At 58.6% G+C, this 63,728-nt stretch overlaps 4 protein-coding genes across 12 annotated transcripts in view; 1 reads left to right on the forward strand and 3 right to left on the reverse strand.

Annotated features, from left to right (window-relative positions):
• The window catches only part of DCAF8 (DDB1 and CUL4 associated factor 8), a 38,969-nt gene extending 31,571 nt beyond the window's left edge, over nt 1-7,398 (forward strand). For 5 of the 9 annotated variants that reach the window (XM_082704338.1, XM_082704343.1, XM_082704346.1 and 2 more), the window contains 5 exons: nt 367-497; nt 4,195-4,314; nt 4,731-4,847; nt 5,452-6,511; nt 6,556-7,398. In XM_082704338.1, coding sequence (XP_082560464.1) covers nt 367-497; nt 4,195-4,314; nt 4,731-4,847; nt 5,452-5,568 — 485 coding nt within the window. In that variant the 3' untranslated portion in view covers nt 5,569-6,511; nt 6,556-7,398. Of the gene's footprint in view, nt 1-366; nt 498-4,194; nt 4,315-4,730; nt 4,848-5,451; nt 6,512-6,534 lie in introns of all 9 variants that reach the window. The other 4 variants (XM_082704342.1, XM_082704341.1, XM_082704339.1 and 1 more) reach the window with 2 other exon arrangements.
• A 310-nt stretch (nt 7,399-7,708) lies between these two features.
• PEA15 (proliferation and apoptosis adaptor protein 15) lies at nt 7,709-16,746 on the reverse strand. Its single transcript, XM_082704360.1, has 4 exons — nt 16,600-16,746; nt 11,115-11,288; nt 9,861-10,016; nt 7,709-9,709 (listed from the first exon to the last, which is right to left on the reverse strand). Exons 2-4 carry the CDS (start codon nt 11,284-11,286, stop codon nt 9,645-9,647), a joined length of 393 nt encoding a protein of 130 aa, XP_082560486.1. The 5' UTR covers nt 11,287-11,288; nt 16,600-16,746; the 3' UTR covers nt 7,709-9,644.
• A 2,684-nt stretch (nt 16,747-19,430) lies between these two features.
• On the reverse strand, nt 19,431-28,039 carry CASQ1 (calsequestrin 1). The gene is made up of 11 exons (XM_082704353.1): nt 27,441-28,039; nt 25,699-25,783; nt 24,843-24,943; nt 24,501-24,612; nt 24,114-24,187; nt 23,695-23,825; nt 22,736-22,781; nt 22,268-22,322; nt 21,941-22,041; nt 21,048-21,122; nt 19,431-20,084 (listed from the first exon to the last, which is right to left on the reverse strand). The coding sequence occupies exons 1-11, from the start codon at nt 27,711-27,713 to the stop codon at nt 19,932-19,934; spliced, it is 1,206 nt and encodes a 401-aa protein (XP_082560479.1). The 5' UTR covers nt 27,714-28,039; the 3' UTR covers nt 19,431-19,931.
• A 3,194-nt stretch (nt 28,040-31,233) lies between these two features.
• Nucleotides 31,234-60,593, reverse strand: ATP1A4 (ATPase Na+/K+ transporting subunit alpha 4). The gene is made up of 22 exons (XM_082704334.1): nt 60,234-60,593; nt 60,048-60,107; nt 58,379-58,582; nt 57,540-57,653; nt 55,608-55,742; nt 55,233-55,350; nt 51,887-52,155; nt 50,174-50,372; nt 49,862-49,971; nt 49,560-49,694; nt 46,238-46,427; nt 45,941-46,113; nt 41,809-41,945; nt 41,253-41,403; nt 40,830-40,998; nt 39,392-39,546; nt 39,114-39,237; nt 37,756-37,901; nt 35,189-35,319; nt 34,973-35,074; nt 31,694-31,785; nt 31,234-31,526 (listed from the first exon to the last, which is right to left on the reverse strand). The coding sequence occupies exons 1-22, from the start codon at nt 60,384-60,386 to the stop codon at nt 31,498-31,500; spliced, it is 3,096 nt and encodes a 1,031-aa protein (XP_082560460.1). The 5' UTR covers nt 60,387-60,593; the 3' UTR covers nt 31,234-31,497.
• Between the last annotated feature and the right edge of the window lie 3,135 nt (nt 60,594-63,728).

Here is a 63,728-nt window from a genome sequence, read left to right on the forward strand (position 1 = left end):
TCGGGCATAGACAGGTTTGCCTGGGCGTCGGCAGAGCTGGGGTGACTCAGCCTGGGACAAGTAAGGCATTAGTGAGGCTGGAGGTGCTCTGCAGGGCGGAGACCACGGGGGCCGAGGCTGCTGCTGGGGGACTGCAGGCCCTCATCCCCGTGGAGCCCTGCGGGGATCGGAAATCGTTTCTGGGACTGGTGTGATTTTTGGCCTCTGATATACACACAGCCCCTTGATTTGTTCTATGAAAGTGAGAGGACTTCTTTGGCTCTTAGCTGGCTTAGAGTCTGTGAATAACTCAGGTCCCCATGAGGTAAATATACACAGGCCCGATGCCAGCTCTCCAGTGGTTTTTCCCCTCCTTTATCATTTCAGTAAAAGGCGTCAATTTCTACGGCCCCAAGAGTGAGTTTGTGGTCAGCGGCAGTGACTGCGGGCACATCTTCCTCTGGGAGAAGTCGTCCTGCCAGATCGTCCAGTTCATGGAGGGGGACAAGGGAGGCGTGGTGAGTACCGCGCGGGGCTGCCGGGCTCCCCGCTCGCCTGCCTGCAAGGTAGGTCCCAGCAGGCCCGCGGCGCCGCGGCTCAGGGCCAGCCGGCGCGGTGACGGCAGGGGTCGTCCGGCGCTGCCGAGGATTTGGTGGGATCTTGTCTCCCTTTTTCTGTCTTCTGCCCCTCTAAAGCATGGTTTATTGAGGAGAGAAAGGGAGAGAACCTCTGGCTTGAGTGAGGGATCTCGAGGCAGACGCCTTTTCTAAAATCTTATTTATTTATTTATTTATTTGACAGACAGAGATCACAAGTAGATGGAGAGGCAGGCAGAGAGAGAGAGGGGAGGAAGCAGGCTCCCTGCTGAGCAGAGAGCCTGATGCGGGGCTCGATCCCAGGACCCCGAGATCATGACCTGAGCCGAAGGCAGCGGCTTAACCCACTGAGCCACCCAGGCGCCCCCAGACGCCTTTTCTAAACGAAAAGCGCTGGAGTTCGAGGCGCTCCACCCTGCGCCGAGCCAGAGGCGCTCGCGAGGCTCATGCCTCTTCCCCGACGGGGTGCGAAGTAGTGATCTTGACTAGCTCCTGGCTCGGCGGATATAAGCTAGAAGGGCCCAATGGGGACAGAGCAAACACAGCAAAAAAAATTTTTTTTTCATTTTTTAGAATTTTTAAAATTTATTTTTAAATAATGACTGAGCGGCCTGCTTTGCCTGTCCTTTGACCTGCAGGCCGCCTTCCCAGAGGCTGGGCAGAAAAGCAGCACGGGGACCCTGAGTGGGGGAGTGAAGCGTGGTCTGCTTCTGTGTGCATCTAGCTAACCATATATTTCTTTCCATTTTGAGTCCCAGAGTTAGGAAGGGGGTCGAGTGGCTTCCTAGCGTAAGGTTCTCGGATGGCCGAGGAGAGGCGGTGCGGCAGACATGGTGCCGATCGCCGTGGGCAGACTGGTGCAGGGCCTCTGGGGAGCGGCCGAGCTGGCTCGGCTTCTCTCCCACTTGGTTCCTTCTGCGCTCCGCGGGGCTGCAGAGCGCCCGGCCGTCTCCGTGGGCTCATCCTGAGAGCGCAGCGGAATGCAGAATGGTTTGTTGCTGTCGCGCTCCTTTTCCTTGTGTGTTTCTTGCCCTGCTGTGAAATCATTTCAGGTTGTTTTCTGGTTTTGTCTAAATTCTGGGGACCTGGGGCCAGGACAGATCCAAGGCTTCCACGGCCTGCACGTACGTGGAGAGGGGTCCCGAGCGGGAAGGTGTGTCTCACGGTTGCCTGCTTCATGTCCTGCTCTCCCCTAGGTGCTCTTCTGTCATCGGCAGTGGCCACACTAAAACACCGGAGTCCTCATGAGAGTTCTGTAGTAGGCATGTAGTCAGAAGGAAGTCACAAGGGGCCATTGGATCCTTTCTAGATCCTAAACTGTCTTGCATTCCGTTCCAGAAAGAAGGGGGGCTGCGTGCCCTCCCGCAGGCCAGGCCTTGTCCGTTCCCCTAGCCCACTCTGCAGGCCGGCTTGCTTTCACCTCGGCCAGGCTCGGGGTTGGCGAGGCGTCCAGGCGCTCAGGTGGGGAGGGCACCTGCACGGGATGGGTGGGCCCCAGGCCTGGATTGAGTGGTCCCGAGAGTGAGAGTTAGAGGGATTGTGCCCCAAAACAAGGTTCCCAGCTGGGGAGCTTGATGACCTGTGTGCCCTCGCTGGGCCCCTCTGTTCTTTGGGCCTGACTTGCCTGCAGTGGGTCACCGGGCACTGGCCTCCGAAGCAGGCAGAGAGCAGCTCATCATGACGTAGAATTTTAGAACCAGGAGGGGTCTTAGACATTCTTGTCTGCCTTGCCCAGGTTTCTTAAGTCTGGTTTTGGCTCAAACTCGAGTCCTTTCTTTGTTCCCATTCAGGGACGGATGGGGGGATGATGGTGGAAGACAGTCCCTAGTCTCCCAAAGCACTTGGCTGCCCCTTCCCATCCCTGCGTCGCCCAGTCCGGTCCTCTTAAGGCTGGAGCTCTTCGCTCTGCTCAGGCGTGTTACTGACAGGGTAAGTCCTGGCGCTCAGACGGGCCTGGTCCAGAAGCTCTCTGCCAGCGCCCCCGGCAGGCTCCAGCCAAGGTACCGTGTGCTCCTTGTTTGCCTCTCGCCCTTGGCTCTGCCCTCGGGTTTGCCCTCAGCCTTAAGTCCCAAGGAATTTCTCCTCTGTGCGTTCTGAGTTGACTGACCCGCTCAAGCAGAGGTTAGGTCAGAATAGAGCGGAGCAGAGGCTTATCAGGAGGCGGATGGAGGAGCTCAGGTTGGCGCGTGTGAGCGGTCACAGAGCTTTTGATCATATTCTCAGGCAGTGGCGCCCTGTCTAGTGCCTCCTCGTGCTGCACAGGCCAGAAGCTCTTCCCCACTGCCCAAGAGAGCCCCCACACAAACTGGGGATCCCCATGGGGAATGAGAGAAGGAGAAGAGAAGTAGGATTTCTGCTTCATTCTTAGGCTCAGGCTTTAGCTTCATTTTTTTTCTGGAGCATTTTTATTTACTTGTCAAATGGAAGAACGAAGAAGTTTGGAAGTCTGGGTCAGTTTTATTTCCGGTGCTGGCTCCCGTTTTCCTCAGCTGCTCCCCCTGCGCGTGCAGGCCAGGAGGAGGCTGGTCCAGAGAGAAGTGAAGATAAAGGAGGCTTTTTGCCAGGGGTTGTTTTCCTGGCCTACAGGGCAGCTGCAGGGCGGGATGCGATGGGGTGGGGTGGGGGCGGTGAGGAGCGGCTGGGACCACACCCTCTTCCTTCTGGGCCCTTTCCTATCTATCCCTCAGCTGACTCAAAGCCCGAAAATGCTTTGGCAGCTCGACCTGGGACCAGCTCGACCAGTGGCCTTGGGAGCTGCCTGCCTTGCCCTGTCCCACCCCGCCCCACCCTGCCCTGCCGCTCGGAAGGTGATGGGTCAGACAGCAGGGGGCATGGGTGCCTCCAGACCAAAGGAGGCTGCCTGAGCCAGAAGCCGGCCCATCTGTGGGAGGACATCTCCCCTGCTTCGTGACGGTACCCAGAGGTGGCTGATGAGCACACCAGGGCTGTGGGAAGCTCTCTTCCTGCATTGGGCCATGCTTGAGTTGAGCCTGTCGGGCTTTCGGGGTGGACAGCAGGGTGCTGAGCCCCGGGGCGCGCAGGGTTCTCAAGCCTACCCGAGCCTCCCCTACCTCCTTGCTCGCGCGGGCTGCCTCTTCGCAGCCTGTGTGCCTCCCTCCAGTTCGCCGCAGCGCCAAGTGAATGTAATCGTCCCTGGACTGTCTTCTGGGCGTTCAGCGGCAGCTGTTGTTTTCTTCATTTTTAAAAAATTTCCCATTTTGTGAAAGCCTCTGAGAGGCCCCCCACCCTCACCCCCTGCCCCCATCTTTGGGCAAGTCGGAGCTGTGGAATCCGGAGTGGATGAGGTCATCTGGACCTCACTGCCTTTTCGTGAAGGCAGCAGTGAGCTTGACCAGTCACCCGCCCACCCCTGGGGCTGTGTCTAGGGTGTGGCCACCCCTGCCTCTGCTTAGGGAACGAGAGAGAGGCCTGGTCTTATACCCCGTCTGTGTCCAGTGTCTCCTCCATCCCCGGGGCCCTGGGCCCACGCTCACGACGGTCGGGCCTGCCTTCCCGGCTCTGCCCCAGCTCTGGTTGAGGATATGTTTGGCTCAAGGTGAGTGGTGGTTTTAAGCCCGTTCCCAACCTGCCTGAGCCTGTGCTTTCCTTTCCCGACCAGGTGAACTGTCTCGAGCCCCACCCTCACCTGCCGGTGCTGGCAACCAGTGGCCTTGACCACGATGTCAAGATCTGGGCACCCACAGCTGAGACTTCCACGGAGCTGACAGGGCTGAAGGACGTGAGTAGCTGACCGTGGGCGTGTGCGTTCCGCGCGTTCCTCACTGCGTCCTGAGGGGTGTGGGGAGGGGTAGCCGCCGCCTGCCCGCCCTTCAGAGGCCCCAGCCGCACACCGCCCCTGCCTGGCCTCAGTGGGCGCTCGGAGAGTGGCCCCAGCGTGGGGTTCCGGGGCAGCTGCGGAGTGCGTGTCGTGCCGGTGGGCCGGGGGCCGGGCGTCCGGAGGAAGAATCGTTCTAGTTCAGGGCTTCCCAGCCTCCCGAGTGGGTGAGCCCGGTCCCTCCTTTCCCGATGTGGTCTCGCTCCCCTGCAGCAGCACAGTTTGTCGGGGAGGTTTTCACGGGGATGGAGGGCCAGCCGGGGTGGCCCAGGTCCCCCCCGTCCATGGCCGCCCCGCCCCCGCCCCCTGTTGGGTTCCAGGTGATAAAGAAGAACAAGCGGGAGCGTGATGAAGACAGCTTGCACCACACCGACCTGTTTGACAGCCACATGCTCTGGTTCCTCATGCACCACCTGAGACAGAGACGCCACCACCGGGTAAGCGGCCACGGGAGGCGAGCTCCAAGGGCAGTGACTCTCTCCAGGGTAAAACAGTTCAGGGCACACTTACTCGCTACTTTAAAAAGAGATCGGTGGTTGGGTTGGGTGTCCGGTCCGTGGTCGTCCAGCCCCACCAGAGCCCTGCTGTGGCCTTGGTAGAACCGCCAGGCAGAACGGGTGGTGTCTGCTTTCTGTTCACCGTCGCCACACACAGAGTGCTGTCCTCGTGAGGCGGGAGCGTGCCAGAGGAGTTGAGAAGAAATAAGTGTCAGGGTGACCGTCTGTTCATCCTTATGCCCGAGAGGCCTGCGGCAGGGGTTAGCAGACTCTGGCAGTTGGCATGCTGCCTGTTTTTTGCAATAAAGTTTTATTGGAACACAACCATCCCATTCATTCCTGTTGTCTGCTGCCGCTTCCCTGCTGCAACAGCCGCGCTGCGGAGCCGCAGCAGGGTTGTGGCCCGTGACTCTCATAGTTCTTATCTGCCCTTGAAGAAACATTCTGCTGACCCCTGGCCTGGAGCGTCTGGAAGAGAGTTAAGACCGAACAGGCTTGTCCTCCTTCCGGGGCAGTTACTAACAGAGCCTTTCCGTTTCTACAGCGCTGGCGAGAGCCCGGGGTTGGGGCCCCAGACGCCGACTCCGAGGAGTCTCCCAGCTCCTCGGACACATCGGACGAGGACGAGGGCCCCGACCGTGTGCAGTGCATGCCGTCCTGAGGCCTCGTCGCCAGGAGGGGCGGGCTGGGGATGCTGGCCCGATCCTGCCTGCACAGCCCTTTCCTGTGCCAGGCCCTTCCATTCAGCAGACACGCACTTTGGACTTTTTGCTTTAGATAAAAAAGAAAGACATCCCAGGAGAAAGACCAGAGTGGGAGCGAACCCGCGGAGTAGCTTAGAGCGGGAGCCACACCCCGGGATGGGCTCCGTGGAGAGGTGCACAGGGCTCAGCAGAAATGGCCTCTCCCCAAAGCCTTGTTTTTTGGGAGGGGGGAGCCTATTTTGTTAACTGGTTTGGGGTAGGGAATGGGGTTTCCTTTTCTTTAATCTCCCTTGTTTCTTGGGTGGGGGGTGGGGCTAGCTGGCTGTTCAGTACCCATGGGCCGGAGTGGGGGTGGTAGGAGTGCCACTCTCTCTCTGGTTTAGGTTTTTGGCCTTTTTCTTCTTTATTTTTTAAAAGTCTGTGACAGTTGCATTTTTTTCCCCCCGACCAACCCCAACCCAGGATCTTATTTTTTCTGGGGAGTCCTTAGAGCCCCTCACCGCCCCCCCCTCTTCACTTTCCTTCCCACCCGTTCCCCTCTGTACTTCCCACAGTGTTTCACACTTGATGATGTGTCGTTCACGCTCTTAATCCCGTCACCCCTAACTAGGTCTGGTGCGGGGGGCCGGGGGAGCGGGAGGAGGGGCGGGGTGGAGGAAGGATAGAAGGACGCGTTACCTCTTCTGTTACTTTTAAAACAAAGTTGTTTGGTGGCAGCAATCTCTTTGCCCTGTCACTGTTAGAGGCCTAATTTTATATCTATAAATATATTAAAAAGCAAGTCAAACTTGGATGTATCACGTTAAAATTATTGTCAGTTTAAATACCTACATATTCTGACCGCAATAAAGGGACTGAAAAGAGCGCGGGAGTAACGATGTTGCGGTCGCACCGGGGTCAGCCCGCCCTGTGTGTGCGGCCAGCGGAGATCGGGCCGGGGTCAGCCCGCCCTGTGTGTGCGGCCAGCGGAGATCGGGCGAACCCCTGCGGTTCTTGGAGGCTCCAGAATGGAAGGAGTCTCAGTGTGGCCCTCCCTTGCCTCCTGCCACGGTTTTGGGGTTGGGAAAACAGTGAATTCCTTTCAGTTCTTTGCCTCAGCTCGCCTACCTCTCCTCCTGTCCTGTGGGGTCCCCAGGATGGCTCTCCCGACCAGAGGCTGGCTCGTCTTTAAAACTTGACTGAACTCGGGCTTCGGAAAGGGTGCTGCCGCTGCGGACTGTCCTACCGTATGTGACAGAGGACATGTTCACGCTAGTGTCAGCGGCTTCGCTCTTCAAGTCGCCCACCTCCCCCTAGCAGCTCCCTTCCTAGGGGAAGAACGTAGTCGCCAGAGCCCTCCTGGGCTGGCCTTGACAGCCTGTCCACCTCTTGAGACCTTGCGGTCGAGGGACACGGTGAGGGTGCAGGCGGCTGGGGCTTGGACACGTGTCTCGTCGCCGGTCGCGGCTGTGAAAGTCGCAGTTGCGCTCCGGCCTGTCGCTTGTGCTGCTGTCTCCTTGCCCCCATCCCGGAGCTCTGCACCCCGGGGCGGTGCGCTTCTCTAGAACCGGCCGGGAAGGAAGGGAACAGCGAAAGGATGGACTTCCCAGACACTCCTTCCTCCTGGCCCTTTTCTTAGCAACTGTCAGACCAGCTGTGAGTGCTGCACTTCCGCCCTGAGGTAGGCGGCGTGTGGCCACAGTGGTCTGCGTTCCCACGGCTGCTGGGGTGCTGGAGTGGCCTGAAAACCATGCACTCTGGAATTTGTTGTGTATTTTCTCTCAGTAAAGCTTTTTTTTTCTTTCTGACCACTGTTGTGTGTGTGATGCGTGGCCCATTCGTTCACGGTGGGCGGGTTCTGCTCCGGCCAGTGCAGGTGCCTGGCCCTGCCCATACTGCAGCTGGAGGCGGCTTGGTCTCTGACAGCCACGTTTCCGGGCTTGGGCGGACCAGGCCCCAGAGCTCGGGGCTACTTAGGGGCGGGGAGCGGGACGGTGGCACTCGGTGTTTTCCCGTTTTCCCGGCCGCCGTTCGAGGCCGCAGGGAGGGACGTGGGGTATTATTTCCCTCCCTTCCCAGCCAAAGGCTCCTTCACAGAAACTCTAGAATTCAGTCGGATGCAGTACAGTCAATCACCTTTATTCCAGGGTTAGAAGGCCGTGCACACTGCAGACAGAGGAGCACAGGATAGGGACGACCTCACAGCCATACGGGGGTGGGAGGGCAGGTTAGTCTTTTTAGATGATTTCTGCCTTACAGAGGTATTCCTAGACTCTGCTCAAGACGGCCCTGTCTCCTTCTCCCGTCTCGCCCGCTCTGCTCTTCAGAGAAGGCTCCCTCCCTTCTCTCTCTCTCGCTCGCTCTCTCTCACACACACTCACATCACAGAATCCTGACCGGAAGGACGATTCATGCTCAGTCCCCCTCCTCCCAATGCTACAAGTATCTCTCTGGCCTGGAGGGAGACGCAGACAGGGCTGGGCAGGCATGGGGGTCCTTTAAGGCAGAGCTGTGGAGTGCTCCAGGTGTGCGTGTTAAGGCAGGTGCCGCAGCAGTGGCCAGAGGGGACGGTGGGGCCGGGCCAGGCCGGGAGCAGAAGCCGCGCTCCGGCCAGCCTGGCTTCCTCCCTCTTCCAGCAGCCAGTCTTCCTGTCCCACGTCAGTTTTGCTCCCACATCTTAACAAGCTCTGAACTTCAACTTTCTCTAAAAAGTCTCTTGAGATGGCGTGTGAATTTAAGTTAAAAAAAAAAAAAAAGTTTTTTCACTTTGCCTGTGTAGCAACGCGATGGGCCCTCCCTTGGCTGTGGTGTTCCGCTCCCAGCCCCGCCCTGGCCTAGACAATAAGTTAATGCTGGACACCACGAGCAAGGGCAGACATGGCAGTGCGGGTTTAATATACATATATGTAGATATATATGTACACACAGTTAGCACGGTCAGGGTGGGGAGAGCATCTTGGCACAGGAAGGGGGCTGGGGTCTAGCGATTTGGCTAGGAGGCATCCACGAGCCCAACACGCCAGGATATCGAGGGAGACGGGCTAGCAAGTCCCCTCCTGGACTGAACGGGGGGTTCAGTCCAAAGGGAAAGGCTAGAATTAGCTTCTTCCTGTCTTTCCTGCTGGGGGTGTTCCAGACCCCAAAGAAGGAAGGTCACCTGTGGTGACCACGCGGGGACCCTGTGGGTGGGGCAGGGTGGGAGTGAAGACCTAAGGAGCTCATTCCTCAACCTCCCCAGGTCTGGAGTCTGTGTGTGCAACAGTCTGAGTAGGAATAAAGAAGTGGCGAAGAGGGCCCCTCTCGCCCACACCCCCGGCGCCTGGTGCGGTGGGGCCTGCTCCCAGCGTGGGCTCTTGGGGGTGCGGGGGAGTAACTAGTGCTGGCTGCTCCATGGAGTCCGTATTTCGGGGACATGGAAGGGTCCTGTGGTGCTCTCACTAGATCCCTCGCTCGATCCCTGGCTCATACCCATCCTAGGCCCATAGGAGGGGAGGAGAAAGGGACCTGCTGGGGCCCAGGCCCTCCAACCTAAGGAACATCTAGGAAAGATCCCTCCGCCGGTCCAGCACAGGGTACAGATGCGGAACTCTGGCTTTTCTCTGCCCCTTCCAGGTGGCGGCTGGGTGACCGCCTTCCCTCCCACTGCTTGTCACTAGACGCACCCACCTTGCCCCACGCTTCACCGCCAGCTCGGCTCCGCGGCGTAGGAAAATACAGGTCCTTTCTGCTCCCACACTTCAGCCATAGAGGAAAGGGCAGTAGGAGGAATGTGCCCATTTCTATTTGCATAGAAAGAGCCCCCACGCCCCCCTGAAGTGGGGAAACGAAGCGCCCCCAGCCCGACCCCCACCCCCTCACGAGGAGGAGGAACTAGATGAGCTAGACAGAGAGACAGACAGAGCGTGCGCACACGCACACACACGCGCACAGTAAGGGGGTTAGGACCAGGTTAGTAAGTGGGTAGACTGGGGGGTGGCCCTTGCCCCTCCCCTGGAGGCTGGGGGAAGGGAGTGGTCCGCTGAAGGTCCAACCTTCCTCCTCTCCTCCCCCTCGCTCAGGCTTTCTTCGGTGGCGGAGCCAGTTTGATGATCTCCTCCTCGGAGGGCTGCCGGATAATGTCTGGGGGGCAAGAAGGGAAGTGTCCGGGCACAGAAGGCGTGGGAGACAGCAGGCAAGCCCCCGACGTCCGCTCCCGTCTGCCCCAAATCCAGCGCCCCAAGGGTCACCCAGGGGAGCGGGCAGAGGTGCGTGTTCAAGGCGCGGCGCCTACCTTTGTACTTCTTGGCACTGGGGATACGGGTCAGCTTGGTGTCCAGCTCCTCCTCCTCCGAGATCTTCAGAACACGGGTTCTGTAGTCCACCACCATGGTGAGCAGGTCGGGGCGGCGGGAGATCTCAAAGATGTGCTCGATGTAGGAGAGGTTGTCTGGAAGGAGGCGGGAGACAGGGTCAGCCAGGCTGAAGAGGCCGGCTTCCCCTGCCTGACCGCACCGGGCTTCTGGAACCACGGCGGAGGTGCTCACATTGGTTATTGGAGGGGGCAGCGCGAGAAGAGGACAAGCTACTGAGCAGGACCAGAGAGCCAAGGCCCCAACGATACAGGGGACTGTGCAGGACAGCAGGGGGCTGGCCAGTGAGGTTTCAGAGGGAATCAGGCTAAAGAGGTCCCACGTTGTGGGGAGGGAGAAAAGAAAAATGAGTCGGCCTACCTCATACCCTCCGCCCAGCCGGTCGCCCACCGGGCCCCCTCCCGCTCTTCCTCCAAGTCGGAGTCAGAGAAATTTCCTGCTAGCACATGTGGGACCTGGGGGAGTCTCTCGACAAGGCCCCCCTGTGGCCAGAAGGACACTGTCCGTGGAGACTGGGGACGCCCTCAGTCCCTTCCACCCCCCCAACCCATCCCCCCCGCCCCCGACTGCTGCAGGTGCCTCCTCCCAGGGCCAGGTCCACCCCAGCCTCCCTGCCTGCTGGGCCCCCCACCCCACCCCCGAGGCCTCAGCTGGCTCACCCCACCTACTCGAGGCCCTCCACGGCAGAGCCTTAACCAACCTTTCCAGCCACTTCAGAGCTCACTCAGGCCCCAGCCAAGCTAAGCAGGACCCCTTGATCTTCCAGACGCACCAGACACTCCCGCCTGTGGGACTCGGGTCCTTTGCCAGGCAGCCCTCCTCTGGACCCTGCCTTTGAAACCACTCGCCTTCGTACGCAGCTCCCCGCCCCCAGCCCTTCCCAGAGCAGCGGCCTCTGCCAGTGCCTCTGAAAACGTTAGAGCTCGCGGTTTTAACTTTTACCACTTTTAACTTGTATTTTACTGTTCTGTGACCTGATGATCTGTACCACGTGACTCATCACAACACAGTAGTATCTGAGTGCCGCGTGGCTTCCCGACGCGCCCTGCGAGGGCCGCGAGGACCGCTGTCCCCGAGCCGCGGCGCTCAGCCTCCCCCGGCCTGGCCGAGCGCGGCGCGCTTCTCTTCGCCCAAGGGACGGAGCCCGAGAGGCTGGGGCCCCCCGGCCCACCCACCTTTGTCCAGCTTGTTGTGGCTCTCCAGGAAGCTGAACCAGGCACTGCCTGTGGTGATCTCCTCGCTCTTCTCGCTGGGGATGTCCTCCTTGCAAGCCGACTTGAGCTGCTCCAGGTCTTCGAGGGTGATGTTGTTGGTCAGGTCCTGCAGGAGGGTCCCGTACTCGGCCATGACTGGGGTTGGGACGAACAAAGGGACAGGCCGCTGAGCTGGAGGTGCCAGGAGGGTTTACTCGCTGGTCCCTCCCACTAGCATCCCCGCTCTGTGGGGCAGCCGGGGAGGGTAAGGCGGGTGGAGGCCAACAGGGAGGCTGGGGAGGGCTGGGCCGGAGGGGGAAAAGGCCTCAGGGTGGTGGCAGTGGACGGGAAGAAACAGAGAAGCTAGGGTCCAGGCTACAGCCTAGAGTGACAAGTCACACCTCCTTACCCCCATCTTTTTTCCTCATTACCCCCCCAACAGTAACCCTGGCAACAGCTCCCCTGACTGAGGAGGCGGTTACCATAGCAACCTGCTCCAGACTTTCTCACCCGCTGCCTCCAAGGCCCCCCCAGAATCGCCCCACCCACCTGCAACCCCTCCCCCAGTCAAAAAAAAAAAAAGAAAGAAAGAGAAAACACTCCAAAACAGCCGTCAGGGAGAGACGGGCTGGCTGTGGCAGGGAGAAGCTCAGAAGGGGCAGGAGGGGGTGGGATGGCCGGAGCTCATGTGTTCTCGCTTCCATTCTTCCCCAGAAGCAAAGTGGACCCTCACTCTCAGCCCCCCACCACCTCGCTAATGACTCATTCTGGACAGCTGCCTAGGTGCTTGGTCTAATGGTCCCCGGCCCCTCCGCGGCCCCCTGCATTCAGTCCTTGGGGCTCGGGTGGGCGGGGAGGGGCAGGCAATGAGCTCCCCCCGCCAACCTTCGGGCAGCCCGGTTTCTCCCTTGACCGCAGCCGGGCCTCCACGCAGCCCCTCTCCCAGCCTTTGTGCTGTGCCCACAGCCCCCGCGCCCGAGAATACCAAGCGGCCGGCTCTGGCCCCCTGCCCAGTTCCCAGGCTGGCTGGGTGGCAGGGGAAGGGGCTTAGCGGCAGCGCTGGGCGAGAGGCAGGAAAGGGGCTGCTGCTCCTGCTGCGTCACTGGGGGGGGGCTCCCACAGGGGGCCGGGCACGGCTGGGTCTCAGGGCCTTGAGCCCACATGCCTGTCGCGTGGAGATCTCCACGTGGGAAGGGAGAGAACACGCGAGGCCCTCCTGGCACTCACTAGGCAGAAAGTGTGTTTAAGACAGGAAGAAGGAAGGCCAACCTTAGAATGAACCTTCTGGATGGGTTAAAATGTGAACTTCACCCACAACAAGGAAATATTTCTTTTATAATCAGAAAAGTAAAACATTTTACAAAGTAAGTTATAGCATAAACACTGTGGCTAGACCAAGGGCTGGGGCTAGGAGCCAGATGACCTTGTACTGGACTGAGACTGCCCCCAAACCTCCCCAGCAGCGGGCTGGGCATGCAGCAGAGCGCAGGCGGCATCTGGCCTGGGTGCAGAGAAACTGAGGCAGAGAGGCACGGCATCGGGAGAGGCGCAGACCCAGAAGTCCCCGTTCCCAGCCCCCTACTTGGGCCAGAACAAACACGCCTGCCTCCCTCCGTGGCAGGCGCCGTGACACGCACACAATGAGGCAGGCAGCAGGGCCAGCCGGACCCCCTCAAGAAGCAGGCACTCCCAGGCACGCTCACTTGCACACCCAGGTGCAAGCAGACAGAAGGGCCCAGCGGTGGCCCTGCCAGGCTCGGCCGGAACAATGCTCTCCGGACTGTCAGCACCAGGAACCGTCTCCGCCTTGAAATCTAGGTCAGAGCAGCCGGCTCCGGAGCCCAGCCCCCCACCCCACTGATAATCCCCGGCCAGGAAAGGGGGAGGTGAAGGGGAAGGGGTCCAGGCACGAGGAACTAATGGGGGGTGGGGAGAGCTTAAAAGGAAGAGGGAGCAGGGGGCCCCCAAGAACACTCTGCCCCCGGGAAGAGACCCTGGGAGCAAGCCCTCATCTGGAAAATGGGGCAGCATTAGGGTCAGCCTGTACTGTTTTCACGTGGAAGAAGAGACTGTAACTAGATCCTGGGGAAGGAAAGTGTGTGCGTGTGTGTGTGTGTGTGTGTGTGTATCTCCTGGAAGGAGTTAAGGTTTAGGGCTCTGGATGGAAAACACAGACTTCCCGGGGAGGCGGTGGGGAGGGATTAATGTGTGAGTGAACCACCCACATCGGCTGGGGGGCGGTGGGCAGGCGCTTTCGAAGAGCGCGAGGCAGACACAGTGAGACCCCCCGGAGAACGGGGGTGGGGAGGCCGAGTGGTGAGCCAGGCCCGCGCGGCTGCTGCCCCCCCCCCCCCCCCCGGCGTGGGCACGGGTGCGTGGAGGCGGCAGCGGCGGGCATCTGTGCGGGCGTGTGCACGCTCTGGCATGGGTGCTACTGTGCCAGCACTGGCCGTGCAAATACGTGCTCTGTGTGTGTGTGTGTGTGTGTGTGTGAGAGAGAGAGAGAGAGACAGTGAGAGCGCGTGCAAGGTCTGTCATCACAGGCTCCCATCCAGAGAAAAGGGGAAGGGTGAGGAGACCCTGCAAATGGGAGGGAGGTGGGGCTGGGAGAGGGAAGGAGGCCGGAGGCCGAAGGGATGGGGGGGAGGGGGGGAGGGCGCCGGGACTCAGCGGTTACCACGGCAACCGCAGTTCTGGGGGCCCAGCCCCCCACCGGTCAGGACAATGACACCGCTGCAGGGGAGGGGCGTGGGGAGCGAGTAAGAAGGGACAGAGCAGGGGAGTGGGGCCCCCTGAGGAAGGGGGGGAAAGGCAGCCTGGGTGTGGCCGCAGGGGCATGGCCAGTCCCTTGGGGGAGTTTTAGGGGTACCAGGAAGTGGCTCTCTGGCCTCACTGATCTGTCATCGCCCCTGGAGTGGTGTGGCTGTGGCAGAGCTGGGCCCCGACACCCTCCCTGGCCCTGTCCTCCCGGAGATTCAGAATTCCTCCGGGCCTATGTGCCTCTCCTCCCCTCCTCGCCCAGAAAAGTCTTCCTGATTGCTGGAGCAGCGCAAGGCGGCCTGGGGAACAGCCGGCAGCCTGGGCGGAGGCCATTCTTGGGACAGGATACCGGGGCAGGAACCGGGACCGGAGCTGAGGCTGCCAGGAAGTCGGTCCCCTTCCCTCCCGGATCCTTCTGTGCTCTGCTCGCGGCTTCCTCACACCTTCCTTCCTGCCTGCCTCCCTCTCCTTCCCGGCTGGCCCCAGGTGGAGCCTGGACAAAGGTGGGACCAGCCGAGGGTGCTGGGGGACAGGGGCAGGAGGTCAGAAGCTCACAGACTGGTCTCTGGGCGTGGGAGCTGGGCGCGGGACAGGCGGGTGGTCTGCCCTCTCCCCGCCCCCAGCACCCTAGCCCAGTGGGACAGCCACCTGTGCAGAAGGAGGCCCCAGCATTAGCTTCAACTTGGAAGAAAGCCTGAGGATTAGGAGCCCTGGCACCCCTCCCTCCCTCCTCTCTGCTCGGGGCTACCTGGGCTACCTGCTGCGGAGGTGCGGAGGGGAGGGCCAGCCCACGCAGGTGCAGGGGTCATGCTGCCTGGTTCAGGGGTGGGGCAGTGATCCAGGAGAGGTGGAAGAGTGGGTGGGGAGAGCACAGGGTGCCCATTTTAAAATCTACCTGGGCCCCCCTGGTTCAAGCAGTCCCCTAGTTCGTCCCTAATTATTCCCTTAACAGCACACTCTGCTGGCTTCTTCCCTTAGCTTCCATTCGGCTTTTTGGGGGGGGGGCAGGGAATGTTTTTATTCTGTAACAAAGGAAGGGGCTCTAAGACTCTGCCAGCAGGTACCTGGGCCTCAAAACGTTCAGCTCAGTCCAAGAAGCAAATGGGTGAGCCCGGGGCACAGAGATGGTGCTAAGCCTTCAGCCCTTAGCGTAAGAGGAGAGAGATGGATCCAAGGTGGGGGCGGTGGGAGACCCCCCCCCCCCCCCCCGCACAGGGTCAGGCCAGCCGGGCCTGTGGGCTCACCACTGGGGGGGAGCTGCCCCCTCCCGTTGGTTTCCTTCCCACCCCTCCCCCTCCAGTCTCTCTTCCTCCTTCCCCTCGGTGGGCTTTATCTCATGTGGGGGGAACCCTGAATACGGAGGGCTTCTGGGGCCTGTGACTCAGTGTCCCCATCCGAACACTCAGGGCCACTGTCCAACGGGGAAGGAACTGGCTTCCTGGCTGTAAAGGGATCTTCACTTTGGTGGGGAGGGGCCGAGTCGGTGGGTCTGTAGGAAAGGGAGTCTGTAGGTCTGTAGTGGCCAGAGGGTCTGAGGAAAGGGGAGGACCGGCAGGAGGGGCGCGCGGCCCTCTTCACGCATGACGGTCCCCGCGCACGGGATGGACACAGGTGTCCGGGACGTGAGGAACTGGGCAACCAGGCCAGCGGCCAGCCTAGGGCATCCCTGGCAATTTCCCCAACGGAGTGTTTAGCCACAAAGGGAAGAGCAATTAAAGCTAATCGCTCTGACAGCCCAGGGGCCAGACTCATCGAGAAACAAAACCCCCGTATTCAGCATGTTTCCCGGCTCCCCGAGGTCTCACGCCAAGCTGCTTTCCCCGGCGCTCTCAGAGCGCCCGGGGAGCCCAGCCCCCAGCCCTCTTCCCACTGCTCTGGCCATCTCTGTGTCGCTTCCTCCCCTCCCGTCCCCGACTGCTGCGTCCCTGTCCCTCGCACACATTCCCTCATTCTGTCCCTCCCCGACTTGGGCTCCATCCTCGGCTGACTCATACTCATTCTTTCTCTCCCTCTCCTTTTCTCCCACCCCCTCCTCCGTCCTTTGGCCACTCCGGGGCGCAGAAACCAGCCAGTCCCAGCACCCTAGGCTCTAAGTGGACCCAGCAGAGAGGCCAGCGGCAGCCTCCCTGGCCCCGGATCCTGCCCCCTGTCCCAGAGCGGAGCGAGCAGGACTTCCTGCCCTGTCTCCCCTGTGTTGGCGAGCGGGGCCCCCAGAAGCGCAGGGCTGGGAGCATCTGCCCAGACAATCGGGGGGTCGGGGGCCCAGGGCCCCCACCCAGCTGTCCTGCGGACAGATGTTCCTCCGGGAGGCACATGGAGGCAGGGGGGGAGGGGACGCGTAGTGCGGGGACGGCTGTGATTTGCTGCGGGCGACGCGGTGTGTGTAAGAGTCACATGGGCGTGTGTCACCGTGTGTGCTGGCGTGTCTCTCGTAGGTGTGTGTGTCCCCGTCCGCTCCGACGCGGGGCGTATGGAATTAACGGAGCTTCCACGTCGGCCCCCCGCCCCCCAGCGCCCGGACCCCGGCCCCGGGTCCGCCGATCCCCGCGCCGGCGGGCGGGGGGGGGGGGCTGGCCGTGCGGGAAGCGGGCTCCCGCCGAGGCCCCGGGCCCGGCCACGCACCCCGGTCCGCGGACGCCCCCGACCCCGGCTCGCCGCCCCGCCGCCGCCCGGCCCCGAGCCCGCCGCCCCCCGGCCCGCCTCTCACCGCCTCGGGCTGAGCGCTCAGGGCGCGGCTCTCCGGCGTCCCGGGTCCTGGGGCAGCGTCCGGAGCCTCCGCCTCGGCTCCCGCCGCTCCTGCCGCTGCCGCCGCCGCTTCCGCCCGCCGAGCCCGAGCCCGAGCCCCGCGCGCGCCCCGCCCGGCCGGCCGGTGACGTCAGCGCCGGGGGCGGGGCGGGGGGCGGGGGTTCTGGAAGGCTCGCGGGTGGGCTGCCGGGGGCGCCGCCCGAGCCCCGGGACTGCGGGGCGCGGTTGCCGAGGTGGGGGGGCACGGCCTGCCCCGCGCCCCTCTGCGGGCCGCGGCGGCGGGGACCCCGGGGAGCGCCGAGCGGCGTTTGGGCCTTGGGAGGGCCCTGGGCCTCGTCCTCCTAGCGGGCCGGCTTGTGTTGGGGGAACCGCTTTCCTCCCCTTCGGGGTCGGGGGACCGGGGGCGAGGGCCCCAGGGACCGCTCCGACTTCGTCCACTTTGGAGGGGCCGGGGTGGAGGCTCGGGTGCGGGCGGGAAGCAAAGTGGGGCCTCCTTGCCTTGACCCGGAGCCCAGATCTCGTCCGCGCTCTCCCCTTGGGGTGATGCCCCCTGTGTTCCTCTCACCTTTCCCGAATATACCGCCCTCCTGCCTTCCCCCCACCATGATGTAATTTTATTTTCTGGGGAGGAAAAGAGCAGCAGTGAGCTCAGCATGCAAATATAGACAGCTCGCAAAGCCACACTTAGCTCCGGCTCCTCGCGCTGCCTCTCTGCCCAGGCCCGCACGTCGGCTCTCACTTCCTCTCCACCCCAGGGACTTTCCTCCCCCAGATTCTCAGCCAGACTCAAAGAGGGAAGGAAGAAGTGGGGAAGCATCTGTCCGCACCCCCTGTCCCACCCGAGGGTCCTTGCTTCCACTCTGGCAGAGTCTGGCCCTGGAAAGAGGTCCGAGCCCCATCCTACGCCACGGCCAGGACCGCCCTGGCCTCCTGGCCTCCCCTCAGTTCTGGCCCAGTAGACACCCTGTCAGGAAGCCTCAGGTGAGCCCCTCCTTTCTTGGTCTACACTGCGCCCAAAGCCCAAAGACACTCAGGCTCCTGCTGCTTCTCCGTGCTCTTCAGCAACTCTCCCCATCACCACCCTCTGGGAGCAAGACCACCTCGTCCTCTGCTCACGTCTGCCTCATGTCACTGGCCCCTTGGTGAGACCCAGAGAAACGGAAGGACTTCTGGACAGAGACAGGGTCAAGTCTCCCTGAGGCTGCAGGTGCAAGGGACCCGGGCTTCCGCACTGGCCCCGCCCCTTTCTCATGCTGGGTCTACCTCGGACTCTCAGTGTCCCCACCAGTGACACGGAGATGCTGACGTCCACCTGGCATGGTTCTCCTGAGACTTGGAAATCCTAAGTGTGTAAGGACTGGCACAAGTGGGCGCTGGAAACCTAGGGTGACTGCTCCATCTGGGGCCTTCTGCTGACCGACGCTGGACGACCGGTCAGCCCCCCGTTAGCCCTGTGTTAGTCGGGTGAACACACGGTTTCTGCTCAACACGCTTCTGCCTCCTCTGGGAGCACTTCCTGCGTTTGTCTCTGAAGGGTGACCCATGTGTCACCTCAGGTTTCCTTCGGCACCTAGGCAGCCCACCCGCGGCTACCCCGGCCCCATGACCGCTGTCCCGTCTGGGAGCTCTGGGCGTGGTCCGTTCCTTGGCTCCCCCACACCACGTCATCTGACCCCCTGACACGTACCCCGGCCTGGGCGGTGCTGGTGTAGGTCCTTCTTGCCAGGAGCCTTGGCAGCCCGGGTCTGGGGTGGGGATGGGGAGCCCTGGAACGCAGAGCTCTGTGTCTCCTCTTCATCCCACGGCCACCGCGCAGGGCCACGCTCTCCCAACCTCTGAAGGGCTCCGGCTGTGAGCGCCCCCCCCACCTGCTGGCTCCGTCCTCCCCTCCCTCTGTCCATCCGGCTCATCACTGCCATCTGTGTGTCCTTCCTCGCAGCCCCCGGGTTTAAAGTCGAACTTCTTTGCATCCCGTGACGTCTCCCCCTTCTCTTTCCCCTCCCGTCTCTTCTGCACCCCCCGTGGGACACCCACATTCTGCCCATGCTTTTGGTGCTCTCCACGGACAGGAATGTCCCTTCCCTGTCTCCTGCGCCCTGTCAAACCCCATGGTTCACTGAAGGCCTAGAAAGTGCTCCTTCCCGAAGCCGTCAGAGCCCGCTGGGGCCTCTCTGTCCCGACCCTGCGTGTTCCCTCATTCCTTCTGTCAACAGACATTTGCTGGCAGCTTGCCTCTTGTGTGCCAGGCCCTGGGGGGCACAGAGGAGAAGCCTGGCCTCCTGCCTTCGAGCACCCCCGCCCCCACCCCGCAGTCTGGTGGAGAAGAGGGACCTGTCCGGGGAGGGTGAGGGAGCACTGGACTGGAGGTGGAGAGAGTGGCCCGTGAGCCCGGAGGAGGGAACCGCAGCAGCCGCCTCTGAGAAGGCCTCCCCGAGAAGAGATGTTTGGGTTCAGTCCTGCGGGTTCCAAGAGCAGCTGCAGGGAGGGTGCTATCAAGCAGCACATAATCACTTAATTACGTACTGCTTTGTGCTCGGCTTCAGTCGTTGGGCTGCTTGTCTTGACTTCCCAGTGAGGCTAATCAGCTCGAGAGCAGGGACAGGCCCAGCACGCCGCGTTCTCCCAGAGCCTCCCAGCGGTGCTGGACAAACACCACGTGTGAGGGGAAAGCTTGTGCACTGGTGGCAGATAAACAGTCCTCTGTCCTCTGGGATGACCGCCTAGAGGGAGCGCCCCCATCCTGGTGCCGTAACGAGGCCCGCACCCCCAAGCCTCTCCCCAGCAGACACTTGCTCATGCTGCCCCAGATCCTTTATTGAGGGCTCCCGATATCTGACCCAAATGCATTAACAAGAGATGGCCGAGAGCCGCAGACACGGGGCCCGCCCTTTCTCCTGGCCAGGGATCAGGCCTCCAGAAGGATGGAGGATTTGAAAGTGTGGGGAAGATCGTGCACAGGTGGAGGGAACCAAGGAGAAGAGAACCAGAGGGAAGAGTATAGGGAGTGGGGAGTGAGAGCAGAGGGAATGGGGAAGGAAACGCATCATGGAGGGAACAGATCGTAGGAACAGGACCGCCAAGGGACAGGAGATGGCCGGCGGAGGTGGCTGGGCTGGCGCGTGGGGACGAGCAGGTCCTGGCCTCGTGGGGCAAAGGTCGGGGTCTCAGCACTCAGCATCGGGCCTCCCTACCGCAGAGGATGGCCCAGTGTCCCCAGAGGAGCCCAGGGACGGACGGGGTTGGGAGGGAGCCCAGGGAGGCGGGGGGCCGGGCTGGAGAACGAGGCCACAGCCGCTAGTCATCGTCGTCGTCGTCGTCGTCGTCGTCGTCGTCGTCGTCGTCCTCCGTGTTGATCTCGCCTTCCAGCACGTCTTCCAGCCAGTCCTCCAGCTCCTCCGCCGACGGCAGGTCCTCCTCGTCGTCCATCTCCATCCACACGCTGTCCGCCTGGGGTGAGGCACAGACAGGGGACCGGAGCTAAGCCCGACTCGGGTCTGCAGACCTGTCCTCCCCCTCACGGGGCCCCTCTGTCCCTCCCCTTCTCCTGTCACCGGCCAGGGACGCTTGCTGTGCAGGTGAAGGTCTAGGTGGGAGGGGGGACGGGGTGGGGGACAGGGATGGCTGGGTTGGCCTCTGATGGGGAACCGCCGGCGGCCAGAGAGCCAGGCCAGCCACCCTTCAGCTTTTCATAACCTGCTTTTCCAGCCCTGTTTGCAGAAGCCTCTAGTCTCACAAGCTATAAGAAAGGATTTGCCTTTTCCAGAACCTGATACTCATTTTCCTACTTTTGACCTTTCACACTAACTTTCCCGTCGGTTTGGAAAGACTCATCATCAACCCCGCGAGCGTCCGTCCGTGTTCGGGGCCACTCCTTGAAACCCTGCTCTCCGATTCTCTCCGGCAGAAGCTGCTTTGATTTCTGGGGCTTCCTAGCATTTTATGAGTCTCTTTGGAATCGAGTTTATAAGATCTGGCTGTGCTGTTAACAAAATACCCGCCTCCCTGGTCACAGGGCGAAGGGGACGAAGGCAAAGTCTGGCCTACTCCGTTTGCCAGAACAGACTTGCAGAGGCCACCTGCTGTGTGTGGATGAGCTTTCTGCCCTCCAAGAGCTCAGAGTCTACCCGAGAGGCGGGCGGCGGGCGTAATGCAGAGCTAGGGGAAGCGAAGTCCAGTTAGCAATGCGACATGGACTCTGGGGGTGCCGATGGGGGGGTCCTGACTCCAAACGGGAGATCTGGAGAGGATGGTGGGCCAGGCCTGGAAGGAGGAGCGCAGGGCGCTGTGTACTCAGACCCCGAGTCGCCAGGCATGTCTGACGTCTGGGGGGCGGTCGGCGGAGCAGGGAGCGCTGGACGGGCTGGGAAGCAGAGCTGGGGGGCAAGCGGGGCGCGTGGGAAGGAAACTCACATCGGTGACGTTGACCACGCCTATCTGCGGCGCTGACAGGTCGATGTCAAATGTCTTCTCCCAGTAGGGCACCAGCTGTGGAGAGACCACATACGGTAACGAAGCAGCATCTGGAAACACGTGTGTCTAGCACGGGGAGTGTAGAGGGTCAGCCTGGGGACAGGGGAAGGTCACTATGAACTCACGCTGGAGGATGGGGGACAGACCCCCTGGGGGGCCAGAAGGGAAGGTGTGTGCAGGAGCAGTTGCAGGTAAAAATCCCAAACAGAAACTATCCGGAGGGGTCAGCTGAAGACACTGGCCCAGACTTTCCCAGGAAAACTGGATTGGAGCCTGTGTTCCGATCCTGGCTCTGCTACCGCCTGATCTTGCGACTTTGGGCAAGTCACTTCTCAGGGACCCTCGGGCTCCGCATCTCTAAACTGAGGCCGTTGTCCCCAGTAATTGCTAATGTTCCTCACGTATCTGTTCATTCTGCTGCTCCTTCAACGATGAGTTCCAGTGTTGGGGATCCTGCTGGGAACGGAGCTGTCCCCTGAGGCACAGACTCTCCCCACTTCCAGTCCGTGACGGTGTAGAACCATCTGCAGGGTTCATGGGCCCACTTGCCCCCCCAACACTCTGTCTTTTTGTAGAAGGGGTCAGCCCCGGGCACACGAGCTCCCTGCCGCGTCTCTGCTCTGGGCATGGCGTGTGCGATGTTCCATGTGATTTACTTCCCATCCTGTCTCCCCTTCTCGGGGTGACTTCGGTGCCTGCCCACGGTGCCCTTGAGCACGGGCCGTAACCCCCCAATGTCCTCAGGCCGGAAGTGGGGGACAGAACCCTGACAGCAGGTCCTCTCAGGAAGGGTGACGGCGTCAGGTCCTGCCTGGGGAGAGCCGACCTCTTACCAGGGGGAAATCGTCAGGGTCGATCCAGATGATGCTGAGGTCAGGGTTTTCAGTGTTATCTTGGGCCACAGACTTGAGCGTCTCCAAGAACTCGTAGCCATCTAGGAGGGAACACGAGTCAGAGAGTAGGAAGCCGTAGGGGGACGGGGAGGCAAGGGAGGCGGGGCAGCAGTGTCAGGTGCTCCCCTCCTCCCACCATCGCTGCTGCCTCACCCCGGGGGCCCCTGCACTCCCAGGAGGGCCTCCCACTGAAGCCCGAGCTCATCTCCCAAGCACCCCTGTGTCCCTCAACCACCCCCGCCCCCGCAACCAGCGTCCGTCCCTCACCAGGATCGGCTTCCTCCGCAAAGGCCACAATGTGGATTCCGTCCATGTCGTCCTCCTGTTGGGGACAGCGCGGCTTAGCTATGCTTCTTGAAGTTTGAGAGCCACACGCACGCTGCCTCCTCCTGGAGCCTGAATTTCGTGGAACCCCAGCTCCTGGATTAGGTAGGCTCTTGTGGCGGCGGCCCCGGGGCCGCGGACGGCTCGCCTCCCCTCCGGGGCCCCCGCGTCGCGTCCCCTCTGGCCAACTCTGCAGCCCCAGACCTCCTTCCCTGTCATCTGTGTCAGGGTCTGTGTGTCTCCTAATTCCTGGCACGTTCTTAAGAGCAACAGCCTCCAAACTCTGCTGGTGTTTGGTCTTTCCCGCGAGCCAGACACGGGGCGCAGCGGGGCGGGAACTTTCCGGGACTTCCGTCCTCAGCCACCCACACCCCCCCTGGGGACCCGGCCCTGTCTGGGGGAGACACTCACCCACGTCTCATACATACTCTCAGGCTTCAGCTTCCTCAGGGTGGACCTAGAAGAGATGGTCACGACTCAGCAGGGGAGAAGGATGCCCCCCAAGAGGGTTTTGGGTCAAGCCTAGGGCACAGACAGCTTGTAGGCCAGAGCAAAGCCATCTGGCAGTGTCTAAGCTCCGGGCGGCAGGCCCGGGTCACTGCCTGGTTAAAGCAGGTGGGAAGGCAGCGGGGGGGCCCATGGCCTGGAAGAGACTCTTTGGGAAAAAGGTAAGAACGGGGTCTCTGGGCATTCCCTCCTTCATACAGCACAGCGAGAGTCTGAGATGTTCTGGGCACTGTGCGAGGTGCCCTGGAGGTGTTGTGACGGCCCTCCCCGACAAAAGGGACCGTGACCTAGCGGGAGAGGGTGAGGGCAGTGGCATCTCCACGGACGTGAGGGGACGCTTCAGCTGTGGGGTGCGGCGAAGGAAGAAAGTCACTGTGTGGGAGTGAGGGCAGGGTCCCAGCCTCAGGCTGGAGAATTTTCTGTTGTGGGGCGCAGTCCGGTGTACCCTAGAGGGTTAGCAGCGTCCCTGCTTCTCCCCACCAGACGGCGGTAGCTCTCTCCTCCATCAAAAATGCCAGTGCCCCCTGGAGGGTGAGAGCCTCCCCCACCTGGCCCGCCCCTCCACCAGGTCGCCCCGGTCGAGAAACAGTGGTGCTCAGATCCAGGTCAGGATCCCGTTCTGACACTTCCTACCGGTGGGGCCAGGGTCCCTGAGCTTGTTGGGAGGATAAAAAACAATAGTAGAGTTGGAAGGCCCCTGGCTGAACCTGGTCTGTAGCGAGTGAGCGGCCGCCACGCCCAGGACGGCATTCACTCGCAGCCAGACCAGCTTCTTGGCCGGTGGGGACCCCCGGCTCCTCTTGCGCAGGGGCGTTGGGGCCCTAGGTGGTGCCACCTGGGTCAGGGGCGCCCCTGGTGCCCACCTCCTGTGCTCCTCCACGAAGCTGACAATCTCCTCTTTGCTGTTGGGCTTGTCTGGGATGGTCACAGGCTCTTCCATGAAGGCCTCATAGAAATCGATCTCATTCAGCTTCAAGGTCAGCTTCTTTGCCACCTGGCGGGGGACGTGGGGGGGATGTGCATCATGGGGAGCAGATCTTAGGACAGAGGTCAGATGACCTGGGCTCGTGTCGCTGCCACTAGGACAATGGACAAGGTCTCTGGGCTTTGGTTGAACCCTAGAGGAGTGGGTTAAAGGGTCTAAAATCTTTGGGGCAAGAGTGAGAGGCCCGAGGTGGGGATGGGGGTGTCATGTGTGACCAGGTCCCCCCACAGATTCTGGGAGAGAGGTTTGGAGGGCAGCTGCAGGGAGGGGGCCTCCGTATGGCCACAGGAAGAAGACCTTGCTGTCGAAGGTGGCGAAGAAAGGGATGTAGGGGTGAAACTCTTCCGCCGCGTCCTCGAAGGCCTTGTAATCTGAAGGAGTAGGACAGAGTCAGTCTCTGGGGGAGCCAAGGCCACTCTGTTTCTCCCCAAGTCTCCTTTGGCCAGAGGGATTCCTTTTGAGACCCCCCGCCAGTCCTCTAAGAGCAGCAAGACTTCAGTGGGGGACGTTGGGGGGCTGGGTCCCTGTCTGGGAGCCCCAAGTGCAGGGAGGTCAGAGCCGTGAGGGAGCTGACCACGCCAGGGGGTTAGCTGCAGAGACGTGGGGACAGTGGGTGGAGTGGGGGTTACGGAGATGGGTAAAACGGGGGTCCACAGAGGTACGGGGGCTCTGGGGGTTACGCACGCTCAGAATCTTTGTTCTTGAAGTAGCCAATGAGTTTGATCTCGTCCTCAATGTTCTCAAACGCCTGCAGCTCGCGATCGCCCTCGATCAGTTCCACGGGGTCCTCTAGGACCTGGAGGAGGACGAGGGGTCTCTTCACTGGAAGGAGCCAGCAGGGGAGGGGAGGGATGAGGGACGCAGGGGTGGGAGGGAGGGGCTGTCTTTTGCCTGGTGAGTGTGTGTGCCCGCGTGTTGTGAGTGTGTGCGGGCATGTGAGCGCGTGTGTGCGTGTGCGAGGCTGGGCTTGGTTGGGGATGGGTGTGAAGTCTTAAAGCAAGGCCCCGGGGCCCGGGAGAGCCTCACATCGAGGAGAAACTCCACCAGGGTGTCTGCGGAGAGCTCGCCATCGTACTCGATCACCTCATCTCCCTTGAACACGTAGATGCTGTCCTCTTCCGTGAGTCCTAGGGCGCCCGCCGGAGGTGAGCCGGGCGGCCAGGCGGCCCCCAGGTCCAGGGCCCGTCCCCGTGCCCCTGGAGTCCTCCACCTCTCCGTCCCCCCACCCCGCTCACCTCACGTCAGGCCCCTACGGCCTGGGCACTGGGCCTGTGCGTCTAGCCCAGGCAGCGGGCAGGCCCCGGGGCTCTCCAGAAGGTGGGCTCAGCGGGGGTGTCGGGGGGGACATGGGGAGGCGTGGACTCTAGCAAGATGTCTGCCTTCCTCTGCTTGCCATAACTAGAGACAGGTTTTCCTTTACCTCCTCCGAGGACTCCCGTCGCTCCCTGCCGGTCCGGCCCTGCAACCCACTGCTATGACTGACCAGATGACCTGGTTACTGACCGCCGGCCCCAGACATCTCCGGGGTCCAGTTCAGGCCTCTGCTGCTCCCTGGTGGCCGGTGCTGGGACCACCCCCCCACCCCCCGCAGGCCCTGGACCCAGAGGCCTCTCCAGCCGGCCTGCGCTCTGCCCCTTTCCTCCAGCACTCAGCCGTGGTGTGTAGGTTAGGATGAGGGAGGCCGCCCCTGACTCTTTCTGGGATTTGATCATGGGTCTCTACGAGTGGAGGAGGTGCCAGGACGCCCGCCATACCCCCCCACCCGGTGTCAATCTTTTCTTCCCACTGCCAGATCAGACGCGGTGGGGCCCACGCAAACCCCTGGCCTGGGCCTCCCCCATCCCACACGTGCACACACAGGGCCTCCCCACCCCCTCCTTACCTAGCTTCTTGGCTACAGCTGCATCCTTCTCCGAGTCTACCAGCCCAAAGCCAACACCCTTGTCTTCGAGGACTTGGGCCGCTAACTGGAGGGAACACAGGGACGGAATCAGCTCTGGGGCTCCTAGTCACCCCGTACCCATCTCATGCTTCCCAGAGTGGTCTCTGGGGACATGGGGAAGAGAAGAGTTGCCCTTGGCACGGCGCAGGGCTCCAGGGAACCTCCATTTCCCCGCGAGGCCACCCCTGGGCTGTGGTTCCGTTTCGGCCCCTGGACACGGCTGCTCGTGGGCATGGAGCTTCCGATGTTGCTCTGCAAGGCGGGTGCGGGACACTTCCATGCTCCCGGGGAGGCTGGGGAGTCTGACTTCAGAGCAGCTTAGGCCCTTCCTGCTTTGGGGCTGAGCCCTGCCCACCCTCATCGGTAAAGGCCAGGCTCAGTGTGGGGTGACATTTCAAGTCCTCGAGGTTCTTCTGAGGGACCCCCACTGGGGAGCATTTTGGAGGGCAGGGGTGTGGGGGGGTGGGCGGTCATGTCACTGAGGAGTGGCCGAAGCCAGAGAGATGAGAGTAGAGGTCACCGTGGCCACCACTTGTCACCTTCAGAGGCAGAGACTCTAGCAGGCATGAGAGGGGACACAGGTAGAGCTGTCCGCACTGAGGCCAAACTCACCCTACGTGTCCCAGCCCTTCCTTACTCAGGCTGTGGACAGTCACTCCCCTAGGTCCCTGCCCCCTCCAGCCTCCCCGCTGGACTCAGCCCTGGCTCGCTCTGCCACGCTCCCTCTTAAGCGACGCTGGGCGCCCGGATTCTCCGGAAGACAGGGAGGCTGTTGGCAGGCGAACGGGCAGAGATGCTGAGCCCTCGGGATAAAAATACTCGGCGCATTCATCAGACGGCAGGTCCCGGCACCCACAGGGGCACACGGAAACGAGAGCTTGTGGTCCCTCTCTCGGGCAGGCTGGAGCCTTGCCGTCCTGCCGGGCTGGAGAAGGGGCTCCAGAAGCTTGGACCAGAACACGAATGCATCCTAGCTGCTAGAGAGTGTGTGGGACTGTGTCTCCCAGGCATCCCCCAGAACAGGCCTTTTCTCTTGTTGTAAGTCTGCTCTGCTCCGGGGCGAGGAGAGCCTTCCCACAGAGAGAAGCTGGGGAAGGCATTCTGAAGCCTCCTCCAATGGCAAGCGTTTTCCCATCAGAGCATCTGGCCTGACCCAGTAGGGGCAGATGGAGAATTAGGGAGAGAGGGACTGAGGCCAGTGGGAGCCATGGTGGGCTCAGTTAAACCTTGGGCGGGAGAAAGTGATGCCATGCAAATGAAGAGGTAGGTAGCCTTGAAAATGCATTCCATTTGGATGGGCTCGGGGTGCAGGCCCCACAGTGCGCGGACAGGGGGGCACGTACTGGCCAGGAGAGTGGATTGGGGCTGCCGTACAGCTCCAACCCCCTGCTCCGAAGCACGTCCCTTTTCTTTCTTGTGCTCCCCTTCCAAGGACACCCCAGTCCTGGCCTAACGGAGCACCAGCAGCCTCGGGCGGCTTGGAGGAGGGGTCTCCCTGCAGCCCCTGGCTCCTAAGCGTGCCTAACCGTGGTGCGACTTTGGGTTCCAAGCCACTTTCTCGTGGGGTCAAGGCCACATGCCACGAGTCTGGTGGCATGTTGCCCCTCGCCCCCCGAGAGTCCTCCTCCAAGTCTGCATGTGGCCAGGCTGGGGGTGGCCGGGAGAGGCCCCACCCCACTCACCTCCAGGATCAGCTCTTCCATCTCGAACTGTCTTTGGGAGGCCTTGTCGTCCTCGGGGGGCTCGTGGTAGAGCAGCGCCAGCACCTCATACTTCTTGAACACGTTCTTGTAGTTCTTCGCGTTGACATTGACCACACGGTCCACGCCATCGTACTGAGGGAATTCCAGCCCGTCCTCCCCCTGCACCCCCAATCTGGGTGTCCCTAGCATCAACAGGAACAGCAGTGCAGGCCGTAGCCTGGGCCCAGCACTGGCCCCAGCACTGGCCCCCATCCTGTCGGCAGGTGCGCGTGGAGGGAGCAGGGTCAGGGTCAGCTGGCCGGGGCCTGAAGAGGGAGCTGGGGTAGGGCGGGGCGTGGGTCCTGAACCCTGAGTGAGGGGCTCACAGAAGGGGTGGGGTGGGGAATGGCCCAGAGCAGGGGACAGAGGACGCTGCTGGGTTCTGGACACACTGAGGACAGAGCCAAGAGTGAAAGGGTCAGGAGGCGGGATAGGCGCAGGGGGCGGGGAGGGAACCGGAGCTGTCCCTGAACTTGGCACCAGGAGGCCCCCACCTGGCTCCGTCTAAATATGTCTCTGTCTCTGGGGTTGGCAGGAGAGAAGATAACCTTCTGAGGCCAGGACAGCTCCAGGAGGGCCGCGACCCTCCCTCCTCCTCCACCGCACCCCCAGGCTCCTGGAGCCCCTCCCCCGCTGCCTTCCGCCTCGGGCAGGGTTCCTCAGCACGGTCCCCACTGCCCGCTGAAGCTCATCGCCATATTAAGAAAGGAAAAAGGCTGAGCTAAAAATAGGACCAGATGAGTCGGAGGTAAATGAGCTGGGCTGGGGGAGGGGAGGCGTGGGGTCATTAGGGAGAGTCCAGGGAGGGTAAGGGTACTCAGATCGAGAGAGACGGGGGTGGACAGGACGTGTTCTGGGTCAGAGAATAAATTCATAGACTGGACAAAGGGGCACAAATGCCAGATTGCTTCTTGTCCTAAAACCTGGGACTGTGTCCTCGATCCTGCGGCCGAGAGGTTGGTACGAAGCGCCCGGGCTGCAGAAAGAGGCCCTGCGCTTCCCTTTCAAGAGCCAGGACCGAGGATGAGGTCATTCTCTGAATAAAAGATGGAGCCTCGGCGGCCGGCGAGAAGGGCCGCCTGGCCCGGCCCCAGCTGCTTTCCTGTCTGGACGCAGGGGCAGGACGGGGCGTGGGGCCAGGAGCGCTGGCCCGCGTCCACCCTGCAGAAATGCGATTTGGGGTTCCTCCCCACAGGGCCGGGTGGAGAAGGGGAAAGTCCTGAGTGCTGCCTCGCGCCCTCGTGCTCAGCACAGCCTCGGATCAAAGGGGACTCCGTTCTCTAGGGCACAGCGGGGAGGGGTGGCTCCCGGGGGCTGCACTGTCCGGAGGAGGGAGAGTTGCTGAGCACATTCTGACAAACATTCTGACAAAGAGGATCAGGCGCAAAGCAAAGGCCGGGGGTGGGGTGGGGGTGGGGGGTTGGGGTTGGGGGGTTGGTGGGGGAGACGTTAACTCCTGGAAAACCTGAAGACGGTTCCCTGCACTAGAGCCTGGGGTTGCCGCGTTCTGTGCACTTGAGAGCCCGGGGGAGTGGGGGGAGGGGCTCTAACTTCCTGCGCCCCATCCTGGGGGTGAGGGCTGGGGACGAGTTTGGCTCCGGGTACCTAGGAAGGAAGGACCCTTTTCATGGCCCTCCAGGGCTCCTACAAGGCACAGGTAAAGTGAGGCACAAGGGAGCCCAGGGGAGAGGCTAGATCGAAGCCCTCCGCCCCCACCCTGAGCAATCTCTGATTTTGGAGAGGGAGGGTTTATTTTGCACCTGGGCAGGGACATGAAGTTGTGTTAGAAGAACAGCGTTCCCCTCCTGTGGGGTGAGCCTTGCACCACAAGCAAAGTAAGCAAGTAAGGCCAAGGGAAATCTCAAGAATGTGGTGCAGCGGGGTGGGGGGGGGTGTCCAAGAGAGACAGCTGCCCCTGGGGCGGGAGAGGCCCGAGCTAACCTGAGCTGGGCCCATTTGAACTTAAGAGGCCTCGGAACCCATCTCCTGGCCTCACAGGAAAGCCACTGAGCTGCCCACAGCAGCAAGCCAGGGCCACGGCCAGACAGCCAGACAGAAGGCCGCGGGAGGGAGTTTCTGACTTCAGCGGCACTCTGGGGGAGGGGCAGACGCTGGAACACTGGACCTGCCCCTCAGCACCCCCAAGGGTGTGAGATGGGGCTAAAAGGTGACCTGGGCCCCCCACTCCCACCCAGTCCATCCCAGCAGCGGCACCCTCCCCTCCTGCTCCCCACCCCGCACCCCTGCTGCTTGGCTCCCCACTTTCTACTCTGTCCCTTCCCTCTGGGCCCCCGTCTTCAGGCCCTTGGACTTAATAGGCCTCGGCATCGGGTATCAAATGACCCAGAGTTGGGGCCTCTGTATTTTTAACCCACCAGACGCCCGAAGCTCCTGCCACTGAAACCCGAGTTGCTGGCCCCTCGGCGCTCCCCACCCCCGCTCACTCCCCACGCCCTGGCCCCTCCATCTTCCAGGCCTGGTGCAGCAGCCGAGTCAGCAGCCGGGGAAGGACCCCAGACCGATAGAGCCCTGTCCCTAGGGGACCTGCTGCGGGAGGAGGGCGGCGACAGGAGGGAGACACCTCGGCGGGAGACACCTCGGCGGGAGCCTGGTGCAGGTGCTGCGCCGCGGGCTCGCCTTACAGCCGCCTTCTCTGCCGCTCAGCCTCCAGACCCTCCGGGGACCTTTCCTCCTCCCGACCCTGTTGTTCTGGTTCCGCCGCAGCCCTCCTTGGGAGTTTGGGCTCTAAGTCGTTTCGGGTGTAAGTGCTGGGATCAGACAGACCTTGGGGGACTCATCAGGGAAGCAGGGTGGGTGCTCCGAGTCTACGTGCTGTGTGAGTCACTGGACAGTGTGCTTCAGGCGCTCGTCGCACTGGGCTGTCCCTCAACGCACATGCTTTGTTTTTGGTGACAGTCGACCACGCCGGCAGGTTTCCATCGCATCTCTCTGCCCTGCATGCTTTGCGCTCAGCCCCCACAGAGGTGGGACCATCACGACCTCCAGGGCAAAGTGGACCAGCTCACAAAGCAACAGCCAGTACAGGGGTGAAGAGGAAGGGGGAGCCACCTCTGAGGGTGCGAGGGGGGGTAGCGGGGGGCGGGGAGGGCCCAGGGCTCCTCCTCTTCCTCCCCAGACACAGCCAGGAGCCTGGGCCCCTCTTCTCAGGCTCCGGAGACCAGACCTTTGGGAATGTCCGCCCCCCTGGGCAGAGCCAGGGGTGAAGGGGCAGGGCGCTTCACCCAAAGTCAAGGCTACGGGATCCAGAATGATGGGATGGGGCCGAGGTGCCGGAGGGCAGGGACCAGCGTCCCATCCCCAGAGGAAGGCTGTGTCCCACCTTCGCCACTCACCGTGGGACGCTTCCCAAGTCCGGTCGGACCTCGGGTTCTTCAGGGACGACCTAAGGTCTTTCCTAGCACCACGTTCCATGATGAGTCCACGAGCCACTCTGGGCTGGGGTGCTGCAGTCCCCTCTCGAGTCTCTGCTGCGTCTCTCACCTCACCCGTGCCTCTGACCCTGCTCCACTGTCCTGTCCTCGCTTTCCCTCGGCTCTTTGGACTTTAAGTCGGGGGTCAGCCCTCAAGGGGCAGCGATGCTTGATTCCGACCCCCTCCCAACCCCAACTCGGTCCCTGAAAGGCCGCCCTGCCCGGCTCTCATGGAGACCTCAGAGACACCGTCACAGTAGTCCCCTCTTTGCAGAAACCAGACGGACACATCCAGCCAGGTGAGGGCCACTGCAAACATTTACTGTCTACACTGGCTACTGATTGAGCAGGATAGCGCCTCTCCCACCGGACACAGGCTGAGCGGGCCCTCCACTTCCCCAGGGCCCTCAGTCCAGCCCCAGGACTGCCTGTCTCTCTCCTCCGGGTACTCCATCCCGGCATCTCTGCCCTGACTCATGCTCTCTCAGATGCGCCCGACTCATAACCCCAGCCCCCCACCCAGCCCGGGGACGCCCCCCGCACGGGAAGCTCTTCTTCTGCTGAGTTCAGTAGTAGGTCTCTCTCTCCAGCCACCCTGTGGATGAGAGGACACCAGAGTGAACTGGGGAAGGGGGAGGGGAGCCCGCTCAGGAGGGAGGAAAAGGGGCGGAGAGGGAGGGGCCCGGCCCCCTGGGAACAAGGTGGGGAGGGGAGAGCTGGTCGGAGGCTGGAGACGCCTTGGAGCAGGGAGCGGGGCCTCACCGCCTGGCTGACAGCGGATGGTGAGTTTTCTAATTTCATCATAGATAAAGATGAGAAGGCTGTAGGGAGTGGCGCAGAGCCACCAGGGTAGCCTGTGGGGGACAAGTGTTGGTCAGCAGGGCGGGATCGAAGGCCGGAGGAGGACAGGTGCGGAGGGCAGGTGCAGAGAACAGCGCCCAGAACCGAGCGTCTCATCACCGGCTGGAGGGCTGAGCCCCAGCCCTGGGGAGGTCAGAGCCGGGTGGGGGAGGGGGGAACCCAAGAAGCCAGTGACAACAGAAGGCAACAAACTCCGCGTTAGAGGTTCCCGCAGTGCTCCTGGCTTCTGCAGTCGCTCACGGAGACCCCTGTTGCCTTACCGGTCTTCTGGGCCTTGTGCCCCCAAACGGGCGGGTGGTCTGAGCAGGAGGGGTCTCCCCAGGACTACCCCTGGGTGGATATTTCCCCGAGGAATGGATACACTTGTCCATGTTGCGAACATGGGGAACATTTTTCTTCCGGAATCTCTTCTGTCCTTAGAGGCCAGGGAGACTGGGGAAGAGTCAAATCACAGCCACGTTTGTTCCCTTGGGTGACAGGGAGGTGGCCTAGCCCAGTGGCATCATTCCGAGCCGCGAGGCTCACTGTTTTCCAGTAGCTGCATTAAAATAAGTAAAAAGAAACGGGGAGCAATTCATTCTAATACTAGGTTTTTATTTAACCCAATATATCCAAAGCATCATCGTGTGCACAGGGAACCGAAGGAAGCATTCTGAAGGAGGTAGTTTACAAGCTTCTTTTCCCCTAAGTCCTTGGGGTCTGGGGAGTATTACACGCTGAGGGCGTGTCACACGTCAGACACTGGGTTTTCCAAGGGTCAAGAAAATGTAGTCCAGCCCAGACAGGAAAGTTGTGCTCAGTGGGACAGTCCCTGAGAGTCTACATCTACATTAACTAGAGAAGATTACGAGTTTTGGTTCTCAGTCTCACTAACCATATTGCAAGAGCTCAGTAGCGAGTGACTGAGGGTGTTGTGGGAAAGAAGGCAAAAGAAAAATGAAATTTCCGTACTGCCTCCAGCCCACTGACGAGTCCTTGAACCAGGCCGTCCTTGAACCAGGCCGAGTGACGTGCCTCCTGGGATTCAGCTGCCTTGGTGCTCCTACCTTGCTAAGGGCCAAAGGCAATCTTAGCCCAACTCCCAGGACCCTGTAAGTGTACTTTAACATAAAAAAATTCCTCTGGAAACTTCCTTTATTCCTACCCTCTCAAGATACACGTTGGCAATCATCCGCCAAGGATATGACCCCTTGATATACATCTGAGGAGTCTCAGGACTAAGGTTTTATTGGAGAGTAATAAATGACCTTTGACCTTTTCCTAACAATAGGAAACCGTCCCCTTCAGGGTCCTGGAAACCGTGCCTCCAAAATTCCTTAGAGACTGATGACGCTTCCCTAGCCCCCTCCCAACTTGAAAGTATAGAACCAGGGGTTCCTGGGGGGATCAGTGGTTAAGCGTCTGCCTTTGGCTCAGGTCATGGTCCCAGGGTCCTGGGATCGAGCCCCACATTGGGCTCCCTGCTCAGCAGGGAGCCTGCTTCTCCCTCTGCCCGTCCCCCTGCTCGCTCTGTCTCTCTCACTCTCTCTCTCACTGTGTCAAATAAATATATAATATATATATATTTTTTAAATATGAAAGTATACAATCAGCCCCAGAGCAGCTCTTTCTGCCCAACAGTCCTGTTCTTGGGTTTTAACAAAACTACCTTTTGGCACCAAAGACATCTCAAGGATTCCTTCTCGGCCATCGGCTTTGAACCCTGACGTCTCTCCTGCATCAGGTGCTGCCGTCTTGGCCAGCAGGGGCCTTGGCTGGGGTTCATCCCACGTGCACACACGGTTCCACACACACGGCCACAAACTCATTCAACGGCAACAGCGATGTGTCCCTCCGTGTCCGTGTAGGGCGCGAGGGACTAAAACTGATGGCATGGTGGTGGCCTTTGATCTCAAGGAGCTCAGGTGGTCCAAGAAGCAAAGATATAGAAACAGCAGACGTGTCATGTTAGGTGACGTGTGCTGGGGTCAGGGTGCGCACAGAATGTTTGGGAGCCCAGTTAACGCCCTACTGCGTCGACAAGGACTTGAATGTTGACATCGCTAGCAACAGGAACCAAGCTCATATGAACAAAGCTCCCGCAGTGACCCCCGCCGCCGTGCTGGGTGCCCTGTACACGTTTCTGCACGTAGTTCTCACAACGGTTTGCCCGGCGTGTAGGACGCAGGTACGGCTGAGGCCCAGCCAGGTTACCCACTGTCCTGAATAATACACAGCAGAGTTGAGATGCAAACCTGGGCTTGTCAGTATCTAAGGGCAGCGCCAGTGTCTGGTATTAAGCATTAATTGGGCACCGACAGTATACAAAGCGTTGTGTAAAATGCTGCAAGAGACAGAAAGGTGAGTGAGGTGTGTGAATTTGTAGCAGATGAGCTGGAAGCAACAGTCTGAGTCAGGAATAGGCTGCCTTTGCAGGTGGGGGTGATGGGGGGCCATGGTGGTTTTGCTTTTTCCCTGTAAACATTTTTTTTTTTTTAAGATTTATTGATTTATTTTAGAGAGGTAGAGAGAGAGAGCGTGCTTGTGCTCATGCAAATGGGGATGGGGGAGGGGTAGAGGGACAGAGAGGGGAAGCAGCCTCCCCACAAGACCCTGAGATCATGACCTGAGCCAAAACCAAGAGTCAGATGTGCAACAGGCTGAGCCCCCCAGGAGCCCCTCCTCGTAAGTTTGTTCACAACAAGGATATACTAATGTAAAAAAAAAAATACAAAACAAAAACAGAAACATGAGCCTGTTTTGAGGGGAACAAGGTAGCAGACAGTGTGACTTTCTGCATGCCCACTCACAGACGCACCTTGCCGGGGCTGCCTCCGCACAGCTCAGTCAGCCGTGCGTGGATTAGACTATTTTTATGTTTACTTCCGCCCCAAGCCCTTTGTATCCTTGAACAGCTATGCCGCCCGGCACTGTCAGAAAGACGCCCTTGTGTTGAGTGCCGGCGAGTCTGCTACATTTCCACGTCTCGCGGGGTGCGATCACTCGGCCCCCCCATCCCTCCCTAAATAAGACGCGTTTGTGGGAGCACAGACGGTTCTTCTGACATCACCCAGGGTGGCCCAGTCCATCCCGGCAGCCCCCAGCGGGCGGCTTCCTCTCCGGGGTCTCCCTGTGCTGGAGACCCCCGCCCCCTGCCCCCCACCCCCTCCCCCGCAAGCCCGTGTCCCTTCCCTCACTCACTTGAGTGGGTACATCCTCAGGGCTGCGTCCATGCCTGGTGTGTAGGACAGCAAAGCAGCCAGGAAGGTCTCCTCCAGGATCCCGAATATTAGGATCTTGTTTCTGGGAAGAAATGGGGACGGGTGTGCTGGAGAAGAGGAGGGCGAGGTAGGGGAGCGGCATCCCCCTGCAGTGTGTGGGCAGGGGCGGGGCGCGGGCCCGGGCGGGGGCGCTCACTTCATGCCCTGTTGGAAGACGGAGTTGCGCCGGGTCTTGCAAATGATGAGGTCGGCCCACTGCACCACCACGATGCTGACAAAGAAGGCCGTGTGGCACGTGAACTCCAGCACCTTCCGCTGCTCGTAGGTCTGGGGGAGGGTGGGCGGAGGAGAGAGGGTGTGTGTCCCAAGGGGTCCGGGGCCGCCTCCCAGGCTCTCTCCCTCCGCACCCCTCCAAGGCCCAGTCAGGTCTCGGCCCCCAGCCTTCTCTCATCTCTTCTCAGCACTTTCCGTGATGGGTTCTGAGTTGTTTCTTTGCTTTCCTGGCCCACCGAGAGCCACTCAAGGGCAAGCACCTGTCTCCTTGACCTGGGTGCTGCCCTCCCATGCTTAGTTCTGGGGCTGCAGCTGGGCGGCTTTGAAGTGTTCAGCAGGTGAAGAGGAGGGGTGGTGAGAGGAAGCAGCAGACCCGAGAGCTGAGGACGGAGCTCCGAAGGGGAAGGGGCACGGAGGGCATCCGGCCGCAGAGGGGGGGATGCCGGGGGTGGGGGGGTCGGACCGGAGAGGACGCTTGCTCCCCCAGGGGGTCTTCCTCGCCTCCGTACGTGACACATAAGGAACCTGTCTAGGGGGAAGAGAAGTAGGCTGGCCGGCCAGCACCAGAGTAGGGCCCGCGGGGTCACCGAGGACGTGGGAGCACAGAGAGGCGCATCTCCACTAGACCGGAGAAGAGGCCGTGTTTCAAAGATGAGCGCGGCGTGGTTCTGACTGACCGGTCGACTGAGCACAGAATTTGAGGCCCTGGAGACTGAGGGACGGCGAGATGCCACATACGGAGCCTCGAGAACTGTGGCGCGTGGAGGGAGAGATTCTGCCCGAGTGACTGGAACACAGAGGCTGGCGTTGGTGAGCCCTGGGCTGCGCCAGGAGCCAGTCCCATGGGCCCATCTGTGACGTCCCCGTCACCGCCCCCAGCATGTCAGCCACCTGCAGCCCGGCACCCCGTGGCTGGCAGATTTCAGCTCTGACGCCCTGACTCGCCCGCTCCTGTCCTAGGTTCTGGGGATTCAGACATCCGTGCAGACGACCCTTCCAGCACCACGGTCTCCCTCTCCAGGGAGGTGGCCCTCCGCTCCCCACCTGGGCTGCTGGTGCCCATGTCACACCCCGGATCTGTCCTTGCCGAAAGCTGACCAGAAGAGCATCAGGTACCTAGAAGATGCTTCCTGGATGAGGAAGTGGTGATCAGTGGGATTGAAGGCGAGACGTATTTAGAAGGTAGGGAGCTCTCCCTGGTTCTAGCAGTCTATGGAGTCCTTCCTGGTTGGGGCCGGGCGGATGGCTCCCTACGAGATTATCCGAAGATTACGGCAGGGGAAGAGGCACAGACCCTGCCTTTATGAACTTCCTTCCTCCGGGCAATTGTTCTCAAGCCATTTCGCAATACTTCAAGATGTCTTTGATGTAATTTGGTGCTATTTCAAATTAATTTTAATTACCTTTAATTTATTACAAATAAATATATGTTGAGCTGTGTCTTAGCAGCAGGGAGATGTTATCAAGATATTAAACTAACAAAGGCTGGACTTGAGGATCGAGGAGATGCTGACAAGGTAATGACTTTGGGCATCATTAGACCCAGGAGTGATCTTGATGGCTGAGAACAATTGACCTCTGACGGCCTCATGGGGCTCGGCTAGGGGAAGCCAATTATGTACCCGGAGCGCATTTCCAACAACCAGGATTCTAACCTACTTTTGAGAAACCTACGGTTAGCTTGGTTTGGAGGCATCATGGAGGAGGAGGAAGGTGCCAGGCAGGAACCAGAGCGGAGCTCCGGCGAAGGCCTTCTAGGGATGCCCCGTGGGACTCGGCGCAAGCCGCCAAACCTTTCTAGACTCAGTTTCCTTGTTTACAGAGTGATGATAACAGACTATGTGTCTCCTATAGACTCTGCGTCCTCTGCGGTCCTACGAGTCTAGCAATAATTGGTGTCATGTCGCCCACTGTTTTACAAATCGGGACAGGCATGTTCACAGGTAGGAAAAAAACATACTAAAATTTCTTGGACACATCCTGTTGGCCAGAGGGCTTCTGTTTGAACCTCATTCATCTTGGGTTTTAGGAAAGACAACTACAGAGGCATCCTTGATGTTGAACAAGTGTAGAGAGGTGAGAAAGGGAGATACGAAGCACATAGGTTCTCAGACTTGAAGTCGTGTTATGTGAACTCCCGTGGAAGGAGGGAGCGAAACAGAGAGGGAAGACCCAGCGCTCACTTCTGAGGGAATGATGCCGAGAACCTGGAAACACAGAAATCAGCCCCCAAGGTTGACATGATGAGGAAGACCTCCAGGTCCAAGGAAGCCGAAAGACCCAGCAGAGTAAGGACAGGTGACAGACGGCAGGAGTGAACAGAAATGAAGTCATCGTTTGGAAAGTCTTCCTTTGAAGAGGATTTGCTGATGCAATGGGAGATTGAGGTCACGTCGGACCGGAGAGGCGGCGGCGTCAGCTCTGTCCGGTCACTGTCTCAGGCGTCACCCACTGCTCACTCACCTCAACTGCGTCACCCGCTCAACTCACCCACTGCTGTCCGTAGCTGTCTTCCAGGTCATTGGAGAACCGGTCGTCCCAGTTCAGGCGGATACCCAGCAGGTCAAGGGGCTTGAAGCCGTTCTCGGCCAGGATCACGAAGTAGGTAAAGAACCCAGCCAGAGCCTGGATCATCCCTGGGAATGACAGTCACGGGACAGAGGGACCTGGTTCAGAGCGGGACCTCAAATGGCAGACCGTGGAAGGTCATGGCCGGGTTCTAGCCGGGCTGATGGGTGTCTGAGCTTTCAGGGCTGAAGACGCTTGCCATTAGCGACCTGATCCCTTCACTCTGTGGCACTTGTCTCCAAGCCCCGACACTTGTCTCGAGGCTCTAAGCCGGAGGCATCTCTGAGTCACAGAACCTGAAAACTGAAAGGACCCTGGAGAGGATCCTTTTTCTTCCCACGAGCGCTGGACTCTTGTGCATCCACTTTCTCTCACAGGCGGACCCCATCAGGTCCTGTCCTCTCCTCGCGTCTCCCCCTCTGCCCCTGGCCTGTCCTTTCGTCGACACCTGTGTCTGCCAGGCCCGGCCATGGCGATAGCGGACGCCAGTGTCTGTCCGCCGCCTGCTGAGCGGCGATCCAAGTCCCTGTGGACCCTGATCCTCACGACAGCCGTGAGCTATCATTCACCTGTCAGAGGTGGGGAAACGGCGGCACAGAAAAGATTCAGCCCTCGTCCAAGGTCATACAGGCAGTAAGCGGCAAGACTGGGATTCAGACACAGGTCTGGCTTCTAAATGTGTGCTTCCTCCGTGAGTTCCCTCCTCTAGATCTTGGGGCGGTCTCCCCTGTGCGCCCCTCACTGGCTCCCTGGAACACAGCCCGGCAACTCGGGAGCAAAGAAAGACTTCTAAAGGCTTGCCTGTGCCTTTTAAGGCTGCCCCGGGGAAGTGCTGCCTGTAGCCACAGCCTCACCCCTACTGTGCCTTTGTCATGAACCCGGGCTCCCCCAAACTGGTCATTCCCTCTTCCACAAGCAGGCGTGTGAGCGTCCTCTCCTCTGGCTCACGGTGCCTCTGCGACCTTCCAGTACCAGGCGTGAGTCCTGCTACCCCACCCGCCTCCCCGCCTGTCCTCCTGACCCCCGGGCCCCTGCTCTGTTCCGCTGTCGCACGTTCTGTGCGTGCTCCTTTCTCGACCCTGGGAAAGATGCCATCGGACTATGTATGTCTGTTCCTTCTCGGCTGGGCTCTCAAGTCAAGGGCACATCAGACAGCAGTGGCTTTGTGTCCCCAGGGCCCAGCACCCAGTTTGCTGTCACGAGAGCATCTCCCTGACGCCCGTGGCCTGGCAGGTGCGGCCACCCCCCACCGCCACAGCCCCTCATGCCTCCGGCCGCACCGATCTGCCCGTAGGCCATGCCGATGAGGCGATTGTTCACCAGGTTGTCAGTCTTCGGATTCCGGGGGGCCCTCTTCATGATGTCGCTTTCGGGGGACTCGTAAGCCAAGGAGATGGCCGGGACCTGGAGGACGGGGGTGGGGTGACGAGGGACACAAAGTTCAGAAGCAAACACAGGAGTGACTCACGCGAGCTCTGTCCCTCCCCCGGACACAGCCTTCTCCTGCTCCCCGGTTCCCCTGGCGGCACTGCGAGCCGGCTCCCGGTTTGGGCCTCACCATGTCGGTGCCCAGGTCGATGCAGAGGATGGTTATGGTGCCCAGCGGCAGGGGGATGCTGAGGACGATGAAGAGCAGGAAGGGCGTGATCTCGGGGATGTTGCTGGTCAGGGTGTAGGCGATGGACTTCTTCAGGTTGTCGAAGATCAGGCGGCCTGGGGGGGGAAGCATCCCTTCTGTGAGCGGTGCCGAGGGGACACCACCCGCACGCCGGCCCCTGCACAGAGAATGCGACAAAGTGGCGTCCCAGCCCCTGCAAGGGTTTGGAGGTCTGAGACCTCAACCGGGTCTCGTTCCCAGCTTTGCTCCTGAATCACAGGATTCCTCCTTGGAGCCACACTCCTTAGCCCGCCAGGCTTGCGCCTCCTTGTCCTCAGATCAGTGGGGCTAATAGCGCCTGATCCCCGAGAGGGAGGCAGGGCAGGGCCGGGCCAGGCCGATTCGCAGAGATGTCTGAGAACAGAGAACAGCAGCATAGAGGCCCCTAGAAGTTCAAGGCCGATGTGGAAAAAGTCCAGACTTGGGTTCCAATCCTGTTTTCTGCCCCAACAGCTTGTGATGTGGGGCCTCTCTCGCTCCCCGAGCCTCACTCCTCCTGCCTTGCAAGATGGCTTGCGTCGGTCCCTGACGGCCCTTTCAAGAACCACAAGCCCAGCCCCGTTGTCCTTATGTCCTTGTAATACACAGTGCGGTTCCCTGTCTGTCTGTCCTGCTACACCAGAAACGAAGGAGCATGAGGGCAGGAACTTGTGTCTTCTTATCTCGCACTGTCACATCCTAGAGTCTAGAATAGAGCCTGGTACGCGGCTGGTGCTCTGAACTTGTGCGGAACCGAGTGGAACCAGATACGGAGCGTCGGGATCTCACTGGGTCTCAGAAAAATGGTGCCGCTGTTACTCTTATGTGGTTTGTCGTAGGTCTCTGTAAGATGGGCGCAGGCAGGAAGCCGGGAGTCCGGGAAGCAGGACTCGGGGGGGGGGGGGGGCGTCCTGCTCGCCGGTGGGTGTGGTCTGCAGAAGTTTCTGGGAAAGGGGGCGCTTGACCTGCTCAGGCCGACAGTCCCAGATCGGGCTCCGGCTGATCTCACTGCGTCAGCATCATTCAGACCACCGGTTCCCAGGGCCCCCCGCGATGGTGGCGGACGGAGTCGTCCCAGAGAGAACAGCTACGTCTCGGAACCTGGGGCAGACCCAGTGGAATGTGTGCGAGGGACAGAGGACACGCCGCGAGACCAGAGTCCCGGTCTCCTTCAGTCTGCCCGTGCCTTTGGCCTCGTACAGAAGGGCCCCCGAGAGTGGCGTCCAGCCACAGCCAAGTCTAATTTTCTCCTACACCGACTGTTCTGTCTGTACAGGACCATGGAGGTGGAATGATGAGCAAAGGGACACCAGTTCCCGCCCAGTTGTCACCTGAGTTGATGGGCGCCCTGACCCCTCACCCTCCTCCACGCCCGTGACGATGGAAGCAAAGTTGTCGTCCAGCAGGATCATGTCGGCGGCCTGCTTGGACACGTCGGAGCCCGTGATGCCCATGGCGATGCCGATGTCAGCCTTCTTCAGCGCGGGGGAGTCATTCACGCCGTCCCCGGTCACCGCCACGATGGCCCCCTGCACGAGGCCCAGAACGAGAGATGTTATCCCTGCGTCGGAGCGAGACAAGTCCCAGAGGTCACTCTGAGCCCATCATCCCTGTTTCTCGGCCCTTCTGTCCCCTGCTCCTCCCGAGATGAGAAAACTCTCAGGGCCCCCACAGGACGCCCATCTCGGGGCTGGACAGGTTGCTCCTCGGAGTCCCCCAACCAGCCTGAGGAGGTTGGGGGCAGGACTGAGCCAGGTGCCCCAGGGCGCCTTGTCCCCCTCACCTGCCGCTGGCAGCCCTCCACGATGATGAGCTTCTGCTGCGGCGACGTCCGCGCGAACACGATCTCCGTGTGGTTCCTGAGGACCTGGTCCAGCTGCTGCGACGTCATGTCCTTCAGTTCGGAGCCGTGCACCACGATGGCCTTGGCTTCCCTGAGGGAAGGAGTTCAAAAGCCAGTGCCGAGCGCTCAGAGGGGTCCTGGTGCCGCGGTCCAGCCTCTGCCGTGACCGCCTGTTTCTGCATTCGGTCTGGCTCCTTGCTTGTCCCCAGCGGCCCACTGTCCCCGGCCCACTGTCTGTCCCCGGACAGACACGCTGACCTCTCCCTACTTCCCACCCGCTCCTCCCTTGGCTCTTCGCCCTTCTGTCTACTTCCTCTGAAAACCCACTGACAAGTCACTTGGTCCTTTTCCTATTAAGTCTTATTTTGCACTGAATAAACCCTACATGTCCTACTGACCGCAGGAACCTCCAGGAACTGTTGGGAATGGGGTCGGCATGGGGCGGCTGAGGATGGGGGGGGACACATGGCGGATCTGAGCTCGCTGGGGGGCCCACCTGGAGTTGATCTGGCTGACAGGGACCTGGAGCCGGGCCGCCATGTCCTCCGCGGTCTCGTTGCCTTCTGATATGATGCCCACACCTTTGGCGATGGCCTTGGCTGTGATGGGGTGGTCCCCGGTCACCATGATCACCTGGGTCAGGAGGGGAAGGAGGGGGAGCTGAGCCATCCTCAGGCGGGTCCTGGACCCTTAGCCTTTCTCTCCGGGACCTAACAGATCACCGCCTTCATGCCAAGGGGACATTCTTCGTTCATCCCCAAGGACTTCCGCTGTGGTGGCTTCACCCCCGGGACAGGGTCAGGACCACCAGACCATCACACACACAACAGTTTGGGTTCTAGGTTTCCCAGGCATAAATTGGGAGTATATTACTATACTCGGAATTTCACTGAATCATTCCAGGGCTATCCTGTTCCTTTAAGCTCAAAAGACAAATACCGACGCATAAAACACATGGTAAAAAGGGGGCGTTTGGGAGAGCCCGTCTGCCTGCCAAAGCATCCCCCAGGCCCAGGTGTGCTCTGACCCTCTTTGTTTTGCTTCCCCGGGGTCTCCCCTGGGTTCCAGCCCTTTTGCAGATGTCCGGACCAGCCCCAGCCCTGTCCCCTGGCTCCCCAAAGCTCCCCAAAGCCTGGCTCCGGGCTGTGCTGGCACTCTGCTCCGTCAGCCCTCTTCCTGCTCCGCGTGGGGCGGGCTTGTCTCTGTCCACTGGTGGAGCGCTCGGCCAGAATGGGCCCAGTCGGGGCTGCCTGTGAAGCTTTGTTCTGTCGTGGAGCCCGGCTATAGCCCGCGGGCCACAAACAGCCGTCAGAGGCAGGAATGAACGAGTGCTTCTCAAGAATGCCCGCCCAGGCTCCCGAGGGCCCTCAGGGAGCATGGCCTTCCCGGTTCCAATGGAGGGAAAGGCAGCTGTGTGGCTGTGACTGAAATTGTCCTGGGAAAGTTCTGGAAAGATCCATCTGTTTGCTTTCAGAGCATGGAAACAAGCTTGTAGGGAGTTCTTCCCAGAGCCTGTCTCCCTGTGAGCTGGCTTGAGAGCAGCGGGACTCCAGGCCGGGCTTGCTGAAGGGAGGTGGTGGCGCAGACGTCCGTGTGGCCCAAGGCACGCCGGACAGGCGGCTGTACCTGCACCACAGATGGCGAGCGTCCGGATCTCAGCAACGCGGCCTCGTGGGGTGACTGCATGCAAGCTTCCGACATTCGCGATGAGACGCCCTTCAGGCTCCCCGTGCCCGGACAGCCTCCCAGGGGCTTCCCCGTGGTGACTGGGGACCTGGGGCAGGTGCGCTGTCCTCCCGGTGGCCCCCCACCCCCGGCACATGCCCCTTCTGACCACTCAAAGGGACTGTTCCTTACTAGTTTCCAGCAGGTCCACCTCCAGGCCAGGCTGGAGAAAGAAAAACACCATGGGGCGCCTGGGTGGCTCAGTGGTTTGGGCTGCTGCCTTTGGCTCGGGTCATGATCTCAGGGTCCTGGGATCGAGCCCCGCATCGGGCTCCCTGCTCCGCAGGAAGCCTGCTTCCCTCTCTCTCTCTCTCTCTCTGCCTGCCTCTCTGCCTACTTGTGATCTCCGTCTTTCAAATAAATAAATAAAATCTTAAAAAAAAAAAAAAAAAAAGAAAAACACCAGGTAGGTCGGTCACCCCAAGACTGAGTTCTCAGGACGCGAGTCCTGCCGAGAATGGTTCCCTTTGAGGTAAAGGACATTTCACGGTTCCTGGGACCCGTCAGGGACTTAAGGGACGTCCTCTCCAGCTTGTGGGAGCTGACTGTGGCTCTGCCGTTCCCACGTAGTCTTGCGAGCTGCCCTCTGGTCCTCTTGTCCCTTCTTTGTCCATCGGGCCCGTCTGAGAGGCGGAGTCCGGTGTTGGTAACGCAGCTGTAGGCCTGGCGGTCTGCCTGCTGTCCTTGGGGACGCCAGGTTCACTGTGAGGCCAGACACCTTCATGGCGCCGACAGCCTCAGTGAGCAGCAAATATAAGGGATACTTTTATTCATTTCTAAATTACACTTATTCCGGGGCCCGAGCATGTGGCCCTACGTGGGAAGCCCCGGCCCTACCATCATGTTCTTGTAAGAGCTTTGCTGGCCTGTGACCTCAGAGCTCTCGGCTCGGCTCTACACCAAGGCCATTTTGGAACCAGCCCTGGGACGGTCTACCCTGTGTGACAATCCGCCGTAGGTCTATTACATTTGTCCTCCTCTAGGGACGGCATGGTGTGTCCGTCTTACACGCCCCTATAGGGAAAGGGGGCCGATTGAGAATTTCTCACCGAGTCTGCCCAAGTTGTGCCCGCTTCGGGTCCAGGAGAAGTGAGAAGCGGTCATGTGAACTGTACGCCTATGTCCAGGACACAGACTGGCTCAGACAGCCTCAGGCCCTCCTGCTTCAGCGGCGGGCCTCTGGCTCGCCGGCCGCAGGCCGCGGGGACGACACTCAGGCTAGATCAGCCCTTGGCCCCGTTCAGGCCTCCCTGCCTCGGCTGCCTTTGCAAGTCTCTCCATCTTGCTCTAAGGGACCCACAGATCCCCAGAGGAGATTTGTTTCATACCCCCAGTGTGATTTCCCATTCCAACGGCCACCTCAAGGCTCAGAGAACCCGGGTGGGCCCTTCCCCAGCGGGCGCCCACGAGGTGGCGTGGGAGCTTAGAGCACCGGGGGAGGTCAGGACATGGGCTGCTCTGTGTAGATGGACTGTGTCGGGGCTGCTGCTCCAGCGAACCGGCCGCCCAAACAGTGCATGGTGGTTAGAGACCCCACTCCAAACAGCTCCTAATTCCGTCCCTTGGTTCTCACTCCAGCGACCAGTCATTGACCTTGGCATGGCCCAGCGGCCCCCAGGCAAACCAGCTCTAACCCACAGCTCCTCTTTCTCCCCAAATACCTCCAGCGCCCCCCGCCCTGCCACCTGCTCTCGAGACCCCAGGTCCGAGATCCAGAATATCAGGCAGAAGCAGGAAAGGCATCAGTCTCTGACCTGGGGGGACATAGGGGAGTCTTAGAATGTGACCTGGAACCGGGCTGCAGAGTGTCTCAGAACTAGAGGAATCCCGTGACGTCTGAGCCCTCCTCCCCTCACGGCCAAGTTGGGGTTCTCACCCCTGGGTGTGTGTTCTGCAGCTGTGTTTCACTCCCAGACTGATTGCTTCAGTTTCTAGCTTTTACCCCTGGACCCGTACCTGTAAGTGCAGCTGTTCACCCTGAGGCAGGTGCCCCGAGGGCCCTGCTCTCCGAGGCTCAGCCTCTCTGGCACCCACTCCAGCCCCCAGGCCCCTCCCAGCAGCACCTTTCCCCGACCCCTTCTAGCCCTTTGCTACTCCTGCTGTGGTCTGCAGACCGGCAGCGAGGCATCACCTGGGAGCTGGTTAGAAACGCAGGATCTCAGGGTGTCTTAGACCTGCAGAATCGAGATTTTGGCTTCCGACAAAACCCCTAGATGAGTCACGTGCGCAACCCTAGGACACTGATTCTCAAACTTACCTGCCTAGTGACATCTCTGAGAAAGTTTTATGAGACGGGGCGCCTGGGTGGCTCAGTCGGTTAAAGTGTCTCTGCCTTCGGCTCAGATCTCCCTGCTCAGCGGGGAGTCTGCTTCTCCCTCTCCCTCTGCTGCTCCCCCTGCTTGTGCTCTCTCTCTCTCTCTCTCAAATGAATAATCAATACATAAAAATCTTTAAAAAAAAGCTTGAAGCATGCAGATGCCTGCCCCGAGAATTTCCTACTTAATGGGTCTACAATATGGGCTAAGCATCAGATGTTTTTTTAAGTTAAATTAATTAATTAATTGAAGTAATCTCTACGCCCAGTGTGGGGCTTGAACTCACAACTCTGAGATCAAGAGTTGTACGCCCTACTCTGGGTTGGGGGAAGGGCTAGGCATCAGATTTTAAAGGACCCCCGGTGATCTTAATGTTCAGGGCAAGACAGGATTCTGACTACAGAAGAAACTCACTATTTCCTATTAGGTTCTCTGTTACGACGAAGAATCATAAGGTCAAGGAGACAGACATCAGTTCAGTTAAACCAAGATTACGAAGAACCTATTCTAGGCGAGGCTTTCTACGGTTGCTCCGGGTTGTGACAGGTCAGGGGACTTCAGGGACGCGGGACGTGGTCCAGAATTTACCTTAATCCCTGCACTACGACACTTGCCCACAGCGTCAGGCACTGCAGCGCGGGGAGGGTCAATCATGGATATGAGCCCCACAAAACAAAGGTTATCCATGGGAAAATTGATTTCATCTGTATTAAACTTGAATCCCTTGGAGAAAGTGCTAGGCAGAGTCAAGAAGCAGAACCCTGGGGAGAGACAGAGGGACCGGTGGTCATTCAGCAGAGCGTGCATCCCTGTCTCGCTCACCCCAACATTCGATCTCTCACCCCACAAGTAACCGTTTGGATGTTACCTTGCACAGCCCCTTACCCAGCACACGTTCCCCCAGGCCTCCTAGTTCCAGGTAGGTGTTCTGGAAGTCTCTCCTCATCTCGTCGTCCATGGGGTACTCCACCCCCTTCAGAAGGTAAGAAGAGCAAAACTCTAAGATCCTCTCCGGGGCCCCCTTCATCATCAGCACGTGGGGCTGGACGCTGTCGTCCTGCAGGTGGATGGACACCTGGGGGCGAGAGAGGGAGACTCCTTGCGGCAGGAGGGGAGCAAGGGTTGGGGCAGAAAAGCAGGGGCAAAGGTTTTGAGGGCACAACACTAGGCTCCTCGGTCCACATGCCCCTCCCTGTTTCCTTTGTGCCCTAAGTCCAGTGCAGCGCCCTCCCTCGGGTCAAGTCCAACTGAGGGTCGAGCGCAGCCTTCCTCTTGCCTGGGGATCCAACCCGCTGTTATTTGCACACAGATCTCTGCTATCTCCGCTGGAGCTCAGGGCACAAGCAGGCTTCTCACTTCTGGAAAGCACAAGTGTGGTCCCAGCAGAGGCAGCAGGGGAGACGGAAGAGAACGCCGGGGCCGCGGGCCTGTGTCCCCCCCCCAGCCGGGATGCTTTGTGATCTCAGGTCAATCCTCTGAACCTCTCAAAACCTTAGTCCTTTGATACGATGCCAAAGATTCTGTGCTGCCGACTTCACTGGGTTTTTATGAGACACAGTCCAGTCAAAACCCCACATAGATCTTTGGGCTCCACCAAACCTAAGTACTAACATAGCTCGCGGTCGACCCAAAACCTTGCCAATAACATCAATAGTCACTTAACACATATTCCATATGTGCTAGGTATTACAGGCTGTGCTCTCAGAGTAAAGTGAGCTTGAGAAAAGAAAATGTTAGGAAAATCACCAGGAAGAGAAAGTTCACGGACAGTACCGTACTGTGCTTATCGAGAAACGTTCGTGTTTGAGTGAGAAACATCCGAGCCGTTTGGGGTCAGATCATCTGTAAGAAAGTACTTTGGAAACCACAAAGCACAATCCAGAAACAGGCTCGTCATCGTCCCCTCTCTGCCACTCTCCCAGCAGCGTGAGAAGTCCCAGGGGCTCGCGGTGGGGTTGGGGTTGGGGCTGGGGTTGGGGCTGGGGTTGGTGTGGTGGGCTGGGAGCAGGGAAGGCCAGGTTCACAGTGAATCGGAGGAGACCACAGGCCAGAAGGAGAGAGGAATGAGATGCATTTCAGTTTTGCCTTTTCCCTTGATCTCTGATCTGTGGGCAGGAACTGTGAGGGAGTTCCTCTTCCCAGCCAGGAGCTTCTCAGCATGAAAGCTGTTGGGTCAGCAAACCGGCATCTTGAAGTGGGGGGGGAGGGGCCGGACCGCACCGCCCCAGAGGATAACCAAGGTGGAAGCCTGTGCGTAAACTGCTGTTAAAGCCGTCCCATTAAAAACCTTCGAATATTTCCTATAATTCTGTTATATTCAAAATAGGCCTAAGCCGTTAAGAGGGAAAATCTTAACTTGTTTAACCAGAAAGCTGTTAAGAGGTTTAAAAAGCTTGATTTCCTGAGTGCTTAATATGTATTTGTACCCTATTTACTGAGGATTATCAGAGGAGGCAGCAAGACTTACGTATAAGCCAGTCCCTTGGTCACAAAAAACTCAGATCTTGATAGAAATTACAGATAATAAGGTGGGGGAAGTCTGGGGCTACGAGAACAGACCCTGCCTTTCATGTCAGTCTGAGCGTGAGGAAGACACGGAGCCTGCAGGTGACACAGGGCTGGGATGGCCTGGCGGGGGGTGGGGGGCTCCGCTGCCCTCAGACCCACCCGCGATGGCCGTGCCCAGCTGGCCGAGCTCGCGCGGGGCGGGCGCCCCGGAGGAAGAGCTGGTCCTTTTCACAGGGTACTCAGAAAACGCACCAACGGTGTCATTTGGGGGAAACTTGCTATTTTGTTGGACGTCCCAACAAATGTCATCGATATGTTTTGCTTTTATTTTAAATCACATGAAGGAACAAGTATGTACTTCGCAGTCCTGGGCTTTACGCCGGCCCCGCCAAGCACGGAATTCTTGTCTGGGTCGGGAGGCCACTGAACGTCAGGAAAAAGCAGAAGTGAGTGAGACCTGTCGTATCCCAGGGACCAAAAGCCGGCCCAGGCAGAAAAGCTCTGCGTCTCTCTTTAACTCTTACTCGCTCAGCGTTCAGTGTGAAGAGATAGGCAGTGGGATCGCGTTATAGTCCGATATTCAGATATAGTCATAGTCAGAAAATCGGACTGTAGAGTTACAGTCGGATATTCACACAGATAGCGTTCAGTGCGAAAAGATAGGCAATCGGGTCCTAAAAACTCAAAGCTCTACATAGCTTTTGATATTGTATTATTTTTTTAGTTACAATTTTTTCCCCTCGCGAGGAATATTTGGGGGCTCTACCCTCTCAGCAGCGTTCACATACAGCGCTTGACAGGCTCGTCTGCTTACAGAGCCCCGCTAAGCTTCTCGGTGTTGTTCTGACATTTGTCCCTGAGCTGCCAAGTGAGTACGGTTCTGGGTTTCTAAGACCGGACGACAAGAGAGACTTCTGGGGAGTCTCATTGCTTCTCTGTCACCCACAGCTGAACGTCTGACCTTCATGGTAGCCCACATATTTGGAGAATGCCCCTTCGCGGAGCCGACCACGACTGTTCTGGGGGCCGCAAACCTGACTGGTGGCGCTCCAGTTGCGGTGACTCCCGGGCCCCCTCGCCCGGCTCGCCCCACATCCCCCTCCCTCTTCAAGGCGGACGGGCCCTCATGTGGGAGGGTCCCCTTGGCTTTGCCAGCTGTCCCCTGCTCCCTGGGGTTGTGCCCCACCACTACCTCTCAGCCCATGAATCCCCTTCCCTTGTCACTCCTGCCTGGGGACAGAGCTTCACAAAGGTGCTGGGGCCCTGTCCCGTCCCCCAGCTGCTACAGTCAGGGCTTCTGGGGACCGCCTTGCAGACCCAGCCTTGTTCCGCAGGAGCAAACCTTTCAGGAGCCCCAGAGACGCCGCCACGGCTGCACCTGCACTGCTGCAGGAGGCTCTATCTTGACTGCCACCAACCAGCCTGTCCTACCCACAGGACACTTCCCGCTGGCTCTCTCCACTGGGGACGGAGCCCCACGCTCGGCCGGGGATCGGGGATTGAACGTCTCTTCCTTTACACCTGTTCCTCTCTTTACCTGCTGGTCCCTTTCTCCTGAGCTGAGCCTTCCTCTGGACGGGGACGCAAGGTCTCCACTGTCTCTATCCTACTGTTCAGAGGGGAGGCCCAAGGCGAAGGCACAGCTCCCACTTCCCCAAACCAGGAGCCCGCCCCCATTCTACCTGTGTGGGCTCCGTACCTGGTACTTGTTGGTGGAATTAAAGGGGATCTCGGCCACTTTGGGGTTTTTCTCTCTCATCTCCTTCACAGAGCTGTACGACTGCTCGATGAACTTGAGGAGGGCTGACTCGGAGGCGTCCCCCGTGGTCTCCCGCTGCCAGGACGGGGTTTGCACGGTGAGCGCCAGGGGAACGGCACAGGGCGAGGGGGTGTGATGGGGAGGACCTGGGGGCAATACCTGAGCGCCAGGAGAGAGATTGCGGGGGGGAGGGTGGGCAGGCCCGGACCCGGAGGCGTCGGCTGCCCCCACAGGCCTGATACCTTAGCAATGGGAAGGTTCTCCTGGTGAGCCTTAAAGTCGGCGCGGTTGCAGAGGCCGGCGATCCGGGCCAGGATGAACCAGGTCTCGGAGCTCTTGGAGAATGTTCTCCCTAGGGAAAAAGCCAGGGCTCGTGAGCAGGGCGGGGAGTGTGAAGCAGGTGACTTCCTCGCCTCCTGCTCTGTCCCCCAGCCTTGACAGGGACAGCCCTCGTCCGCGCTCAGGACCCAGTTGTCCTCTGTGTCCGCACTCCCTCGGCCCACACGCCACCCCCGGCCCCTCCACAGCCGGCCCCCCCACGCCGCTCGAGTCACCGGTCTGGTCCTCCCTGGTGTCGGCCTTGTGTATGGTCTTGTCGAACCACATGTGGGCGACGGTCATGCGGTTCTGGGTGAGGGTGCCCGTCTTGTCGGAGCAGATGGTGGACGTGGAGCCCAGCGTCTCCACGGCCTCCAGGTTCTTCACCAGGCAGTTCTTGCGCGCCATGCGCTTGGCCGTCAGGGTCAGACACACCTGGAGCCACAAGAGGGCTGAGAATCAGCGGGGACGCAGAGGTCAGCTGCGCTCGCCACTTTGCGTTCTGGAAATCCGGTCATTTGTATCGCTTTTGTAATTTTTGGTACTTCTTTCTCTTTTCTTTCCACCCATTTCTCAATTCCACCTGCAGCCACGGTAACGCAAACCAGGAGAGTGACTGTGCTCGAGCTTTACGGCAGAGCTCGGAAAAAGGGCATTTTCCTTCCCCTGGGGAACGTAGAAGGCGACCTTATCTCCTGGAGTTTTCTGCTCCCCCAGGACGCTTTCATCCTGGCGGCTCAGCAACCCTGCTCAAGTCAGGTTCAGGCCGCCCCCCACACCCCTCCTTCCCAGGGACCACGTCGATAGCGAACCTTTCATGTGGTGTAAGAGGGCTGGTACCGATAGTTAGAAAAAAAAGAAGAAAACAGGAGAATCCTGAAGTTGAGAAGAAATATGGCAACGCTGGAAAGGACTTGAGAGATCATTTATAAACTGGGACATTTTTGTTACCATTAATTATATGGACCATAAATTCAGTGAAGGTCAGGTGTGTGTGGCAGGGTTGTTTTAAAAACCAATCAGTTCTTGTTATATCAATACAGAACTCCAATCGTGCGGTTATGATTTATTTACGTATTGTCACTAGTCCCGAGGTTTTGGTGCTAACCAACCGCGCCCTGAGTAGTGTTCTCATTTCTGTTTTATCTCCTACTGTAGTATCTCGTTATCCATTTCTGTTTGTCGGGAGCACCAACCCCCCCCCCCCACCACCAAGTGGTCAGTAAGCCACGGGTGTGAAGACTGTTTTCCTGTGAAGAGCAGCAAGAGGAAAGGGGGTGATTTCACCTCCCCCCAGAGAGTTTGAGGACACATGATGGCTCCCATCAGTCAAACGCGTTGTTTGTGGAAGAGAGAAAAATGACTTGTTTTGTGTCTCTTCAGATGGGAAAACTGGGCCCCACCAGGAAGTCGTATCTCCACTCAACACGATGAAATCCAGCTAGAGCAAGCCCGTGGCGAAATGAGCGGAGACCGAAAGGGGAGGGGTGCCCAGGACTAGAAACACTCATCATCTCCCATGGATTGTACGTAAGATACTCAAGTTTGGTGGAAAGGTTGGATTTCTATGGGCTTTGAAGTCCTTTCCAATAAGATTCTATAATTCTGAGTTAATCTTCCTCTAGAAGCTGATGTTTAATCAAACTGATGCCTGGAGATTTTCAGTGATTTGGCCAAGTTCACTAACCGGGACAGCCCAGACTGGAACTCACCGCTGGTGACTTAGAATCTAAATGCTTCCTGTATCACAACTCCTGGAGAAGAAAGAGAAGGCACTAGAAAACATGGGTGGGGGGAAGTCTAGGTCCTGTGGGCGCTAAGCGGTGGACACGTGTGCGCACATCAGGAGTCCTCTGCACTAGAAAGACCCAACAGCAGAAGAGATACATGGTTTCATCCCTTGGGACGGCGTGTCTGCCCAGAGGGCCCCCTCTGCCCAAGCTACTCACCGTGACGGTGGCCAGCAGCCCCTCGGGCACATTGGCCACAATGATGCCAATGAGAAAAATGACAGCCTCCAGCCAGCCGTAGCCCAAGATAATCGAGAGCCCGAAGAAAGTGACGCCGAGGAAGACGGCCACCGCTGTGATCAGCTGGATGAAGTGCTCAATCTCTATGGCGATGGGCGTCTTGCCGACCACCAGGCCTGACGTCAGAGAGGCGATGCGGCCCATCACCGTGGAGTCTCCCGTCGCGATCACAACGCCGCGAGCCGTTCCTGTGCGATGAGGAGGAGGTCTGAGGCGGGGGGCGCTGCGGCCTCTGTTCCTACGAGGACAGCACTGTCCAGGGTCCAGAGCAAGGTGGACACTTAGGACCCTCCGAGAGCTTCTAGTACTCTTCGCCTGGTATTTAGTTTACACAAGTAAGGTTCTCCCCACCCGAAAAATCTCTGAGATTTCACAGTTCTCCGATTTTATCGACTCCTTGCCTTCCCCGTCAAGAAGGTCTTGATCACCCTTCATCTAAATGTCTTCTATTGTCTGTATTCTAGTTTCTTATGTTGTCCTGAATGGACAAAATGCGGCTGAATGGTTTCTAGATCCCCAGGAATCAGGGTCTCCGTCTGCTAGAGTCCTCCCTCCCAGCATCTGGCTCTTCCCTGTCCCAGAGCTTCTCAGCTTCTCAAAGGACACGGGGCGATGCCCGGAGGCGCCTCTGTGGTCACAGCTGGGGTGGGAGGGGCTGCTCCTGGCAGCGGGCGGGCAGAGGGCAGGGGTGCAGCTCCACATCCTGCAAATGATGGGAGCGCCCCCTTCCACCCCCTCCTGGGGAGAATTCTTCTGCCCTAACGGTGACAGTAGGAAGGCTGGGGAGCCCCGCTCTGGCCGGAGCCCCTCCCCGCTCCGCCTGCTGGCACCAGCCTGACCCCTGCCGGGGAGCGGACGCCATAACAGCTGGGCTTCAGGGCCTCTCCCTCCGCCAATGCCCCCCTGCCCTGAGTCAGAAGGGGGACCTGGACATCATGTCTGGCTTCACCTGCACGGGATGCTGGCCCCTCACCTACGTGGCTTGAAACAAGGTTCTTGGCTCAAAACCATTTTTCTTGCTTTATCAAAGTAATGGCTGAAATTCCTACCTTTCCAAGGCACGGTCTGAATCACTCAAAAAGTGACGTATCCTAGAAATATCACTTATGCTAGAAGCAGAAGGGCTCTGGCTGGAAATTCAGCTTTTCAGCGAGGCCCCTGGGAGCCCTGGGGCTCCGTGCGTGCCGATCCTCAGGCTGCCTCGGCTCTGAGAAGGGGATGGAGGCATGGGGGAAGCAGGGGGCACAGTAAAGGGTATTCAAGGAGCCTAGAACAGGAATGCGCACATCGTAGGCACGCCAGTGTTGGCTTCTCTCGTTTCTTCCCATGTGGGACTGGGCTGGGGGGGTTCTACTCCGACAGCACCCACAAACGCTGTTTCCGGGGTGGCCTCCTGCTGTGGGAGTCTGAGAGCGGGTTCCCGCCCAGATGGCAGGTGGGGTTCTGGGGAGGAGCCGCCCCTCTGCGAGGCCATCTGCAGATGGGCTCCCCACCTGCTGCCCGCCGGAGGGCTGTGCTCCGGAGGCGTTCACGGAGGCTTGGCGAAGACACTACGGTAACCGAGAGGTGCTGAGAAGGTTTGGGGTTTGGGGCGGGGCTGGACTATGCCACTGCCTGGATCTATTTCATGCCAGGGTTTGGTCTAGTTCTTCCTTTTTACTCCTTCATGGGTTTCCCTAGGCGCAGAGAGGCAGGATCTAGTATCGAATCCCACGTGTCTGGAGAGAAGATGGGTGGGTGTCAGCCAGGGGAAAGTCAAGGCCACGGGCAGCCTCCCATACCCCAGGCCAGACTGATGCCTCCGTGCTCCTGTACATGGCCAGGGAGACAGCTCCGGCCCCATGGAGATGCGTGAGAACCCAAAGACAGATGTCTGTAACCGCAGCCCCACCGGCCATGAAAGTAGGAGGAGAGGGTCTGGGAGAAAGGTTAGAGGCTCCTCATTTGCAAAGTGCGCAGACGTTCCTCGGTTCAGAGTCAGGAGCTCCTTCGACCTGGCTCCGCGCCCTCGGCCACATCTCATGTCCTTCTGGTCTTCGACTAAGGCCCCCTCCATCCCGGCCGGACCCTTGTTTCTGGAGAGGGATGTCACCACCCACTTTCCTCCCCTTACCTGAATACACTTTGCTGACCAAAAACCTGCTTGGGAAGGACAAATGTGAGCAAAACTTTCCCCTAAAATTTAATAATACAAATCTAGTGTTTTTGAAGGAAGCTTGCTAACCTGCCTCTTTCTGTCCAATCAAAATTAAAAAAAATTTTTTTTCAATATATATTTTATTTTCTGGTTGGATTCTTCTTCAGCTTTATTTTATTTTAAAGTATTTTTAAAAAAAAATCTTTTAAGATATTTTAAACTTAAATAAATAACTTCATGACCGGAGGGCTCACAGACCAGATAAGGGTCTGTGGAAAGAGCACGGGCTTTGGGGGACGGACTCGCCCCAGAATCCCCGAGTCTCCTCTCTCCTGCTGACTTGCGCTCTTGGATACTGCCTTTCATTTCTTTGAGCTCTCCACGTGCAAAATAGAGCTAATGTCTGTTGTGTCGTGTCGTGAGACTCAGACACGTCTGTAACATTTGGCGCAAGTGAGGCGTTGAATTTAAAAAAAAAAAAAAAAAAGCTGTTTCTTGGATACCCAAACATTTATTCTTAAGCGCGAATAATGGCTTTCCTGTGTGTTTCAGAGAGCCTTGCTGGTCTCCTTAAGTGTGGGGCGGTTTGACGCGAGACTGAGCCCATGATTACCACCTTGGCCAGAACCGCCTCCCCCTTCAAAGGTACCTTAGATTCTAGGGGCAAAGCCCAAGTGTGAGGGGGGACTTCTGGTGAACTCTAATTTCCAACGCCAGTACCTCCCTGGAACAGTGACAAGTGGGCCTCCTCTCAGAAGGAGGCTGCCCCGCAGGGCTGGGTAATTTTCTGCCTTTCCATGCTATTTTCAACTTCTAGAGCCCAGTCCACTCACTGGCCAGACTAATACGAGCTGACGATCACAGCGCACTTCCGCGTGTCAGGCTTTGCGCCAAGCGGCATATACGTGTGAGTTCATGGAATCCACGGAACAACCTACGAGGCAGCGACTCCGCATCATCACGGTGCCCACGCGGAGATGGTGGCTTTGACCCTTCACCAGAGTGATGGGAGGACCTAGACCGTTCACCAGCTGTTACCCACCTACTCGTTTCGAAGACAGAGAGTTCTCGAAATCTTTGTTTCCATCTCTGCTTCTGAAACTAGGCTACTTACGACGCGATGCTCACCTTCCACACAGTTGGTGGAGAAGAAGCAGATGTTGCGGGTCTCCAGAGGGTTCTCATGGGTGAACTCGGGGGAGCGGGTCTGGGGCTCGGACTCTCCGGTCAAGGACGAGTTGTCCACCTGGGAGGGGAGGGAGGAGGGACCGAAAGAGTGAGCATGGGAAGAAAGATTCCTTTACAAAGATGGCATGTCTTTGTCTGCCCCCAGCGTCCCATTCGTGGCACGCGGGGAGAAACACACACACACCAGCACCTGTTGTCTCCAGCCTCAAACCTTGAGGTTCTGACCAAGCTTTCTTTCATGGATTCCAGCTCAGTGCCTGAGGCCGCCCCAGGACAGTGCTTGGCCGCCTCACGGCGCTTCCCGCACCCCCTCACCTTACATCCCTGGGAATAGATGAGCCGGATGTCTGCCGGGATTCGGTCTCCGCCCTTGACTTCTACCAGATCTCCCACCACCACGTCCTCCACGTTGATCTGCATCTTCTCTCCTCCTCGAATCACCAGAGCTTGCTGTAGGAAGACGACGCAGGATAATTTCTAAAGCTTCCTGCTTCCCCTGTACCCGCTCCTGCGCTCCTGTGCCCGGTCGCCTTCCGCCGACGCCCTTCCTTACGCGCTCACTCACCGCATCACCCTTGAAGGTCTCTGTGGCAGATTGCAAATTTTTGCCACCCCTGTGCTTGCAGATGGCTCTGATGACCCTCTGTCTAAGAGATGGGGGTCTGTCTCTCCATCCTTACTGGCTTTGGCTCATAAGACATTAGAAACGTAAGGTAAGCAGACTTAAAAAGTGGGGGCTTGCCCTGTCGTCACTGGGAACCCCTCTACCCCCATGGCGGTCCAGCCTGAGCTAGCTGCTGGAGGAAGAGAGGTCAGGAGGAGAAAGGCCCCGCTGTCACAGCCATCTCAGCCAGCCATCGCCAGACACTGGTATGACGTCATCTGAGGCCGTCCAGCACCCCGAGCCCAGGCCAGATCAGAACAGCCCCCCCATAGAAGTGTGGGAACTGCTCTGTCTGTTGTTTTGGAGCCACGAAGTTTGGGTGGCTTGTTAGGCAGCCAAAGCTAACGAATGGTCTCCAAATCCTACTTTATTTTACCAAAGCATCATCCCCTGCCTGAACTCTCACGGAAGGGAGGAATTAATTCATGTTGACACCGAAGGGAAGAGCTCCTGGGCTGTGACACTAGAACGTGACGGTGCTGTCGGGAAGTTCTGGTGCCTGCTCCTTTCCAGCTTTCCTGCTGTGTGCCTACAGAGATCCTTCTGCTGTCCTATTATTTCCAGATGCGTAAACGTACCTTCTTAGTAGAAAATAATCTAAACGTTCAGCAAAGTGGCGAGCTTAAAAATTGTACCAAGAATACCTGTATAACCCGTACCCAGATTCCCCTGTTGACCTTGAACCGCGTTTGCTTTGTCCTTTGGTCACTGTCTGCACATATGCATGTGCGTGAAACTTCTTTGCCTGCACCATCTGAGGGGAGGTGACATACGTCCTGAGCATCTATCCTGCGTCCTTCAGTGTGCACGTCCCAAGAACGAGTATGTTAATACCCACAACACAGTTACCGATTTCGGTGGATTTCGCTTCGACACCGTCCTGTCCTCTACTGTCTGTATCCTGGCCTGGTCAGGTCCCTGTATGTCCTTTGGCACATTATTTTCTCCCGAGGCACAGGATTCGGTCTCGTGTTGCATTTCAGGGGGCCCTGCATGACAGGGGGCCTCTTTAGCCCCCTGTAATCTGGAACATTCTCACAGCTGTTTTTTTTTTTTTTTTTTTTTTTAACACAGAGAGACAGAGTCACGCTTGAGGTGGGGGGTGCGGTGCAGAGAGAGAGGGCGAGAGAGAATCCCGAGCACACTCCACCCCCCCCCCCCGTGCCGAGCCCAGGGCCAAGCTTGACCCTGAGATCATGACCTGAGCTGAAGGGGTCAGACGGTTAACTGAGCCACCCAGACGGCGCCCTTCTTTGTCGTTAAGGTCATCGACGTTTGAAGAATCCGGCTTCTCCAACCTGCTCTGTACCTCCCCCGCTTTTACTAGAATGTTCTCCTTTGGAGCTTCAGATTATGTTCCTCCCATTCAGATTATGCTGGCTGGACCAGACCGCTTCATAGGTGATGCCGAGTCTTTCTCAGGGTGCTTTTAAGGTCTGACCCAGTAAAACCTGGGGAGCCCACACTCATCACCACCCTCACTCAGTTCACGCATCGTAGGGCGTAATTTTCCGGAGACTCCAAAAGTGTGTGTTCGGCCACATTCTACACCCCTCTCACTAGATCCTCCGTAGTAAGCCTACCTGCGGCACCATTTTTCTGAAGGACTCCATGATCTTGGAGCTCTTGGCTTCCTGGTAGTAGGAGAAGCAGCCCGTGATGATGACCACGACGGCCAGGACGCTGCCCAGGTACAGCTGGGGGCAGGGAAACAGAGGGCTCATCAGGATGTCTTTTCCTTCCTCTTCACCCTCAGAAAATCCACTTGTAGTGGGTTAAGCCTCTGCCTTTGGGTCAGCTCGTGATCTCAGAGTCCTGGGATCGAGCCCCGCATCAGGCTCTCTGCTCAGCGGGGAGCCTGCTTCCCCCCTCCCCTCCTCTGCCTGCCTCTCTGCCTACTTGTCATCTGTCAAATAAATAAATAAAATCTTAAAAAAAAAAAAAAGAAAAGAAAAGAAAAAGAAAACCCACTTGCAAGGGTAACAGCCAGGGGCTGAGGGAGAGCCTGAGCTTGGGTGAGGGCCAGCGGGATCCAGCAAACATCCAGGAAAGCTATTCATGGCCTGGGGGGTAGGGGTAGGGCCAGGGAGGGAGCCTGGGAGAAAGGACATGAGGAGATGAAAATGCTGGCAAGAGAAAGGGGCTGCGGAGCGCTTTGATGGTCAGTCAGGAAGACAGAGTTGAGATCAAAGCAGAGCACGTTTCCGGTGGACCATGGCTCTCGGGGAACGGAGTCAGGAGCTTGCTAGGTGAAAGGCGGGACGGAAACCAGGAGGGACCAAGGCCTCCCTTGGAAAATCCTGGGAGTACAGAGGATTCGGGCCAGAGGCCTTGAGGAGTGCAAGGCTATCGAGGGGCAGAGGGCAGGGCCAAGCAGAGACGGGGCTGGCCGGGGCTGGCCGGGGCAGCCGAAAAGACTTACGTTGTCCTTGGTGGGCTCCTCGTGGAAATGTATCTGGATGCCGTAGGCCACGAAGCAGAGAATGGCCCCAATCCACAGAAGGATAGAGAAGCCACCGAACAGCTGTTTACAGAATTTGACCCATTCTGAAGTGGTTGGGGGAGGGGTAAGTGCGTTGGGTCCATCTCGTTTTAAGATTTGCAGCGCCTTCCCTGGGCTAAGGCCCTGTGTGAAGAGGAAGAAGCAGCAGCTGCCACCAAGCTCACAGGTGCCATTTAGGGTCCCCCGCGGAGGTGGGGGCGGTCCAGAGACCAGTGAAGCCCCCCAAAGATCGCCCTGGAAAGTCTCCCAGAGTTTGCGGCACAGAATGGCGACGGATTCACAAGACTTTGGAAGCCCTGTCTTGGGTCGGTACTGTGGCAGGACAGAGTGGGAAGGGTCTTCATCCTTGTGGAGCGCGTACCCTAAGAGGCAGCCGTCCACAGTTCGTGAGATCACGCGCAAGCCGATGCTAGGGTCCGCTAGCTTACGTCAGTACCATGGGGACAGTCACACTGGGGCTTGTTAACTTAGGCATGGGGGTAAGTTCGGATACCAACCCAACACAGGAAGGCACAGATTCCCCCGGGAGCCTGCCTTTCCCTCTAACTGAAAGCAATGGTGGAACCCACTGGAGGATTAGAAAACAAACTGTATCCCCACCCGCCACGCCCAGCTTCCCCTGAAAAACGCACAACTTGAATGAAAACAGGACAAACCTTCTGCGGGCCTCCCTGGTTACCAGACAACCCCTCCAGTGAAGAAAGTCCAGAGCTAAGAACTTCTATTTTGAGGGCCTGTAAGTTTTTACTTGTGGTCCTGGTATTAGTGGTAACAGTAGCAACAGCACTAAGGGTCATAGTCGGAATGTGTGGTTTTACTGTTAATCCAGTGGTTCTCAAAGTGTGGCCTGGGAGCTCAGGGGGTTCCGAGACCCCTTCGACCCCTTTGGGGGCTCCACAAGGTCAGACGATTTTCACAACAGTGCTAAATCGTGGTTCGCCTTTTTCCGCTCTTGCTTTCTAGTGTAGGGTGGGATGTTCCAAGAGCTACATGCCAGGTATGGAGACAGATTTAATCCTGAACAGATCTGGGAATCCAACTGTCTTCTGTTAAAAAGCTAGACATTAAAGAGGTTCGCAAAAATGTCAAACGCCCCTAAATTTTTATTTGGGAAAACTGTTATTAGTCATACGAATATTATTTATTCTAATATATAATGTATGTACTCTTGTTTTTCAATGAATTAGGAAGAATTTTTTAATTTTCTCAGTTTTAATGTTGAAGATGGTAGCCATGGACAGATCTTACTCACATACATGAAAGCTTTTTAGGGTCTTGAGAACTTATGAAAGCGGAGGGGGGTACCCCCCCCCAACCAGGACTGGAGAGGTGCTGCCCCACCCCCTTCTCCTTTCTGTCATCTGACCCTGGACTCTGGGGGGTACCCTGCTGGGCTTTCTGAGCAGGTGTGGGGGAGGGGAACTTGGCTGGGAGGAGGGAAGGGTAACAACATTGAGCTGGAAGTTCCGGTGCCACTTCCAGCTCCACGGCTGCCCCGGGGGTGGGGGGTGGGGGGTGGAGGGAGGCGGGTAGGGGGGGTTCAGAGTCAAGGAGACCCTCTGCCTCCCTCAGCGGCGGCCTTGCTCACCATCGTCAGATCCACAGAGTACTTGGCACTCAGCTCTTCCAAGGTTAACTTGTGGTCCTCCTGCGGGGACAGGGGAGCCGTTGGGGGATGGGTGGTTACGGGGGGGGGGGGGGGGGGCCTAGCCTGGGTGTGGTCTCCGGGCAGGAGGGGGGCTGCGGGCTGGGGAGCGCGGCCGGGGGCTCTCACCAGGACCACCTCCTTCTTCAGCTCTTCCATTTCAGCCTTCTTTTTTTTCCTCTTCATTTTTCTTCTTATCCTAGTCTTAGACCCCTTTTTAGGTCTTGGGCTGAGGTTCTGCTCGTGAGGGGTCACAGTCCCCTTCTTCCCCCCGCGTCCCATTGTCCTCCTTAGATACGGCTGACCCAGCTCAGCGGGCGGGAAGGGAGCCAAGGGCCAGCGGAAGAAGCGGGGTGGGGGGCACCGAGGAGTCAGGTGGTGGGGACCCGAAGGACCAGGGGAGCGAGGAGGGAGGCCCAGGGGGGCAACGCCAGGGGAGAGCAGAGGCCAGAGGTGGGCTCCAGGGAGGGAGAGGCTGAGCCGGAGGCGGGGACAAGCGGCAGGGCAGGGCTAGGGACAGGTGAGGGCAGCCCCACAGGAGGTGCGGATGCTGAGGGGGCCCAGTGGGTGGGTCGGGGCGGGGAGGAGGCTCCTGGCCCAGGCCCCCCGTGGGCGCCACGGCAACCCCCAGGGCTGTGGTCACAAAGGCCTCAGGACAGTTCTGGCCCAGAGTCCAGAAGTCCCACCTCTCCACAGGAGAAGCGACTGCCCCAGGGAGAACATTAGCGGAGGGCCAGTCGGGACCCCGGTCCCCGCTGGGTCCTGCTGGCTTCCAGGGCTCACGGGGACCCTCAGCAGCTGACAGAAAAAATAAAGCAGGCCCTGTGTGTGGGCACGCCCTTACTGAGCCCACTTCTCCGCCCCCTTGACCTTGAGCTTTTAGTTTTAGGAGATCATAGCAGAAAAGGTCAGATCTTGGGCGTTTGAATCAGTCCTGGGTTTGAATCCTGCCTCTTAGGCTTACAAGCTGCGTGGCTTTGGGCAATTTATGTAACGTCTCTGTGTCTCCTTTTCCTCGTCTGTCTGGGATACTGACTACCTAAGGTGGCAAAAGTTGGGATTAAATTGAAGTGCTCTGTGTAAGGCACAATGTCTGGTATATGTAGTATGTGCTCAAGAAATAGCTTGAACTATGATTAGTCTCTTTTGTGGCTTAATGTGTAGCCCTTCTTAGAATAAAGCTCTGCTTTTCTGTATGACAGCATGGTATTTCCCATCTTAATAGGATGTATTTTTCTCTTCTGTTCTCCTTCTCTGACATCTCGGTGAGTGCTTTGATAATGTTAATTTTATTTATGTCTTCTGTGGAAATGCGTCCTTCCAACATGGATCTAGGAAGCAGCCATCTATTTCTATCATTTACAGAATTTCTCCGTGACGCATGCCACAGACGCTTTCCCTTTCTGATCTTGTCTGATATTTGTTTCACTGCGTTTGAATTTGGCGTTTTAAAAGTACGCCTGCGCCAAGAAAAAAACGAAAAACAAAAAACAAAATACGACCGCATCAGAAAACATCATCTTGCTGCTGACGCAAGGCTCCTTCTCTATTCAGAAATAGAGATTTTCCCTCCCCGCCGGGACAAGGATCATCTGTTTTTTCACTAGATCGGATTGGATTTTTCTTCTCTATTAAAAACATACAGAATAAAAACTGGAAGTCCCACTTCCCCACTGCTACTGCTGTTGACGGTGTGTGTACCTCCTTCCAGGCTTTTCTCTGCTGAGACAGATAGAATCTCGAAGATTCCTTCTCAATCTGTAGAGAATCGTCCACGTGCCCTTTGGTTGTCAGTCTTTCATGTTTGCGCTGCTGTGTGTGTAATGTCTGCGACCGGTTCCGGATTCCACCACGACCCTGAGCTGCTTGGTCATTCCCCCCCTCATGGATTTATAGGATAATTTCCTTTTCTTTTTTTCTTTTTTTATTTTATTATTTATTTGGAAGACAGAGATCACAGGTAGGCAGAGAGGCAGGCAGAGAGAGAGGAGGAAGCAGGCTGCCTGCCGAGCAGAGAGCCTGACGTGGGGCTCGATCCCAGGACCCTGAGATCATGACCTGAGCTGAAGGCAGAGGCTTAACCCACTGAGCCACCCAGGCGCCCCTCCTTTTCTTCATTAGAAACAGCGCTGCAGTAGCAACGTCCCACAGAGCTCCCTTTACGCACGCCCCGGAGCTTCAGTTTCCGGGGAAGCGATTTCTGTTGCTGAATCATAGGGTCTTCTCATCTGAAGTTTCAGAAGACTCCGGCAGACTGCTCTCAGAAAGGGCTCTTCCTGCCTCTGTCCCAGCAACGAGAGACAAGTGTGTGCTCGCATCACACGACTTTTGATCTTTCTTATTTCCGCCATCGTAGTCAGTGAAATGTGGTATCTTATAGTTTTAATTTGCATTTTGGATTGTCTAGGTGAGCGTTTTTTCTCCTTAGAGTTAATGGGCTTTCTGGATTTGATTTTTCTTTGTGCGAATTATTCTTACGCTTTTTTCCAGATTCCCATTGTTTTCTCATTCTCATGGATTTGTAGGAGCCCCTTGTCATATGCAGTACAAGCTTTATCCCCCAGTCTTCTTGTGTAATGCGGCTCATAAAGCCCTTGGGAGCAAGGATCGAATCAAAGTTAAAATCGCCCAGCTCATCTGTGCGTCATCTATGCGAGCACAGCCCTCAGCCCAGCCTTGCACATGGGAGGTACTTCCCCGCCCCCCAACAAAGCAACTTAACTGACCGAGAATCGATTGAAATTATTTTTGGAAACCCCGTTCTGTTCCACAGATCTTAGCTCAAAGGTCTACCTCTTCAGAGAGGCCTTCTGGTTTCCAAGCCCAATATAGCTGTCCCACCCCTTAGTCCCCAGCCCCACCACCCCCACACCCTCCACCCCACTCCCAATCCCTATCTCCACCCTCTACCCCATCCCTACCCCCATGTTCCCCCACCCCCCTCCCCCACCCCCCACCGTTCCCTCACACCCCAACATGCAGCCCTCAATCCACCCCTGTGACCTTGGCTGTACTCCCCACCTTCTGAAACCATCCTCCCACTTGTCTGTTGACTTGTTAATTGTCATTTTCTCCGTGACCGTGACGGTGACCGGCTTCTTCACGGCCGCATACCCAGTTCCCAGAATAGCTCAGAGTGACTGGTCCACAAGTAGTTCCTAACAGTATGTGGAACAAATGATGAACTTTTAGGTTTTGTCTTAATGTTTAAGGTCTTGATGATTGCCACTTTGGTCTGCCATGGTTTAAAATCTGTTAGGGTCAATATGGTAGTCCCCCAGGTGTCTGCTCGTGGGTTTCATAATTCTAACAAATTCTTAGATTCTCGCCCGACCCGTCCTGCCGCCGAATGTCACAACTAACAGGCCAGGCTTCGTGAGAACACGGGGAGGGTTTGATATTAGATCGAGTCTTTAGAGCAGCTTCTGCGGCTCCTTCCTCCGTTCAACCTTTCAGACAGCAGGCGGGATCAGCTCTCCAGTGTTCCTGCTTGTCTTGCTGATCTCCTTGTGCTTTCAAGTTCCTTTAGTAGACGCCGCATGTCACGCGCGCGACATCTTGAGTGCGGTCGGGTTTGGCTCTGTCGTAGATGGAGCGGTTGGTGCTGTATTTTCTATCTCACTG

Source organism: Mustela nivalis (assembly GCF_964662115.1).
Source record: "Mustela nivalis genome assembly, chromosome: 16".
NCBI classification, from domain to species: domain Eukaryota; kingdom Metazoa; phylum Chordata; class Mammalia; order Carnivora; family Mustelidae; genus Mustela; species Mustela nivalis.

Coding starts and splice junctions, on each gene's coding strand:
- PEA15 (XM_082704360.1), bottom strand. CDS start 11,286: ATGGCCGAGTACGGGACCCTCCTGCAGGACCTGACCAACAACATCACC. Junction 10,017..11,114: donor CCACAACAAGCTGGACAAAG/GTGGGTGGGCCG, acceptor GCCTCCTTCCAG/ACAACCTCTCCTACATCGAG. Junction 9,710..9,860: donor CAGTGCCAAGAAGTACAAAG/GTAGGCGCCGCG, acceptor CTTGCCCCCCAG/ACATTATCCGGCAGCCCTCC.
- CASQ1 (XM_082704353.1), bottom strand. CDS start 27,713: ATGGGGGCCAGTGCTGGGGCCAGTGCTGGGCCCAGGCTACGGCCTGCA. Junction 22,782..23,694: donor TTCGTGGAGGAGCACAGGAG/GTGGGCACCAGG, acceptor CATCTCTTCTAG/GTCCACCCTGAGGAAGCTGA. Junction 21,123..21,940: donor ACCCTGACGATTTCCCCCTG/GTAAGAGGTCGG, acceptor GTCTCTCCACAG/CTGGTGCCCTACTGGGAGAA.
- ATP1A4 (XM_082704334.1), bottom strand. CDS start 60,386: ATGGGACGCGGGGGGAAGAAGGGGACTGTGACCCCTCACGAGCAGAAC. Junction 49,695..49,861: donor AGAACCTTCCCATTGCTAAG/GTATCAGGCCTG, acceptor CCGTCCTGGCAG/CGGGAGACCACGGGGGACGC. Junction 35,075..35,188: donor GTCTTCCAACAGGGCATGAA/GTGAGCGCCCCC, acceptor ATTTCTTCCCAG/AAACAAGATCCTAATATTCG.